The sequence below is a fragment of the Cyprinus carpio genome, chromosome A6 (assembly GCF_018340385.1).
Source record: "Cyprinus carpio isolate SPL01 chromosome A6, ASM1834038v1, whole genome shotgun sequence".
Taxonomy (NCBI): Eukaryota; Metazoa; Chordata; class Actinopteri; order Cypriniformes; family Cyprinidae; genus Cyprinus; species Cyprinus carpio.
Window position 1 is genome coordinate 6,788,459 of NC_056577.1, and position 57,181 is coordinate 6,845,639.

Here is a 57,181-nt window from a genome sequence, read left to right on the forward strand (position 1 = left end):
TAGTATTGATCAATATTTTTTTGTGAGTGTTTCTCAACAGCTTTTTTTTTTTTTAGTTTGATAGTTTATTTATTTAGTTAGTTTTTGATCAATATTTTGAATTACTTTTTATTTTTATATTTTACATTTTAATTTTAGTCAATTTTTTTAGTGTGTGTGTGTGTGTGTTTGCCATTTTTATTAGTTTAAGTTTTTTTTGTCATTTAGCTTATAAGATTCGTTTGGTGTTATTTTTAGTATCACTGGGATGCTATTAAAGTTTTTATTAATATTTTGAATTAGTTTAAATTTTTATGTTTTATGTTTTCATTTTAATTTTAGTTAAAGATTTAGTAATTTTCATAATTTAGTAATTGCTATTTGTATTAGTTTTAGGTTTTTTAAAACATGTCTACATTTATTATTATAAATTATATTTATATATTATGATTTTATCAATTTATGTTTAAGTTTTGTGTATTTTAATATATCAAGTTAAACTAAAAGAAAAAAAATCTGAAATTATAGTTTGGGATGAAATATGTTTATAAATTGTATATTTATTTGTTTGTTTGTTTATTGATTTATTTAGTTTAGTTTAGTTTTAGTTAACGATAATAACGATAACAACTGGACAAGGTTAAGATTCTAATCTGAAGTTTTGTTGCCATCTAGAGGTAAGAATTTGGCTGGACTGTGGTGGTTGATTTTTTTTTAACCATCAAAAAAAGTATGTAATAATATGTAAGCATCAGGTTTTGACTTAACACTCCTATTCATGTTTGTGCATTTGTCCTAACAAAATTACGTTTTGTACTATAGTTTGCACATAGAGAGCCTCAAGAACTGGAGAGTGTGAGAGTGCATGTAAAATATCCTCACTGTCTAGAATTTCAGACATGCTTCTGGTGTGCTCACTTCACCTTGAGCTTAAAAAAACAGTTCTTCACTTTAGTAAAATGTCACCGGTGTTTTACTGCTGCTTGATTAAAAAGACATATTTGTCAAGAATATTTAAAGGGTAAATGTTTTTGTATGAGTCTGAGTGCATGTTTGTGTAACCAGGAGGCACCAGTTAGCAGAGGTCAGATGGGTCTTCCTGCCTGTTCTTAGTCTCAGATCCTGTTAATGGTTTCCCTCCGCCCCCCCCAGAGGGAGTTACAAAACATAACCTGACCTGACCAAAACATGAGGCTTCCTCAGTCAACAGCTGCTCGCCTCAGCCAAGAACACATAAATGACAATTATGTAATGTTTCAGGTAGTATCAGTTACATTGATAATTGAATTTAATAACTTATTTATTAGGCCAATACAACAACAATGTCCACATCAGGACCATAATGAAACCTATACAAAATGAATAGGCTACAAAAATAAACCAACTAGATTATATACATGTTCTAAAGAAAGAATATGTGGTTGCTATTTATGGTAGTGGCTTACTGGTCAAAAACAATAAAGCTTAGTATCGGGTCAAAAGACTTGGGTCCCTTTTTAATGTAAACATATGACACTCATCTTTTATATAGATCAGTGGTCCATGACAATGAAAACAACTAAATGAAACACAAAATTCCTAATTACTTCTGTTCCACTAAACATGTCATAGAGACATTCCCTCTTATGCCTGTGGGGATGGAAGACTCAAAACCGCATGTAATTGTTTTGCAGGTGAGCTGTTGCTGAGTGATACAAGGTCAGCGAGAACGTCAAACTAAATATCTGCCACCATAGCAACATCACAGATTCCCTCGAGGAGATCCCTGTTCTGAGGCAAATTAAACACATGTATCACCTCCAACATGCAGTTATATTGTTGCAAATTACATTTGTGAAATTAATCTCGCCATATGAAAGGGAGAAAGTGGCAGTTTTATGACTGCAGAATCATTCAGATGGGGCAGATTGAAGCTTGCTGACTGAGGTATGCAGTTATTCATCTTCAGGAAGCATAAAGGTTACAAACCTCACATCATCATGACATAAGACTTTGACTTCTTAGATAAATATGAAAGACTTAAATGAGTCACACAAAAGCAAGTTCGTATTTGCATGCGAGTCTAACTAAGGTTTAACTAAGGTTAAAATATTTACCTGTTTATGACAGAACGTCACGATGACATTCCCGGGAAATTTGACTAAAAAAAAATAATCGTGACTGTACATGCTTATTATGTGCAATCCACTTAATGTATTTACACCACACAAATTAAAGTATATCATTTGGGACGCTCAGACAGAGACACGGTTAAAGGGATAGTTCATCCAAAAAGAAAAGATTTGCTGAAAATGTACTCACCCCCAGGCTATCCAAGATGTAGATGAGTTTGTTCCTTTATCAGAACAGATTTGTAGAAATTCAGTATTATCACTTGCTCACCAGTCATTTGCAGTGAATGGGTGCCGTCAGAATGAGAGACGAAACAGCTGATAAAAAGATCACAACAACACAAAACCAATCCACAACACAACATCCCATAAATCAAAAACCTGTAAAGCAAAAAGAAACAAATCAATCAAAAACAAATCCATCATAAGTGGGGTTTAACCTGTCGCTGATCCATAACAACGCTTCCTCCAGTGATAAAGTGCATCTCCTATTGTCCTCTAAAGTCAAAATCAACCAACATATTTGTTTAGAACTGTTTTGGACTGTTTTCACTTGTAAGCGGTGCTTGACTATTACAGAGGACTCACATTTTAGCAAGAATTTGAAGTTAAACATGTTGGAATTACTTCTTGCAAACAGCTATTTGCTTCACAAGATGTTAACTGATAGACTGGAGTGGTGTGGATTACTTGTGTATTATTGTGATGTTTTTATCAGCTGTTTGGACTCTCATTCTGACGGCACCCATTCACTGCAGAGGATCCATTGGTGAACAAGTGATCCAAAGCTAAATATCTCCAAATCTGTTCTACAAACTTCTCTATTGATGGCTTGAGGGTAAGTAAATTTTCAGCAAATGTTCATTTTTGCATGAATTGTGCCTTTAACAGTTGGCCTCTTTCAGTGTTACACAGCGATATGCAGTAGATACAGGGGGTTGAATCTGTTTTAGAATATAAATGATGGCTTTTAATTTTCTTTTCTTTTTCATTTGCATGTAAGAACAGTAAGGAATCCACAAGCTTGCTGTGTTTTCAAACACTGGTATGAACATTTGGTTTCCAACTGACCACAAATTGCCAGAATTAAGATAATCACCATATTCTATTATAACTGAAATGCCGCTGATCCATGTTTTATTGCTTTTTTTCTGGGTCAGTTTTCCGGCAGAAATATGTAATCCCTTACTGGAGCTTGGGTTCTGGTGTAAAGTTCACATTTAAGCAAAGTAATAATGACTCAACGGTCAGGCTTTAATTGCAATACAGAACATTGCGTGGAAGTCAATCATTCCTGATATACAGCTTTAACTCCTCCTTGCATATTATGTTTGGCTGATTCTTGGAGGCTACAGAAAAGGGCCTCCCTTCTCATGTGTGTGTGTGTGTGTGTGTGTGTGTGTGTGTGTGTGTGTGTGTGTGTGTGTGTGAGGGGGTCTGTGTTTGTCAGCATTACCTTTATCAGTGCAGCGGCCACCTGCTCTGTCTCATTGTGGGTCTCTCATCTTCTGCTCTTTCAGTGCTTTATCTCTATCGGAAATCTAAGAAAGAGGGACAGACAGAGGAAGGAAGAGAGAGAATAAACACAGTGTGTGTAGCAGAATGTGTTTCTCACAGACGGATGAGATGTGTGATTGGGCTAAAATGTAAATTTACTCACAAATGAAAATTATTTCAGTGAATAAATCCCAGTCTTTAATGAATCATTTGATCTAGTTCACATATATATGTTTTTATTTTAAAGACCAGGCTACATTCAACAAACAACCAACATTATTCATAATGTATCCATTTATGTTTAATGGGAAAAAGCCATATGGGTTTGGAACAACAAGAATAAGTTAATTTAATTTTGAATATATATATATATATATATATATATATATATATATATATATATATATATATATATATATATATATATATATATATTTGAAAAGAAAGATTTGTTTTGTGTTGCTTTTTTGTTTTTCTCTTTTTAGACACTCTAATTAAAGATGATTGCTTCCAGCACACTGCATGAGTGGGTTGTGTAAGCAGAGCTAATAAAGAACAGATGGTAGACAAGAAGCGTTCCTCACCCAAAAGTACATGGCACAATTACACAAAGTTACAAAATATGCATCGCTTTCTCTCATGTGTCAGAAAGATCGATCAGAATCTTATTTGTTAAAAGAGTAACAACATAAAGTCGCATCCTTCCCTTCCTCAGCAATTCCATCTCAAAACAATTTTCTGTAAATCTGCTGTTCCATCCTTTTACTATGTTGCTCGCAAGCAAATCCTACTATGGTGAAGCTTTGGCTCATTAATATTAATAACTCGACTTGACGTAGCCCCAATAGGCTTAACCGATTGGCTGCATAGGCGAACCTGGTAAATAAGCGGTTCTCCTTAATATTAATGAGGCAACTTGAAACAACACTCAAAGAGGGTTACGAAGCAACGTAATTATGCTCTAATTAATATTCATAAGATAAGTCTTCACCATAGTAAAATTCGTAATTTAGTCAGCATGATCCGAGGTGTGTATGAAGGATGTAAACGTCTTGCCTATGAGCCAATCACGTGTGGCCCAAGGATTGTCGAGCCAATGGCTGAGCAGACAGGCGCGCTCACAGTAGGAAATGAGGGGTTTACCTCCGCCTGTACTTACTCGACGACATGTGAATGTTAGAAAGTTACACAACAGTTTTTAAGGTAGATGTGTTGCACTGAACGCGGGTTATGCGTGGGGTCCCAGTGTCCGGCTGAACTACAGGGAGGATGGCGAGCGATATGGAGCCAATAAAGAAAGATACCAAGAGCAACCCGTCCGCCACGGCGAATCTCTTCTCACAGATATTTTTCTGGTAAGTTATTATGCCTCTATGTTATACAAGAGAAAGAGGAAGGGGACAGTTAGCTGATAAGCTTATGGGCCAGTTTATGTATTTTTCCCTCTGAAATTAAAAGCCTGTGTCAAAGAATTTAAGCTTTGTGACTTTCGTTCCTTCTTGTGTACATTGTCTGAAACTAAAGACATTATTAGTTCAACCTTATTTTATTCAGAGGATTGTAGGTGTCTTTCCATCAGTTGTGTATCTGATCCAGTGCTTTGTTTGTCCTGATCACCTCCCACTTCTTTTCCTTCCCAAGAGCTGCTACAGCAAATGTGACTCTGGATTTCCAGTATTTTTCCCGGTGTTCACTCTAATAGCTTTCATGTACCGGAATAGCCATGTGGGTTAGTGACGAAAGAGGATCTGACATGATACAAACGTTCTTAGAACGTTCTAATGTTGGTTTCATACAATTCTGAAAAAAGTTTGAAAAAAGTGACTCGTTATTTAATAATATTTGATTTTATTCTTCAGTCTTCATTTTAATTATTTATTGTTGGCTAATTCTTGAACATAATTAGTCTTAATGATTATCTTTATAACGTTTTAAAACATTTTTTTCTTTTCTAAAGAAGGATTGTTTATGGGATTACTCTTTTTGAGCAAATCATGGGTTTCATAAAAAAAATCTTATTTTTTGTAAATGTAATAACATTGTTTTTTTGTCACAAGACAAAAAAATGACCTCTTGCTTTTTTGGTTACACCACACTGACTTTGATTTGAAGGGTAGAAGTTTTAGAAAATAATTTTATTATAAAGCAAAAAAAATGTCTGTTTTCCATGCCAAACAAACTTTTTTTTTTTTTCCGGAATTTTTTTCTTACAATCACTGAACGGTTACACCACCTAGTAGCCATTTTTGACATTAATCAGAGAATATTCAAAACTGTTTTTAATTCAGAAATAAAAAGTATGTTTAAGCACAGCATTCATTTTATTATGTCACACATTATTATTATTATTTTTTTTTAAATTATTATTTAATGTTGTTATTCCATTTTATTTTGTATTATCAGTTCATGTTATGGACCCATATGCAAATCTAGCCATTTGGCTTTAATGTCAGAGGGGTTTTAGGTTTTGTTTTCCAACACTTGACTCTCAGGAACACTGTGCAATGCTTATAGAAGAGAGCATCTGTTACTGTCATTTTAAAGAGATTGCCTACCTGCATGTATGTATGTATGTATGTTTGTTTGTCATGAAACGTGTGGTTTGTACACTTTAGGCGGCTGTCATCACTCATCAATTATTCAGCATCCTTTGTACTAATTTGTAGGGTTGCAAAGGGGTGGAAAATTTCCGGTAAATTTCCGGAAACTTTCCAAAAATCCCTGGAAGATTCCAAAAAAATCTTGAAAATTTAAAAAAAAATTCTGGAATGTTTCCGAAAGTTACTGGAAATTTTCCACCTTTTGCAACACTAATCCTTTGCCGTGCACATTTAAAGCATTCTGTTGACCAAATTGTCTTTTCTCTTCTCATTTGACGCCAGCTGGCTGAACCCTCTTTTCCGTATTGGATCCAAGAGAAGACTTGAAGAAGATGACATGTATAAAGTGCTTCCGGAGGATGGGTCCAAGAGACTCGGGGAAGAACTGCAGAGGTGAGTGAGCCGCTGGGAATAAACCGACTTACTGTATCAACAGACTCTTCTCACGCAAACCCTCAGAGTATTTCATTGTAAAATATTTGCCTCAGTAATTGTGAAATATGAGAACGCAGGCCAGTGTGGTTCCCAGTAGCTGTTGGGGAAGTGATGGCTCACACCAGTTCATTATCTCTGTAATCATCCATACATTAACAACATATGAAAACTGAAATGAAGGAATGAGTTTAGGCTGGTTTAGTATTCCTAGAAGGAGCCGTGGCTGGGCACGTGGGACCAGAGACAGTTGATCCTGGTGCTGTGGATTAAGATCAGGCCCCGTAACCCAGGAAACTGTGTGTTCAAAATCCACAAGGGGTGTCTCATTAGCTACCACAACTCTGCCTTACAACAGATTTCTCTTGTAGACAAAATATGCTGTAAGTTGGCTTGGATCATCAGCCAGATGGAAGTCAAAGTCAGATCATTTACTAAAGCAGTAGAACACCTCTCCTCCAGCCACATGTTTTGATGAGCATTCATGTTTACAGCACAAAAGGTGTGGGACAAGATAGACATTAAAATGTAATATTTAGGGTTGGGTTTTTTGCAGTAATAATCTGTAGAGGGCAGATAATTTGGAAGGTTCTACTGTTGCTATTACAGGAGCAGAACTCTTGGCGGAGGATACAGAGAGCAGGGCGTGAGGGAGTGTAAGGTTAACGGCCCTTCTGGTTTTCCTGCTCACTTTCCTTTTGTAGTGTACAGGAAGCCACCCTGAATCTAAAAGACAGACTTCTCATTATGTGAAGTATACACATGTGTATAAGCAGTTTACTACATTAATGCTATGTTTTTTTCTTTAAACCAGTGAAGTATTTATCTGACACAATCTGTAGAAATGCAAAACTAGAAACCACCATAATGTTTATATCTGATGGAAAAAAATATATAATGTACAGCAGCATTTGACTAAATATTGAATTATTTTAAAAATAATTATCTTTTTTATATTACAGCTAAAAGGTAAGAAAATGCTGCACAGGCCGCACTTTTATCTAACACTGTTGACTGTGCATCTTAGTTGACTGTAACTGAAACTTGAAATCAGAAATTAAGTTGACGTTACATGGTCTTGTCTTATTACGAGCAGTTCTTTGGTCTTTGTAAACCTTTATTTAAATACAAATGCTTTGAAACATCTTTCCTTTTGGCTTCTAGGGCAATGCAGCCTTTTCGATTACGGTTGGATAAACACCAAATACTATTTAAGCATTGTTTAGGCAAACAAAAAAAATGCAGCGTTTGTAATAGACTAACAATAGTTTTTCCCAGTTATTTTAATATATGTACTTATTTATTATTAATAAATGAATTATTGTTTATTTATCTTTCCCAATAATTATGTAATAAAGAATTAGAACAATAAAAGAAATGCCTCCCCAAAAGAGTAATTCCCTCAAAACCAGTAACATTGCATTTACACATTTGGCAGACACTTTTATATGAAAGCAACTTATACCACGTTCAAGGTGTTCATTTATATCAGTTCACGTGTTCCTTGGGAATCAAACCCATTGAATGGTCCCGTTTCACAATCCAGAAATTCCCAATTACTTAACTTAAGTGTCAAGTTTTGTCTTATCAACTTTTTTCTCTACTTGAATATCCCATTTCACTCAGAAATATGTCACCTTTCAGAAATAAAATGGGTTGCATAAAATGGGAGAGAACCACTGATAATCAGCAGTCTCCTGCCAAGTTTTTATCTCCAGCCGTGAAAGCATGGAAATGAATGACAGTGAACACAATCCTGTCATTCATTAAAAAGCACCTCCACACACAGCGTTTCTCCAGCCTCTAATCATGCACTTTAAAATGGATCAGTGCTGGTTCATTTAGCACAGAGCTCTGGGATATGACATCAATTAGTGAAGCTTTTATTGCGATCAGCACCATGGAGTGCAGTGGGGCCGAGGCGTAAACACAAATGTTCTGCCTTGAAGTAAACTGTTATTTACAGATGTAGAATTTACGGCCGGACGTTACTGCTGGAAAACATCAACTGAAGAGGCTCAGCAGCTGTTTTGAAGAAGCACTTTAGTAGTTTTCCTGATTTGGGTAAAATGCATTAGTTTCTGCTCAGGATTTGTTTCTAATGTGCCTTGAATGCTTTTCATGTGACCTGTATTCTTTACATTTATATGGTGTTTACATGGCCTGTACATCATACACTCTTGTTACCTGTTCACCGGGTGGCCCTTGTGGTCCAGGACTGGACCTTATTAGATTCGCATTCTTCATCCTTTTAAGCTGTGTAATAAATAATCAAGATTTATTCAGCAAAAAAGACAAAAAAGTCTGCATAGAGAATTTTATTGTAGACTAAGTGTTAACAAGTTTGTCTGTACGTTGAAGTCATCATACCGTTATGTTTTATGTGAGATGACACAATGTGGGTAATAAAGGAGCATTATAATTGTTTTATGATATCCTATTTCTCTCCGTGTCAGCATAATTTATTAAGCCTTACTCATCTTTTTCTTTTTCCCACACTCATAGCTACTGGGACCAAGAAGTGGAAAAAGCAACCAAAGAACTCAGGACACCCAAACTCACCAAAGCCATGATAAGGTGCTACTGGAGATCATATGCAGTACTGGGAGTGTTCACTCTTATAGAGGTACGTTCTGATCCAGGACTTTGCATGATATGTTGTATGTGGTACACAATGTGAAGGCAGCAAAGCTCCCCTGTAGTTTGCTATAAATCTAGTGTGTTTTCACACTACATTTTAGGGATGCTCCGATCCGATATTCAGTATCTTTATCGGCTCCAACTCTGCCAGATTGGGTAACGTTATCGGTCAGACAAGACCAATCCAAATCTGATATCGTGCATATACTATTCTGTGTCATTGTTAAAGGGATACCCCATCCCAAAATGAAAATTTTGTCATTAATCACTTACCCCCATGTCGTTCCAAACCTGTAAAAGCTCCATTCGTCTTCGGAACACAATTTAAGATATTTTGGATGAAAACCTGGAGGCCTGTGACTGTCCCATAGACTGCCAAATAAATAACAGTGTCAAGGTCTGAATACTAAATCTGCCATCAGACGTGCAATCTGGGTTATATGAAGTGACAGGCACACTTTTTGTAAGCAAAGAAATCTAAAATAATGACTTTATTCAATAATTCCTTTGTCATCTGTCTCCTCTGTGTCTCTCCATATCACCGTATGCTGTGTATGCTCTTCTGTATCATCCGCGCCACAAGGATGCGCTGTTTCTACGTGTATTTAGCTTTAATTTGAAATAAAACAGTGCATCCTTGTTGCGTGGATGTACAGAAGAGCATACGGAGACTGTTGACGAATTATTAAATAAAGTCGTTATTTTTGTTTTCTTCGCTTAAAAAAAGTGTTCCCGTCGCTTCATATAACCCAGATTGCACGTCTGATGGCAGATGGAGTATTCGGACGATGACTTTCATACCTTTCCTGGACCTTGACACTGTTATTTATTTGGCGGTCTATGGGACAGTCTCAAGCCTCCAGGTTTTCATCCAAAATATCTTAAATTGTGTTCTGAGGACAAACGGAGCTTTTACGAGTTTGGAACGACATGGTAAAAGTGATTATTAACAAAATTTTCATTTTGGGATGGAGTATCCCTTTAAGCCTTTCAAAAGGCACAAAAACATTATAAAGCACCATAAAGTTTTCGTCCACTATATTCCAAGTGTTTCAAGGTACAGATGAATATTTAAGTTAAAGATGTAAAATCATGTTACTTTCTACCTACCGGGTGTCTGTTAGATCACAACACTGGAGTAGGGAGCACTATATGAATCGTTCTTCATGCGAACAGTAACAGTAATGCGAACTTGCTGCTCTCTATTAGAGCCTTAAATATTATAATTCTTTTGCACAATGAATGATTAATAGCCTTTCCAGTTCTGTCCTATCTGTCAAATGTTGCTGCCTCATTACTGTGCTATACATTTAAAATAAATGTCTTTTAATTTTATAGTGTGTATTTATATAGAAATATATTTACCTGTTTTTCATGTTTGTATTTTACAAAGATACAAAGAGCAATGTGTAACATGTTTTTTTTATTTGTTTCCTACTAAATAATGTTTTTTCACTAAATGTTTAGATTTTATAAAATTATTGTGCACTCATGATTTTTCTACAGTACCTTTTGCTGCTAAATTATCCATGAACCTAGTTTATAATAGTATTTTTGTCATAGATAATGAATATGTATTTTTTCATGTGTTATTTTTCTTTATAATGAAGTTGTTTATATTTAGTAGATTGTGTTTAGTCATTTACTGTACAATTTTTTTTCTCTTGTTGAACACAAAAGATATTTTGAAGAATGTTGGTGACCAAACTGTTCACGGTAGCCATTGACTTCCATAGTATTTGTTTTTCTATACTATTGAAGTCAATGGCTACACTGAACAACATAATTTATTAAAATGTTAATAAATTACTAAATTTTTTCTACAAATTTTATGAATTCAGTTGATATAATTTTATCAAAATGATCGAGATGATCAAAATTTTATCACACCATTTAAACAGATTCCACTTAAAAATTTGGGGTTCTACTTGCCTTGATGTAGAAAAGGACTGTAAAAAAATTGCCACCAAATTTCCTCATGTAATAACAACAAGGGTGTGGATGTCTTTAGGAATGTGCATGTCTAAATCATAGTTATTTCACATTGTTATTATCTGATGTTTCTTCTTCCCCATTATAGGAGATGATTAAAGTGATTCAACCAGTGTTTTTGGGAAAACTCATTCTGTATTTTGAGAGCTATAACCCTGATAATGCAGAGCTGTACGAAGCTTATGGGTATGCAGCAGGCGTCTCTCTCTCCACTCTGGGTCTGGCGTTACTCCACCACCTCTACTTTTACCACGTCCAAAGAGCTGGAATGAAAATCCGCATTGCAATGTGTCACATGATCTACAGAAAGGTTAGATTTTCTTAAAAACCAAACCTGCTTTTCAATAAAAAAAAGTTCTGAGGAGGTGCCAAGTTACAGTGATAGTACCAGATGGTAGTACCAGGATTTTTAATAAGTACCATGTTTGCATAACAACATGGATGTTCACATGGGAATCAGATTCTTCAAAGAGTGGTCCATAAAACTCCTCTACTTTTTTGCAGGTGTGCCACATCTCTCTCTCTCTCTCACCCCCCCCCCCCCCTTTTTTTTTCAATGATGTGTCTGTTGATATAAGTGATAGGAATGATTTATTTGAGGGTAATTCCTTATCATGGTTTCTCCCACAAGCCTTTTGATTTGTTTCTTCTTTTAGGCACTGTGCCTTAGTGCCACAGCTATGGGCCAGACAACCACTGGGCAGATTGTTAACCTTTTGTCAAATGACGTCAACAAGTTCGATGAGGTAGGAAATTTCCATAACTTCTTTGTCTTTCTCTTAAGTGTTACAGTCACCGGTTGTCCATTTCCTGTTTTTGAAGCAGGTCACTCAATGTTTTTTTTTTTTTTAATGGATTTAAGCATGGCGCTTGTTTGGTCAGGGAATTGTTTTGTATAGTTCACTTTCCAGTTAAAAGGCAGCACGAGGGATTTACCGTAAAGGGCTTGTGTTACTGGGTAACAGATTGGCAAGTGTTCAGAGTACCAGGAGAGCTCTCAAATAGGTCTTCTTAACCTTTTCTGCATTTACGATCTGACTTCGGGTTATTGGGAAATGAAAATGATTAGTTAAACAGTTTAAACTGTTTTTGTGTGTTGTGGTTTCTGACATACAATATAACTCAACCATTGATCAGTCCAGTGGAGTCTCCAGCAGAGTTATTATCATTATGTGATTGATAGTAACTGTATGTGATGTATTGGCTGTGCGTGTGCGCCTTAGAACATGATTTTACAGATTTAATGCAGCTCAGTCAACACATGACCATTTTAAAGCTTGTTTATTCTTTCTGAACAGTTATTCTGTGTATTTGTAGTAGGACTGTTATTGTTCTGCATCAGTCCTTGGAGGCATTTCTCTTGCATTTACCAGCAGACATCAGAGGGGTTCCATGAAGAATTACAGGAAGTTCGGTTTTTGTTCAGACCAAGTTACCCGAAATTAGAACTTTGAAGTTTAAGCTCCCTTTTTGTAGATTCTAAAAATAATCTCTGGGGCTGTTTGTAATATGATATTACAAAAGCAGTACACCGTGTCCCAGATACTACACTAAAATATTGTCTCATGAACTGCAACATGCTGCGTCTTGGTTTTGAGCCACTATGTAGGGGCTTATTATATGAACGCTGATGATGGAATCAAGATATTGATTTTATGTCAAAAATGTGAATTTTATGTCATTTAAATTTCAAACCTGATGCTTTATAAAAATTACTGTTGTGGTACCAAGGTACATTGATCGTTAGTAATATTGTACTTAGTCTATAGCATACCATGGTACTCCGTGGCTCATGTACTATGATATTAACATGGTAATCCAGGAAACACACCCTACTGTTCAAAAGTTAAGGATCAGTAAGATTTTTATTTTTTAATTAAAACTTTTATTCAGTTAGAATGGAGAAAGTGACAGTAAATACATTTATAATGTTACAAAAGATTTCTTTTTCAAAATTAATGCTTTTCTTTTTAACTTTGCTTTCCTTTATTTCTCGAAGAGTCCTAAAAACCTATCAGAGTTTTCACGAATATTACTTATAATATTTATAAAAAAATCAAACAGAAAAAATTTATTCAACAAATACAACAATAAAATCATATTAATAAACAAAACATCAAAATACAATCAAATAGATACCATTTATTTTTTGAAAAGACTGGTGTAATGATGCTGAAAATTCAGCTTTGCATCACAGGAATAAATTGCATTTTAAAATCTATTCAAATAGAAATTATTATTTTAAATTGTAATTATAATTCACAATATAAGCTGTTATTTATAAATGAATAATTTATTTATTATTATTATAATTATTTAAAATAATTGCAGGCTTTTATGAACATTAAAGACATTTAAAAACTTTTTTTTTTTAAATGATCGACCCCAAATTTTTGAATGATTGTGTTTGTATGTGTCCAAAAATGGTGTTACTATAGTAACACATCCAAACCCATGGTAATAACATGGTGTTTTTTGGTAAATTTTTTGGGTAGTGATGTAGTATGATATAATTGTCTGTTGTTTTGTTCACATCTCTTTTCCCAGGTGACTATTTTTCTGCACTTCCTGTGGGTGGCGCCTCTGCAAGCTGCAGCTGTGATTGGTCTGCTTTGGCAAGAGATTGGAGCATCATGCCTTGCGGGCATGGCAGTTTTATTCTTTCTTATGCCACTTCAGACCATTTTTGGGAAGCTGTTTTCAAAGTACAGGTACAATCTCAGGATTTCTCTGGTAAATTGTGTTAGCAAGTCTAAAGCTTTATTTATTTATTTATTTATAAGAAGATATAGCTCCGAAATGTTCTCTCTGTCTGTCTCTCTCACAGGAGTAAAACCGCAGCCTTCACTGACAGTAGGATACGCACTATGAATGAGGTGGTGTCTGGTATACGTATAATTAAGATGTATGCCTGGGAGAAGCCATTCGCAGCACTGGTTAATGATGTACGAAGGTAAAAGGATATAGATTTATTTAGTCTGTTTTAGGGGTTGCATAGACTAGTCGAGTAATCGACTACTTTAACCACTAGTCAGTGTTGTCGGAAACAATCGAATACTGGAGCGTACACAACATTGCATGTAGCTGTTACTTTCTATTACTTTCTCTATGTTACATGTAAAATTAAAATATGTAATGTAATAATTAGGGGTGTGCCCGAAGCCAAATACCTTATTCGGAATGGCACAGATAATGGCTTCAATAACGAATAACGGATAAGGAATAATTCTGCCTGAATATTTGGCTGAGGCTGGCACACTCTGCTCTTTGCTAGATAACAGTTGAGCCAGGGGATCAGCGCAATATTATACAAAGACCTCTAAAGTCACGCAATAATGAGTGTTTGAAGTGAATGAATGTAAACTTTATGAACGAAACACCGCATTGCTGTTGCCTCTCCTTGCATCTTAGAAATCAGAGCTTGGTAAGAGTAATATCGCCTATAATAACACATCATACACGGTATATTATTTGTATATTTTTAATAAAATGTATAATATAATATAATATAATATAAATATACATTTAATATGTAAGGCAATGATTTAAACCTTAGGCTATGCTATGATACATGAATGAATGGAATAAGAACAGCACGCTCACCAATCAAACAGCCGCGTTGCGCATCTCATTCTCTCAAAAACCAAACCAGCTCTCTCTCTTAAGAGTAGGCTAATAATCAACCTAGATGCAGATACATTTTCTACTAGGCCTACATGTTTGCTTCTTTATCTTTTGCTGGTTTGTTTAGTCAGTTCAAAAAGACTCGCTTAGAGAATTCTGCGTAATGAAAATGTGTTCAAATGATCACTAAACATTTGTCATGACGTCTCTCTGCTTATATGATCAGTTTATTTTTGGAAATTAATAATTATTTTACTTTAAATATTTGTTCAGTGATAACTACGAAAGAAAGATATCATAATGGTCTTATCAAGTAACTGTATGAAGTTCCACCTGGTTTTATCCAAAAACAGATACAAATAATTTTGTGACTGTTACATATACAAATACTGGCTGTTACATGAAAATTAAAATATGTAATGTCATAATTCTAAAATTTTGACAATTAACGTATGTTAGGTAATTGTTGCATTAGGCTATTAATTAATTAATTAATAAACGTTTATCGATAAGAACTATTTCATGTGTATTCATTTACAGTAGCATGAACCACGAGCAGTCGAGTAACTCAAGTATTTTTTATAGGGGTGCAAGATAAATATCGGCCGATAATTAATGCACATCTTGTCAGTAAAGCAGGTTCTCTAATCAGTGGTAAATTCCATCAGGTGCGTGATTGCACATAGAGCAGCTGTTACTACACAGAGCCGTTGATATGCATTAATTATCGGCTGATATTTATCATGCACCCCTAATTTTTTTAAATAAGAAATCGTCTAGCGGAAATCAGTAGTCGTGCAACCCCTAGTCTGTTTGCACTGCTGTAGCTCTGACATTCAGCAGAATTCTTTACTGAAGCCGACAAATGCAAACTGCAAGCACAATCCAATGCCATAAACTCATGACTACAACAAGTTCTGTTCACATACTTTTGTACTGTGGTTCAGGACTTGGGTGAATGTCAGCAAGTTTTTAATAATGTTTATCATAATTTGAAGCCATGAAATCTCAGCTTTATACTTGCAGTGCCACAAACAATGCTTCTTCTAATCTTATTTGTGGTTCTGCTTATAATCTGTCTTTTTCACTATAAAAAGACAGAATGAACTTTATTGTACAAACCGACCTTGTAAAGTCTCATCCAACTCTTAGACATAACACTCTTATTGATTTTTGGTCATAAATAGCTAAAAACTCTCAATTGTTTGTTTTGGTCTTGTAGGAAGGAGATCTCAAAAATCATGAGCAGCTCTTACCTCCGAGGACTGAACATGGCCTCGTTCTTTGCGGCGAATAAAATCATCCTGTTTGTGACGTTCACTGTGTATGTTCTGGTGGGCTACAAAATCTCTGCCAGCCGTGTGTTTGTGGCTGTGTCGCTGTACAGCGCCGTCCGCCTCACTGTTACTCTGTTCTTCCCTGCTGCTATCGAGAAAGTGTCCGAGTCTGCCATCAGCATCCGGAGGATCAAGGTACTGTCATCAGGCCACATTTACACTATATCTGATTATATCTGATTTTTTAACAACCAGCTTAAGCTGCATTTGCATTACACACTTGGTGAAAAAACCCAAAGTAAACATACTGACCCAGAAATGCATCGGCTGAAAAGGAAGTGAAAACAGCATGATTTGCAATGGACTCTGATAAAATGATAAAGCAAGCATTTTTGCACTCAGTGTTTCAAAATACATAAAACTTCACCATGACTCCACTGGGTTGAGCCACTATTGCTTTTTCAATTGACGTATGACTCGTATTGACAGGGGAATATCCAATTTGTCCCCTTAACTGACAGACTCAAATGCACGTTTATAATATGTGATTCACATTAGATTTATTTCCACATAGGAATGAGAACCAATCTGAGAATCCATGCGAATTGGTTCCCTTTTACTGTAACGTAAATGCCAATCTTTGTGAAGTTACAGTGTTCCCACATATCGGAAAACCTAAAATTGTGATTTCCAGGTCTGGGAAAGTCACAGAAATTATTGCAGTCTTGAGAAAAAAGAAAGAAAAAAAAACAGTGCATACTGCATGGATTATGTGTGGTTAACATTTCCTTTATGACATTATTTGATCAGACTGCCAGTATATAAGGAATTTGAACATAAAATTGAATTAAAAATGAAAAATAATCATTTTAATTTCCAAGCTGATAACTGGACTTCTGGACACTTTCTTTTCATAATGTGTATGTTTGCTATGAATATTTACACACACACACACACACACACACACACACACACACACACACATATATATATGTATGTATATGTATGTATATGTATATATATGTATATATATATGTATGTATATGTATATATATATGTATGTATATGTATATATATATGTATGTATATGTATATATATATGTATGTATATGTATATATATATATGTATGTATATGTATATATATATGTATATGTATATGTATATGTATATATATATGTGTGTTTGTGTGTGTATATTTTTTATTAATTCCAGTATGCAACAAATAAGGAAAAAGAAGACAGAAATTTGCATGTTAGAAATGAGCAAGTTGATGCTCACAAACTCGTATAACATAAATATACTTTTATATTTATATTTATGTCATACAGCATAAATGTACTAAATAAACTTTCGATATAAATAAATGAAATGAAAGATGATTTGCCAAGACTAACAGCTTCTCAATCTCTGGCTCCTCTGGTTGTGCCGAAGTGCTGCAGGTGTCAAATTCAGGGTTAATTTTAGATCTACTCCAAAGTTCTCACTGACACAGCTAATGTTGCATAAGGCATACCTGCAGATTTTGTAATCATGGAGTGTCTGCTTAGAGAAAGAAGCCTTTATATACAAAGCAGATGATTAATTTTCCGATTTGACCTTACATTGAACTCACTTCTTCCACTTCTACTAATTTGTGAAAACCAAAGGAACTCAATGTCATTATAATAGTTTTTTTTAGGTGTGATGGTCTTGTGTTCATGCATCATAAGTGTCTGTGGTCTTTCTCTCTCATGCAGAAGTTCCTCTTGCTCGACGAGCTTGTGAAAGCCCACGTTCCTCTTACTCAGGAGGATAAGAAAGAGGCGTCTGTGGAGATACAGGATCTCATATGCTACTGGGACAAGGTGAGTTCAGTGTGACCAGGCCCTTGAGTTATAATTTTGGAAATGCAGAAGTACAAGCTGCTATAGTGCATGAAATTTCTTTAGGAAAAAAAGGAAGTGTAGTCTGGATGTCCTGTTTCCATTTCAAAAGCATTTTAGCTCAGTCATAGTGGTTTATTTTTTATTTTTTTTGTTGGCTTCCTTATGTATTTCATCTATTGATTATTATTTATTTATTTTAATAATAGATGTATTAATTAGTGTATATGTTGTGTTAATTAGTATTGATACTTACAAGATCATGCTCAAATGAACAAATAGTTGCATGCGTGGTTCTTTACATGAACTGCTCATGAAAATGGTTTGAAAAGTTTTTTTTTTTTTAACAGTTCAGTTCTTTCATGTTAAAATTAATATATTTTCTCCCCTCTCTACTTCACAGACTCTGGATGCGCCAACTTTACAAAATGTGTCCTTTACTGTGAAGCCAGGTCAACTTCTGGCTGTTATTGGTCCTGTGGGGGCTGGAAAGGTCAGTCACAATAATTCCATTCTCTGATTTCAGTTTTCCCAGATTTGCATTTTTAAATAGAAGTGATCATGGCAGCCATGAGTGTTATTAGTTACTTATCTTCACCTCTCTCCTGCAGTCTTCTCTCCTCAGCACTGTTCTGGAGGAGCTTCCAGCAGAAAAGGGTGTGATAAAGGTCAAAGGTGAGCTGACGTATGCCTCCCAGCAGCCTTGGGTTTTTCCAGGAACCATTCGGAGCAACATACTGTTCGGAAAAGAGCTGCAGCCCCAGCGTTATGAGAGCGTCCTCAGAGCCTGTGCGCTCAAAAGGGTGAGACGTGCATTGGTTAATTCATCCATCTCACTCTTATGTACTTTCTAACCTTTTCCATCTACTTGTAAATTAAACTCTCAGTAAGATTATTTATTGTTTTCTTTTTGTAATGCATTTATTGTAACTTTAGATCAATTTAATGCAGACTTGCTAGTTTTAGTATTTGGTTGTTGCTTTAAAACTTTAACTTCACACCTTCATAAAATTTTAAATGCTATAAAACATTAACTGGACATCTTCACCACTGTAAAGCTCAAGTTGTAGTATACTAATACTGTAGTTCTTTCTGTTTTGTACAGGACATGGAGCTGCTTCCTGATGGGGATTTGACTGTGATCGGAGACAGAGGAGCAACCCTCAGTGGGGGACAGAAAGCTAGAGTCAACCTGGCCAGGTATCCCAACCTGTTAACCCTTGAAAAATCAACCATTTTTCACCTTTATTATACAAACTCGGCAATTTAATAAAACCCCTTTTCTTACCTTAACTGAAACATTGTTCTGAACAAAAAAAGATAAAAATTATATAATGTGTATAAAGCATAGAATATGCTTTCAGAAGACTGCTTCATAGACATGCTGAGGATATAGTTAAACAATGACATTTTGTAATGTGAAAAATATATGAAATGGAAAAAAATAAATAATTTCTAAATAGCAAACTAGCATATATTTTCTAATTGGAAGGAATATTTAAGAGCTAATTTATTAGTTTTTTGTACATATCTGTTACTGTCTGTGGGTTTTAGAGCTGTGTATCAGGATGCTGATATTTACCTGTTGGATGATCCTTTGAGTGCAGTGGATGCAGAAGTGGGCAGACACCTATTTGAACAGTAAGTTCATACTCTTCACTGATCCTGTTGTTTTTTTACTGTTGATCTTCATGATGTTCTTTTCCATACATTGAAAGCTTTTAGTTTTCAGGGACAGTCAAGCTCCGCAACAGGTGTATGTATGTGTGTATTAGGCATGGGTCAGTATGAGATTTTGACGGTATGATAACCTTAAGCAATAATATCACGTTTCACAGTATCATGGTATTGTTGTTACAGCAAAATGTGTTATTTTTACATGACTGGGTAAAAAAAAAAAAAACATTTTTTTTTCCACTGGACACAATATATTTTGTTTTTGAGCAACATACACAATATTAGAAACAGTACAGTTAGTTATTTTTTCTTTGATTTATTTCCTAAAAAGAAAAAAAAAAGACTGACATCTTTATTTAACCGAAATCTGTAATTACAGTTATTTAATTTTAGTTATAATTTAAATAATTTCATGTCATTTAGTTATATAATAATAATCACACACATAATTTGATTTAATAATAACCCAATTTGAAGCAAAATCAAAATGTTCTGACAAGCTTTGTGAAACTGTACTACATGCCTGAACGAAACAAACAGCAGAAGCTCTGGATGAGATGCAGATTCACACTCTGACAGCAGGAGGCGCCTCTGGAACACCAGATACAGCGTTTTCTCGGTTACCACTGTAAACAAAGCTGCGCTGAAACACTGCTTTAATATGTATACAGAGACGAGATGAAAAGAAAATACCACGTAAACTTTTCAGAAGACAGTCATCTCCCCTCAGAAACACATTCATATAAACCCCCAAATCAGTGTTGAGGATTTATTCCAATAGTTTGTGCATCATGAACAGTGAGGGATCTGCCTGCTACAGTATTTTTCTCTGTGCGTCCGTCTTCAGCGTCTCTGGCCTGTGTTAACGGGCGTTTACAGACTTAATATTTCCACATAAATTACATTTTGGAAAATTCTTGCATTGCAACACAGTTTTTGTAAGTCCAGAACATAGAGTTGCAATAAAGGCAAAAAATGGCCGGTTGCCAATCACGTAAAGGCCAAAGTATACTTTGTATACAAAGTACAAAGTATAACGTCAGCATTACATTATTTTCGTCATCAAGAGGGCTCGCGGACAGCCGTGCACCCCGTGGTACTGCGCATGTGTCGAGCTCATCCGTCCGTGCTCATCTGCGGTTGAGTATACTTTTGAAAGCTGTGAGAACACGGCTGTTTGTAAGACAGAAAGAAATGCTGAATGCGAAGTGTACCGGGGCCTTAAGTTCCAGGCGCAGCTCCTTAAGTTCGGCCATCCTACACACACGTGACCGACCGCTCGCTCGCACCAACAGGAGGAGGAGGGGTCCGTGTCACTCTCTACACTGCACTCAGCCTGAGGGATTCCTACTCTTTCAGTCTTTGAGGAGAAATGGAAAACAGCGCATACCACAGGAACGGTATAATGGAAAATATTAGTGGTTTTGAAACCATGACATTTTCAAATCGTGGTATACCTTGAAACCGGTAATCGGCCCATGCCTAGTGTGTGTGTGTGTGTGTGTATATCTCTCAAAATTAACACGTTAATGTCAAAATGAACACGTAAATAACGCATTAACGCAAATTAATTTTAACGGCACTAATTTTATTAATGCACGATTAATGCTGTGGGTATTTTCTGTTCAGGGTTTCCGCGGGTCCTTAAAAAGTTTCAAGAGGTCTTAAATTTAGTTTCATCATATTTAAAGCCATGAAAAGTCTTAAATGGTACAAGAAAGTCTTAATTATGATTTCAAGAGGTCTTAAATTTGGGGAGGAAAAGACAAAAATTGTGATATGGCTTAATGTGACGATTAAACTTTAAAAGTCGATGTTTTCATTGAATAAATATGAGTGCTGCACGTTTCAAAGTCAGCTGCTGCTCTGCTTTGTTTACAGTCGTTCCGACAGTGCCATCTGCTGGTAGATAATGAATTTACATTTTTAATAAGCCCGTCTGCTGTTTTTGTTCAGACCAATGCGATAAATAAACATACAATAAACATGCATTTGCATATAGCATCCGTATTTGTCCGTAAACATGTTGATTAGAGAAATAAAAACTTATTAGTTATTAGTTATTACTTATTAGTTAAGTATTCATTTAAGGTGCATTTAGAATAGATAAAAATGTGCGATTAAGTTGCGAGTTAACTCATGACAATCATGCGATTAAATGCCATTAAATATTTTAATCGATTGACAGCCCTATAATATATATATATATATACATACACACACACACATTTATTTAGCAAGGATGCATTACATTGATGATAATCAGAAATGTTTCTTGAGCAGCAAATCAGCATATTAGAATGATTTCTGAAGGATCATGTGACACTGAAGACTGGAGTAATGATGCTGAAAATTCAGCTTTGCGTCACAGGAATAAACTGCATTTAAAATATATTAAAATAGAAAGATGTTATTGTAAATTGTAATTATTTCACCATATTTTTTTAAAATGTTTTTTACATGTTTTTTTTTTGTTTTCTTTTTTCCAAATAAATGCAGCCTTGGTGAGCATAAGATATTTTCAAAATCAGTCAAAAATCTTACTGACTCTTACTGACTCTACAAACTTTTGAACCAAGTGAATGTTAGTGAATGTTAAGAGCACTGATTGTCCTTGCAGGTGTATTTGTGGTATCCTGAAGGAAAAGCCCAGGATCTTGGTTACTCACCAGCTGCAGTACCTGAAGGCTGCAGATCAGATCCTGGTTTTGAAGGAGGTAAGCTGTAACAGCACACACCATCTGCAATCCACCTGTGAATAAATGAGCCAAAATCACCTCATGTTGTCTTTCTCAGGGACACATGGTGGCACGTGGCACATACTCCGAACTGCAGCAATCAGGAGTGGATTTCACCTCTCTGCTGAAGAAGGACGAGGAAGAGGAGGGTGAAAAGGAAGAGGCTCCTCGCTCCCCCCGCAACCGCACCATTTCACAGAACTCCGTCCGTTCTCATTCTTCATCTGTTCTGTCTGTTAAAGATGAATCTGATCAGCTGCCGGTAAGTCTTACTTTTGGGTGAACTTTTTCTGTAACATTTGCATTTACAGCTCAGATGGGTCCATAGCTCCATCTAGTGGATGGGTGGGATGGTACTTACTGTCTGATCATACAAATAGACAGTTCCACCAAGTAAAAGTATCAAACTGTTTTTCCTCATGGGTAGGCGGAGCCTGTGCATACCATGGCCGAGGAGACACGCACTGAGGGGACCATCGGCCTTCGCATGTACTGGAAATATTTCAGAGCTGGAGCCAACGTCATTATGCTGATTTTGTTTGTTCTCCTCAACTTGCTGGCACAGGTATAAGACAGCAGTGTTATACACTGAAAGACCTCTCACTCGCAGTTACAGATTCATGCTAATGCTGTTTTCTGCTCCACAGGCTTTTTATATTCTTCATGACTGGTGGCTTTCTTACTGGTGAGTGATCTGTAATATTCCCCATATCTATGCTGCATGCAAGGTAATTTTCAAAAATCCATAATAGGGGCACTTTAAAGTGGAATAATATTTCACAGTATTCCTGTATTTATTTTTGATCAAATAGATGCATTCTTGGTGAGCATAAGATACATTTTTCAAAAACATAAATCTTAATATATATGCTATATGTTGTTATATGTTGATATATTATTTAAAGTGTACTATATTCATTAAACTGTGTATCATTTTATTTGAATATTGTTTCAATTTCAAGTCTTGTTTTTATTGCAAAGTCACTCAAAAAAGTTTTTAAAAAAGCTCAAATCATTAAAGTCGAAATCATGCTGCATCGAAAACAACACTAAGTAGTGTAGTGCATTAAGTAGACCAACTGCATTTTATTTGAACAACCTAAATAGTGCTTAATACACTAAATGGACATGATGTTCTGGTGTTTACCAGCTATCATAACGTAATAACATTGTGATTGACAGGGCCACAGAGCAGAGGAAACTGGACTTTCATTCCACTAACATCACTGCCAATGGCACAAATGGCACTAACACGAATCAAGAGCTCAACCTGGATTTCTATCTTGGCGTCTATGCAGGTATGCTCATGATCGAAGTCCGCAAAAGTACAAATGTAGACATGTTGCATGTGCCTCCCAATGGTAATGGAGATTTGTGTATCCTATGTTCATCAGGCTTAACAGGAGCCACCATCATCTTTGGCTTCATGCGCAGTCTGTTTATGTTTAACGCTCTGGTGAGCTCAGCGGAGACGTTACACAACCGCATGTTCAACAGCATCCTGAGAACCCCGGTCCGCTTCTTTGACATCAACCCCATTGGTGAGTACAAAAACACATATTCCTGAGTCTGTTTAACAAGCTTGTTTTGAAGGCAGTGTTGGAAGTGACCAGCAGAGGGCAGCACATCCTGTGAAATGTCCTTTGGGCAATTTCTCTATTCTGTGCTGTTCTTGGAAAAACCTCTGTTGATGTGCAGTTACTTCCAGAGGAAAGGAAAGTACTTCTTGTCAACAAAGAAAATCAGTTTTTCCTTCTGAAGCATCAGTGAGCTTTTGAACCTTCTGTAATAGTTGCACATGAGTCTCTCAGTCGTCCTCAGTGTGAAAAGATGGATCTCAAAATCATACAGTGATTGTTGGAAAGGGTACAAATACGCAACAGATGCTGGAAAAGAATTGGTGAGGCCTGAAGGATTTTTCTGAAGAAGAGCAGGCAGTAAAACTGTTCAGGACAAACAAGGGACTCATGAACAACTATCACAAAAAAAAAAAAAAAAAAAACGCTATGGATCATCCAACACAGTGTTAAGAATCAAGCATATGTAAACTTTTGAACAGGGTCATTTTTATAAATTCCTCTATTATTTTCTCTTGTGGACTATATGTTAATATATTTTAAGTGAAATATCTTATTCAGGTCAGTACTAAATAAAAAAAATAACATGCATTTTATATGATCCCTCTTATTCAGAAACTGCAAAGTGTTTGTAAAATTTTGACCACAACTCCAATAATAGTAAAAGCATTAATATTATGAAATGTATCTAATATTATTACAATTTTAAATTACTCTTATCTATTTGAAAATGTTTTAAAATGTAATTTATTTATGCGATGCAAAGCTGAATTTTCAGCATCATTACTCCAGTCTTCAGTGTCACATGATCCCAAAAAACAATTTTCCCAAAAAAAATTACCTACTATTATCAATGATGAAAAAAAACAGCTTCCTAATTAATATTTTTCTAGAAAGTGACATTTATTTGAAATAGCATTCGTTTGAAATCTTTTGTAATATTATAAATATCTTTACTATCATTTATGATCAATTTAATGCATCCTTACTGAATAGAAGTATTATTATTATTATTATTATAAGTACTGCTTTTGAGCGGTAGTGTATGACTTAAATTTAAGTTAAAAGTAATGGCCAACACATCCAAAAAGTTTTTATGTACAAAACATAGCTTGAATGTATTAAAATACAATAGGCTTAAAATCTCAATACTTAGATTATTTCTAATTAAAATAACTACACATGGTATTTGGAGAAGTCCTAATATGTGTTGTGTTATTACATGCTATCACCTTGGTACTATGCGGTAGGGTAAAAAAGAAAAAAATTATGTTTTTGTTAGTGTATATTGCTTTTTTGCTTTTGTAGGGATTGGGTACCATGTTCAAAAACCCTGAAAGGATCATGGTACATGTTCAAACAAAACATACATTTTGCTTCTTATTTACCAGTGTGTGTTTCCCCTTTGTAAGGATTGCAGTTATTAAACATCATTGAACATTTATGTCCACTGTCCAAATATTTCCTTAATTTAGTGCTTATGGGTAACTATTGCTTATAAATATATTTGTTAAAAAATATTTGACTGACTTTGGCTGTTTTAAAATGATTTCCAGACTTCCTGAGTGAAGGAGCACATAGAAAAGAAAGGGGACTGGTGTGCTTTCAATGATGTTTGCCCTAGATTTGAGTGTTTACTCTGGAGTGTTGAGTAAACGGCAGCGTTTGAGCTCTTTGCTCATGCAGGGATGTATATTAGCTGTGTTGAGTGTGAAGTGTTTGGATTGAAGTGCAGGTGTGTGTGAAGTCAAATCTTCAGCTCTCACTGGCTGTTTTGTCTTCCCTGTTCCTCTTGTGTTTATCTCAGGAAAATTATGCTCTAGACTGATAAGTCATGGAGCATGAATCTGAGCTGTAGCCTTTTAGAATGGTTTATTTATTTATTTATTTATTTTTATTGCACCTTATTTGCAGTAATATTTGTCCTATGTAAGTAAAGTCTATTTATTTTATTTATTTATTTTATTTTTATTTTTTTGGTGGTAACTTCAAATGGTATCTCCAAATAATCATAATTTAATAATCATATTTATTTAAATATATATAAAATATAAAATAAACATATGAATTATACTAAGTTTTATTATACAATTAATCAAAAGAAAATGTATTATTATATTATATTATATTTTATTAAATTATATTATATTATATTATATTATTTTATATTATATTATATTACATTACAGTGATAATGGTGGTCAGCATTTGAACGTGCAGGACAAAGTCGCCTGGTATAGCCAGTATAATGCAGTTTCTTCTCGCCTTCTAAAGAGCAAACAGCAGACCTGGGTTCTGTGTGATTGAGGGTTGCTTATCGGGGTGTTACTATTGATAACATGAGCAAAAGAGCATTTACTATAGTCTCAAAAGTCTAATAGATAATTTTATGGCTGCCGAAGAGTCAGTTGGAGCCCTTTTTCACGATACTGTTATCAGCAGTGCACCCACGGGGCACAATTACAGCAGGAGGCACTCATAGAAATCACATCACTTTGTGGAAACTTTTATGGCTGGAATAAGCGTGTGATGTGGATTAGTTGACACAACTACTGTATCCTGTGTCTCTGCGCTCTAGTCTTTTTCATTGGTAATCTATGGTCTCTGGTAATAAAGAATGGTTAACGCTAGTGGGTGTTTATGTTGTATGCCAGTTCTTTGGGACTTGTAATCTAAGCATGATTGGCCATAAACATTTCTGACAAATGACAAACAGATATCCAGCATGGTGCCATTGTTGATTGAGTTCTCCTCTGTTTGTTTAATCTGCCATTTATTATCCTTCCAGTCATTCAAATCATGGGTTAAAGGCCTTTATGGCCAGAATTTATCATAGCCAGTTAGATAAGAAGTAAACGGCAAAATGGGATTGCTATTGTTAAAATAATTCAACAGAAAAGTTTGCAATGCACGTCACTGACAGCATTTCAGCTTGTTTTTTAATTAGTGCTGCTTTCGTCACTATTACGGAATAAGAGTGTCCAAGATAAAGAAATGGAGAGATATTAAAACAAATCTTGTCTCTTGTTGAAATGTTAAAATCTTTCTATTTATGTTGGTTTTATATGGTTTTGAAAAACTCATTTACAATTTTTGAGAAAAGTAGAAATTTTATTCCAAAAATGTGGTATAACCATCAAATATGAAGTAATAACAGAGAAAATAAGCATTATTTATCATTATTTTTAATTAAAATGTTTTTAAATGTATTTTTGAAGGTTTCAAGAAGTTTTTTTTACAGATAGCTTGAATAATTAGTTCATTAAATATCATTAATTTTTTATCATTTTATTAAAATATCATAAGTGATTAAAAAAGGCAGTTTAGAGAGACTTATTGACTTTAATTAATTTATTTGTAATTTTGTTTTAATTTATTTATTTACAGTATTTATTGCATTTTAAAAAGGCTTTTTAAATATTAATTAACAGTGAAGCATTTTTCATCATTTTCTTCTTTCTTGTTTTCAGTCTTGTTAAATCTAGTTAAATGGTATGGTATCGTGCAATGATCTGAAAGCTGATTGTTCTCTGAATGGCTTTTCCCTTGACATTTCAGGAAGAATCCTCAACCGGTTCGCCAAAGACATCGGCCACCTTGATTCCTTACTTCCGTGGACATTTGTAGATTTTATCCAGGTACGTTTTGCAGCGCAGTGTCTGTTAAACACCACATAATATGCACATGCTGACGTGGCTGGATCAGAACACCCATCACTTGTGGCCATATGCATTATTCGCTCTGGTGAACCAAGTGTTGTAGACCAACAACATATTGTGGCTTTTTCCCTGGCAAATGACAATGTGGTCAGTACGTTGGTGACAGGCGTCACTTTATGTGCTCAGAACACTATTGTCTGAAACTTGACAGACTGAGTGGAAGTACAATAGTCTTTCATTTAAGGAGCTTTTCATTGTGCGGGGCAGCAGAATCCTCCTTGTTCTCTCTTAAGATGAGAAAACTCTGCAGTCACTTAGCCTTTCCCACAATCCTCTCTCACTGTTGGTTCCCTTTAGTGTGACAGCAAAGTCAGCATGCATTGTTGAATAGTTCCTAAAGAATTGGTGCCTTTAAGATGGAATGATCAGACTTACAAGATGAAAGCCTCTATATAATTTAAGGAAGCATGGAGGAAGTTAATATCATTTGTGCTTTGTTTTATGTGTTTAGTGAAAGTTGAGATGTAGGAAACATTGCCCAACGTGTTCATTTTTATTTTGAGTAAAATCGCTTAAACATGCATCATGTCACATTGTGATTACAGGTTAGGAACCTGTAAATGGGCGGTTCCCAGAAGAATTGTAGAAAATATATATTGTGTGCAGGATTATGACTCATTGCATTTGCCAAATGGGCGGTTTACGCCAGCAGTTCTCTTTTTAACATGATGTCGGTGAATATATTTCCTCTTGTACATCTGATGTAATGTCAACATTTTACATTTCAAGTTTCCGAAGGTTTTAGGAACTGAACGTTCCTCAAAGTTCCCGCTCTTTTTAACTAATGAGTTTGTAATACATTGTTTATGATTTACTGCATAAGGATTAAAGATAAGGTTTTTTTTTTTTTTTCAAATATATTTTACTCGCAATTTCTAGCGATTAAAATATTTTAGAGATTTAAATCACTAGAATGTGTATATTCATTCTCATAGATTTTTAAGATTGTATTAATTTTTTATTACTTTTCCACACTTTTAAAATTAGGCTACTTCATACAGTATATCCAGGTTTTTCAAGACTGTTGGGGGGGGGGGGGGTAAAAACATTAGTTAAGGTGGAACAACAATTAAGAAATATCTTGATTTTTAGTTGCCCCCTATAGTGGGCCCCGGCCTCTGGAGTCAAAACCACTGGGATACATGAAGTATATGCAATATACTGTATTCCGTAATGTAATGCACTCGACTTGACCCCATCTTCCATTTATTGTGTAATGATTGAACCGTAAATAATATCTATTATTTTTAACATTGTTTGGATTACCAAACAGGTATTTTAACAAAAAATTGATTTAATTACAAATTGCTGATGAAGCGACCAAAGCGGTTTCTGTGTTAAAGAAGGGAGATTGACTATGACGCTTCTGAGGTTCTTCTGCATGTCGAGTCCCAAACTCACAAGCAAAGTAATGCTTTTGTCAGTTTCTGTGCCACCGTAGTCTGTGGTCATTCCAACACTTAACCTTAAGTTATTAACACGGTTTAGGGTAAGAGCAGGGGATTATGGGTAATTTAAATGAGATCTCACTCAGAAAGTGTGGAGTCATGCTGTCCTGGCAGTCTGACTGTTTTTCTTCCGTGTTCTTTGATAAATGTTTGTGGTCAAATGGAGCAACCAAAACCACTAAGTGCTATAATGACCCAGCAGTCAACAGTTGTGACGCAGTGTTTCTACAGCTCACTTATTTTATTTATTTGTTTATTTTATAAATGTGTTTATTTTTAACTTTAAATGAATTACATGTATTTATTTTAATTGGGATTATGTATATCTCTCCCTCTTTTGTGCTTTTTTTATTCACTGCAGGTGTTTCTGCAAATCATTGGAGTCGTCGCTGTGGCGTCTTCCGTCATCCCTTGGATCCTGATTCCTGTTCTTCCTCTGTTGATCAGCTTCCTGTTTCTACGGCGCTACTTCCTGCGGACATCACGAGACGTCAAGCGGATTGAATCCACTAGTGAGTGTCTTCAGTTTTCTATTGTCAAATCTGAGAATATTATTATTATATAATGTTTCTTCAGGGCATCTTTGCTGTGTGTCTTGAAAGTTTAGTGAGTCTGGTCTTGATGGCTGTGTGTATTTTGCGTTCTTCCAGCTCGAAGTCCTGTATTCTCTCATCTGTCATCCTCACTGCAAGGCCTCTGCACCATTCGTGCCTTTAAAGCTGAGGAAAGGTTTCAGCAAACGTTTGATGCCCATCAAGATCTGCACTCAGGTCGGTAAAAAAATGGGCCACTTGCAGGACTCAGATTAGCTGTTGACTTTAATAATGTGTTGTTTAAAATGTTCTGTGTACTCCGGCAGAGGCCTGGTTCCTGTTCTTGACCACTTCACGCTGGTTTGCAGTGCGTTTGGATGGAATGTGTTCGGTGTTTGTGACCATCACAGCCTTCGGATGTCTTCTTCTTAAAGACAGTGAGATACCCATAGCATACACACTACTAACCAAAACGCAATGCTTAAGAGGTTTTTACAGTGACAGTGCACTGAATCCTGAGTACTGGAGCAACCCAGGCTGCACTTGGAGGAGAAATATTATACATGCATTTTATACATTTCAGAAATATCTGTGAAAATTAACCACTATCATTGGAAAATGCATATACACATAATTATGAATACATTACTCTATATATATATATATATATATATATATATATATATATATACATACATACATACTAGAGATGCGCAAATGTATCGGCCAATAATTGGTATCGACCGATAAAAGATAAAAGTAATTTCTTTTCCCACAAACTTTTAAATGGTTGTTATGTATTGTTTTGTTTTTCTTAAGTGTAATTTAATTTATTCCATATGAAGGTTGAAGTGACAATGTCATAATTTTGATAAAATTTAAAAAGAGAAAATCAAATACATGACACATTTGGGTTAAGGATGGTCTGGTAAGCAATTGTTTCCTTTGAAAGTGAAAATGTTTCAGGTGTGACGTGGGACATTCCATGTCTCAGGAATTAATAGTCTTTTATCATCAGTTGGCCAAATTTGATTTGAAACAATGATTTATTAATTTTTATTTTTCACTGTAGGGGGAACATCCTTATAGGAGGTTTAGATCAACTTTGTTTCACATCCATATATTGATGCCAGATAAATGTCTTTTTTTTTTTTTTTTTTTGAGACCAGTTTGTGAAAAGATTGTGTCTGGTCCTCACAGGTATGAAGGCGGGAGATGTGGGACTGGCTTTGTCTTATGCAGTCACCCTAATGGGAATGTTCCAGTGGGGCGTTAGACAGAGTGCTGAGGTGGAGAACATGGTAAAAACTTAATATCTGAATTTACTGAATATTCCAATGCATTTACACTACCGTTCAAACATTTAGGGACTGTAAAATGATGTTCTCCAAGGCTGTATTCATTTAATAAAAAAATACAGAAAATCTGTAAATTTGTGAAATATTATTATACTTTAAAATAGCTTTTTCTATTGTAATATATTTTAAAAAGTAATTTATTCTTGTGATGTAAAGTTGAATTCTCAGCATCGTTACTGCAGTCTTCAGTGTCACATGATCCTTCAGAAATCAGTCAAATATGCTGATTCACTGTTCAAGACATATTTCTTATTATCAGTGTTGAAAACAGTTGTGCTGCTTAATATTTTTGTGTAAAAAATATTTATTTGAAATAGAAATAGCAGTGTAAAAGTCTTCACGCTTTTGATCAATTTAATACATCCTTGCTGAAAAAAAAAGGTTAATTTCTAAAAATCTTATTGACCCAAGTCTTTTGAATGGTAGTGTACCTCCTCCTTGCCTACTGATCTGGTGCTTATTTTACTTGATGCTCATAGATTTGTTCAAAGTGTAGATGGGTACCAACAACATTTAGCATCATAAATGTCCTCCACATAATTATTCTAACTTAAAAACTCTGAATTATGAACCTGAATTGAACGTACTAATATATGCTTGTTTTATTTAATACTTCAAAGAACTGAAAGTACAGTGCTTATTGGGAGTATTGAATTGTTAGCTTAACAACATACTAATCAATAGGAAGCACAATTTCTGTGATGTGTGTGCAAGTTGCTGCCTATATAGAGCATCTCAGCTCTGTCAGCTGTGAAGTTCCTTGAAGGTTGATGCACAGTGTAAGGCTTTCTGCCTTCAAAGGCAGCTGCCTGTGTAGAAACAGAGCTAAATTGATTTGTTTTAAATCTACCCGACAAGGTAGACCCTTCACCCCCTCATAAATTGATTTGCTTTCGTGAATAATGTGTCCTTCTAGATGACATCAGTGGAGAGAGTTGTCGAATACACAGAGCTAGAAAGTGAAGCACCTTGGGAAACCCAAAAACGCCCCCCTCCCGACTGGCCAAATCGGGGCCTGATAACCTTCGACAAGGTCAACTTCTCCTACAGCTCTGATGGACCTGTCGTCCTCAAGAACATCTCGGCCATGTTCAGACCCAGAGAGAAAGTGAGTCCGGCGCCGCCGCTCCAGAACCTCATGTGAGTCTGTCAGGACGCATGCAGTAATGTTTTTTGCTCTGCATCGATCAGGTTGGAATCGTTGGTCGGACCGGTGCTGGAAAAAGCTCCCTGATTTCAGCACTGTTCCGTCTGATGGAGCCAGAGGGTAAAATCATTGTGGACGGAGTCTTGACCTCAGAGATCGGCCTGCATGACCTCCGCCAGAAGATGTCGATCATCCCACAGGACCCCATGCTGTTCACGGGAACCATGAGGAAGAACCTGGACCCCTTCAGCCAGCACTCAGACCATGACTTATGGAAAGCTCTGGAAGAGGTGAACACGCGCACACTCCTTGTAACAGAGAGCTGCAGGGTGCCGGATGTATTTTTGTAGGCCAAAACCCACAAACAAGCATTTTACAACTTTTAGTTCCATCGTCCCAAAGTCAGTGGGTTTTTTAATGGTTAAATGCCTGAAATAAGATCTGTGGTGAATAGATATCTCAAGATATCTTCATATTTTATTCTACAACATGAAATACATCAGTAAAACCTCACTTCATTAATAATTGTAAGCTTTTACTGGTCTTGAACATTGCTAAGATGTGGTCAAATGGGACTACAGAGGTCGTCGAGATGTTAAACATCACATCGAACAGGTGAACTCACTCACTCACTAGTCGCTTTCTCAGCACCATTGAGTTTATAATCCCACTCTTGCAAACTATAGTAACTCAAAGTTTCAGGGATTTTGTTTTTTTTTAAATAAAGACTGAAAGAGTTGGAAGAGTAGTGATGGTGAAGCCTACCTTTAGGTTTTTACTTTTACTTTTTTTTTTTTTATAGATCTTGGTCAAATGGGTCCATAAGTCCATTTTCTGATGTGAAGTTCCCTCAGTAGATTTATATGATGATTATAGATGTAATACATTATTAAGCAATCTCAAAGTCCAGCTCTTGGAGTGACTCTGTGCTTTGTTTGCTCAAAGGTCCAGCTGAAGGCTGCTGTGGAGGAGTTACCTAATAAACTGGAGACCGAACTGGCCGAGTCTGGATCAAACTTCAGCGTGGGTCAGCGGCAACTCGTCTGTCTAGCTCGGGCCATTCTGAGGAAGAACCGGATTCTCATTATTGATGAGGCCACTGCAAATGTGGACCCTCGGTGAGTCCTTTACCTAGCTACCTTTGACTTGGCTCTGAGGCTGCTGAAGGAACTCTATAAGAGAACAGAAATGTATGTGTTCTACAGGACGGACGAGCTGATCCAGAAAACCATCCGTGACAAGTTTAAGGAGTGCACCGTCCTCACCATCGCACACAGACTCAACACCATCATAGACAGTGACCGCATCCTGGTGAGTGCAGAGATGCATAACGCATTCAGGTCCATTTAGACCTGGAAGAATCTTTTCAAATGAGCCAAGGCTATCTAAACACACATTTAATTTACATCATTTTATAACCAAAAAAAAAAAAAAAAAGGTCAATTTTAACCCAAACATCAGCTGAAGCTTTACTATTTAGATTAGTCTCAAAGATGCTTTAGTAATATATATTAAGCCTCTTTCCCATATTTCATTAATATTCAACTGATTTAATTGATTAAAAATATATAGAAATAGAATGATTATAATTGTAAATGTTTTGGAGAAATGTTGAGGTTTTTTTTGTTTTTTTTTTAGAAAGTGAATTTGTTGGTTTCGTAAATTTGGACTGTGTGTTTCAAATAATGATAACATTTCTCCTGAATATAACAGAAATACTGTTCTGGTATCACAGTTGTTGTTTTTTGTAGTTCTTGTAAAATTTAAATTTCAAAGAGTTTCTAAATTTTATTTTTTATTAAAAACTTAAAAAGGGGTAAATGTAGCAATAACTTGGTAGTAATATGGTAATAAAAAGCATTCAAAACTGAATTTTTTGTGGATTCATTGATTGAGGAGTTAATAATCAGATACAATATGGTTTTAACTGAAAAAAAAAATGAAGTTATGAAATCATATATAGGTTTTGAATGCATTACAAGAGTTAAAGGCCCCAGTAAAAATAAATAAATAAACAGTTCTGTTTTATTAATTAAAATTAGATCTTTTATCATTCCAAACCTGCATGGTTCTTCAGTGAAATTCGAAAGATATAGTTTTCATGCTGCTTTTTACCATACAACAAAACTATATATTAGGACCTAGTGTATATACCAGGAGCCATCAAGCTCAAAAAAGGACAAAACGGCACAATAAATTTAGCATTAAATACCACAAAGTACTTTTATGGTTCTTTCTGTATATGCTTTATATTACATGATCAGAAACTACACTAGTTTTATGAAACCTAAATGCACATCACAGAAGCAGTTTCTTCATTTTGAGTTGGACATGATGAAAGCAATCTCTTGCAGTTTGGTGAATAGATCCAACAACTATGAATGATTCATTCAGTCAGCGAGTTCTTTTTGTTTGATTCATTAAAAAAAAACAGCTCATATGAGTCATTCATTCAGGAATTTTCTTCAGTTAACAGCTCCAAATTTTACCAAAATCATTTGGCTCTAGTGTTTATTTTTTGGAACAAGTACTCGGTCCTAAAAGGGAGGCATCAAAAACAGACGTCTGTTTTTCTCGCAGGTTCTGGATGCAGGTCGAATCCAGGAGTACGACGCCCCCCATGTTCTCCTACAGAACCAGAACGGGATCTTCTACAAGATGGTGCAGCAGACGGGAAAGGCAGAAGTGGCCTCGCTGCTGCAGACCGCCAAACAGGTGAGCAGAGCACAGGAGAGCGGGTTAATATTGATCATTACACGGCTCTGTGGAATACTTGATTCTGATTGGTCAGTCGCGACATTCCGAGGTATGTTATCCCTGGATAACAACTTGTAAAAGCTAATAACACAGGCTCATCCGGGTAACAGCAGTCGGCGCTGTACTCTTGCCTAAACTATTTTTGTTCTTGGTGGAAGCTTTGCGTTTGTTTAGCTAATAAAATATTAAAACTCAATTCAAAATAATGTACAATTATTTAATTATCTCATCCTGGTATCGCGGACTCGCTCTCGTTTCATACAAACGCAGCTGCTGCTATTCTGCTACGATTGTTTTGTACGCTGTAATGGATTATAAGATAACTAATAAACTGGTAAGGTTTTAAAACATTTTCATCTTAATTATTTTAATTGCTTTTATTATTTTGTGGTGAAATGTTGTCATGACTGCACCGTTTCCCTTAAATGTCCGTTTAGTTTGAATTTGCCGTTTGCTCGCAACTGCTGTCTTCACAGAAGCTTTGCGTTCAGATATTTCAACTCAAATCAATATTAATAAGCGGGTCCTTATAACCATGTTGCAATTAGCCGTGTAAAACCCACCACAACCGGCTCCATATAAACCATCCCTTACTTACACAGAAAGAACAACCGGCTGGATGTACATTATCCCTTACTTGTACCGCCCTGTCAGATCGCCAAATATGTGCCCACATGTACCTGTGACAGAAGCCCAGGCCTTTGTGCTGTCAGTCAGTATTAGATTCCCCCTCCTCAGCGGCATGTTGTTCTCCCTTCGGATCGGGTTCCTCTCCGCCTCCCTCAGCCGGTGAGCTCATTCTCCTCGCCGGCCCCGCTGGAGCTGACCGCCGGGGCTTCAAGCACACATCTACCTGATATCAGACCACTCCACCATTGTGCGCTCTGAATGCCGGCTCAATTGAGGGTATATCTGATAGTGTGGCCAACTGTTTGTCGGCCATGCTTTGTGTTGTTGGGACTTTTCTCTGTGTGTCTGCGGGGGGTGGGGGGGGCGCGAACACCAGGTGCTTTTTCTTCTTTTTGTCTTTATGCTCATTGTTAGCCATGGGTGCTTTTAAATACAATGAGAGGTTTTGATTACTGCATAAGAATGATATTAAATAAGAGGGGATTTTTACTTCCATTCAGCCTGCTGTGTTCCGTCCCCTGTGTTTAGAAAAGCATTGTCGGGGAAGGTTTGGGAACAGAGTGACACCTTTCATCCATTTCCAGGTCTCATTAAAGGGTCACACACTACTGGTCAAAAAGTTTGGAGTGATTAGGATTTTTAATGTCCTTGAAAGAAGTCTCCTATGCTCATCAAGGCTGCATTTATTTGATCAAAAATACAGTAAGAACAGTTACATTGTGAAATATTATTAAAATTTTAATATACTTTAAAATGCAATTTATTCCTGTGATGCAAAGCTGAATTTTCAGCATCATTACTCCAGTCTTCAGTGTCACATAACCCTTCAGAAATCATTTTAATATGCTGATTGGCTGCTCAAGAAACATTTCTTATGTTTAGTATTGGTGTTAAAAAGTTAAAATGAAAGGGTTTTGCTGCTTAATATTTATGTGGACACCGTGATACACTACCATTAAAAGAATAAAAATAAACAAAATTAATACTTTTATTTGCATTTAATTGATCAAAAGTGACAGACAAATTATATTGTTGGGGAAAAAAATTCTAATTGCTGTTCTTTCGATCTTTCTATTCATCAAAGAATCCTGAAAAAAAAGTATCATCATTTTCATAAAAATTTCCGCAAAAACTATTTCAACATAAATTATAAAATTTATATTAAAAAAAAAATTAAATTATAAAAAAAATTATAAAATACAATTAAAAAAAACATTATTAATAATTGGACGAATCCATATATTAGAATGATTTCTGAAGGGTCATGTGACACTGAAGACTGGAGTAATGATGCTGAAAATTCAGCTTTGCATCGCAGGAATAAATTGCATTTAAAAATCTATTAAAAGAGAAAACTTGTTTTATTTTTGAATTTTGAATATGTCACAATAATAGTTTTTATTATATTTTATGATCATGTAAATGCACCCTTGCTGAGCATGAGACTTTAAAAAAATATTGAATTATTCCATATTTTTGACCATTACTGTACATCACACTAACCGTGTTCTCTCTCTCTTTTCTTTTACAGGCGTACATGAACCGCAGTCCAGTCCACCAGCTCAACGGCTTCGCCACCACAGACGATGGCAGCTTGATTATTTTCGAGACTGCTTTATAACAGCCCGTGAAGTGCCTGATGTACACAGCGCACAGCTACGCCCAGCAACGGACACAAGTTCTGCCTCCTCGCCCCAAAACTCCAGGCTGAGCGGAGCTGGAGACGCGTACATGTGCTCAACACTCAACGTTCACACCAGAGAGGACAGAGCTGCAATCACACCAGAGGACTTTATACACCAGCCTTCAGATTTCTCCAGTATGACGGCGATAGGCTAGAGATTGTACACCACTTTATATTATGATTATTAATATGTGCCTTAATGTGTAAGTGTAGTGCCAGGACTGCTAGGGGCCAAAGAAATAGCTTGCCTTTGCTCAAATAAAAGTATGCTATGAGCTAGACTAATTTAGTTTTCCCAGTGCCTTTATACTACATGGCTGCTGATTTCTACAGCAACTGTAAGGTCTTATAAATATTAAGACAATATTGTACTGAGAGGGCTCTAAAAAGTAATCAAAAACAGCATCTGTTTTTGTTTATTTATTATTATTTGTGATTGTGACATCTAATCATATAATCAAAAAAGAACCACTTTTCAGAGAATTGCTGGATAATCATTCTGTAATGCTGTATTGTTTCTTGGGCAAAGAAATCTTGCGCAAAAGTCCTTGTGCAATACAAACAAGGCTGAACTTTACTTTTGTGTTTAATGTGGCCGTTAAATGTAATTCTGTCCCTGATTCTCTCGAGCTTTTAGAAAAGTGATTATTTTTATGAGTTTGTTGTGAATCTGTGAGAACGAAAGGGATGCTGCACACAGGCACAGACACCAGTAGCTTTTCTCTGCTGCTCATTGTCTTGTATTTTTTGGAATGTTACCGTCTTTTTATGGTTTGATTTTTGATTTAAGGAGAGGAGAGAAAGTTGCAGTACCAGCTACAAATTTTTTTGTCAAATGCAGTTTAGCCCAACAACTGAATTCAGTGTTTTTTAACTTCTTGGTTATTTGTTTGAGGATTAAGTTAATGTTTGTTCTTGTATCCCGTCTGGGTTTGTGTTCTGTTTAAATTGACAACATGGACTCTGCTGGTTGGAAGAATCAGTGTTTACTGTTCAAAAGTCAAAAGTACATTTTGTATTATTTATAAATATTATTTTCAAAAATATGAAGCTTGAACTGTGCTGATTTAATGAAAAGAGCTTTTTTAAGTGCATACTTAATTTCTACTGTTTCATATATATATATATATACTGTATATATAAATCGCACTAGATGAACATGTTAAATTGACAACCCTAATCATGTCACAGGGCTTAGTATGTTATCCTAACCTTCATTTCCATATGGATTGATTACAGCTGGAAAAACCCCCTGTATTCCAATAACAGGGAGTAGAAAAAAAACCTTGTCACTTTACATCCCGCTCCATAATGTCTTTAAGATTTGGTGCCGGAGGTGACAGCAGGTATTTGTTTACAGTCTGTCATCGGTGTCCCATGGTGTTTTGAGACTGTTATGTTAGTGCATAAAGGAATTAACCTGAAGGCAAAATCCTGGATTGACTGAGAACAAGAGGCGATGTGTTAGGCAAGCAGGCATCGAATCACAGCCTCTTGTCCTCAACATTTGTGGCTTTGTCTGTAATCGTAACCATCCTCTCTGGAGTGTAAGCGATACTGTAGACCTTTCTCCTCCTGGATGGACAAACAAAAGTGTGAGATCTTTGCAGTAGATGATCCTATTGTGTTCAGTTCAAAGGTGTGCACAAGAAGGAATGCTTGCCTTTACTTCTTCATTGAAAAAGCACTTTCAATACACTCTGGTAATGCGTAAAAATTGAGAGAAGATATGAAAGGATAGCCAGATCCATTATTATGGGAGATATGTGGTATGCTTCCCTTACAGTGATGATCTCATGGCAACACACACAAACACACACCAGCTCTCTCTCTCTCAAGCTTGTGAAGTAGGCCAGAGTTACTTTAATTTCTATGCATTCATCTTGTGATTTGGATACCTGTCCTTGTCATTTGAAGTGGATTAATTTGCAATATCTTATTAAGATTATTACATTTTTTGATCGTTTCTTAACTATTTTGCACAGTGGCACCAAAAAGTATTTGCATACTTTGAATGTCATTGCATTACATATCAAATAATTAGAACAAGTGGCATTTATTTATGGAAAGAAACGTAGATGGTGTTAGTATTACTATTAACTGATACTACTACTGTTACTATCACTATTAATATGACGGGTAAATGTTAATATGTTCAAATTAAGAAAGTTCTTTTAACTGCATCTGTGATTTTCTGTTATTTACAACTAAATATTATACACATTCATCAAGTTTATAGAAATGCATTTGTGCAGTAATGCGAACACTTTATGGAAGGAAGTCCACTTCCACCATGAAATAAAAAAGGTAATTGTGACTTATTAGTTTTTTATATACTGTATAAAGTCAGAATCGCAACATATATACTTGCAATTAAAAGAAAAAAGTGTGATAAAAGTGTTGCAATTATACTTTTTCTATATTTTTTATTCTGTGGGAAAGAAAATGAGAAAACAAGATCAGAATTGCAAGATATTACGTTGTTTTTTTTGTTTGTTTTTTTTTGACATAACCACTTAAAAATGTTTGAATGGCATTGCATTAAATATAAAATGATTAGAACAAGTACATTAGGATAGTTCACCAGAAATTATGAAATTCATTGTGTCATTTCAAACCTGCATGACCTTCAGCAGAGCACAAAAGATATTCTTAAGACTAAACAACTTTGGACCACACTGATTCATTATAAACATGTTCAAGATGCTGTTTTTGTGTTCCACAGGAGAACAACATGAGGTTGAGATTACAGAATTTTATTTTTTGCGTGAGACATTTTTTAATTTGAAGATTTAAACCTGGATACCTGTGTGAAACTGAGGTGAACCGATTTCATGCATCTGCTAAAAATCACAGAAGCACTATGGTGCAGTTAAGTAAGTAAGCTCAGAAAAGTTAGTTTTTGCACACAATGCTTGATTTTGGTGTTGTGTATTCTAATGTGATGACATTCAGAGATTGTAGGTGTAGCCTAAGTTTCCCAATATTTTCAGGAGTAATTATTATAGGAGTCGTGTCATTTTATACAGTATGTGCCATTTCCTCACAATTTCTGTCAAAACAGAACAAAAGGACTAAAGTTAAGTCTTCTAAACAAAACTCCTTCTGACAGAAATTGCTTTTTCTGGAGCAAATCTCTTAAAGGAACAGGGAGAGTAGCATTTGTCATGCTACCACCCCCATTCTCTGCTTTATGGCACGGTCTTAATATCAGTTGCAAAGCTGCACAATGTTCTGATGAAGGTGACCGTGCCTTTAGAATTCAGAGTGACATAGAAAGCAGCTGTTTGGTTCTCCTTTGGACCGCTGCAGTCTGAGCTGACAATGTAGACTGATAACTGATTGCATGCTTAAAGAATTTTCCCAGTTCGAAACAAGTACTGACAGCATTTGTGATTTTCTGTCACTTACGACTTAAAAGAGTTTTGACTGATTCTTCAAGTTTGTAAAATGACATACTTTTAATATTACAAAAGGGTGTCAAAAGGGCAGGGCATTGCAAAAATATAAACATTAAAATATGATCATTTAGAATCTTTTTGACAGTAAAGAATTGGACATGTTGCATGATGTTAGTGTGATATACAGGTAACTGCTTGTGAATCTTGTCTGTGTTCTAGGAGTTGAGTTTTTCGACTCTTGAGCATGTAAGGCTGCTAAACTCAAGCACTTTTTCATGATATACACATGGACACAAAAACAAACAAGTCAGTAATGTGTCACCTAAAACCACTCAAATCCAATTTAGACAACTATAATATGCATTTTTGTATGTAGGAATTAATATTAGTGCTTTCACAAAAGGTTAACTGCTCTGAAACCCTGCAGAATGTGTTGCCCCCATAGACTTCCACTGTATGTGTACAATTTTAAAATAAATTATTTCTGATTATTTAAATTATTTTCTATTAAAACGTGAAGCTACCACAATTAAAAATAATTTTTTCTGACAACTAACAATAGTCCTTGAATTATGTATTCAAATGGACATTGTAAAAATGATTTTTAAAATTTGTAAATGATTAAACTTTTACAATTAAATACTATTCCAGTCTTTCTACTTCAAAATTTCAGTTTAATTCAGTGTTTTGCTTTGCATTTCTTTTGCAATTAAAAATGGAATTTACAAGTGTATTTACAAAGCAAATTATAAAACGGTTTGTTATCAATTGTAAAACTTAACCTCCAAAAACATCTTCAAGGTTTCATAGTCTCTTTAACAAAGAACTTCAACAACAATTCAAGCCATTCTCACGCACGTGATGGTCGAGCATGTCCGATGACTTTTTGAGAGAATTAACGTTAGCTTTTCTCTCCAATCCTCTCCATTCATCCCGTGTTTTCTTTGGACCCAAATCCCTGTCTTAAAGTCCGGCTGTCATGGTGATAGATGTTGATTCTTCCCCTTTCTGTCCTTTTGTTCACAAGCCCAAACTCTCAGCAGTTTCTCTTTCGAACAAAACCTTCAAATGACTCTGAGTGAATGTGATTAGGTTGAAGGACCTCAAGACAAATTGAGTGGACAAAAACACTGGTCATTGTCCTGCCATTTGCTCCCATTGTTCCCATTCTCCGCAGTGAAAGCCTTCAGAACATTAGCCACACAGTGTGACCATCCTTCACTCTCACTGGAGCTGTCCTTTTATCTCCTTTCACATTCACTGGATTCATTACGGCCTACAAAGGACAGCCAACAAAACAGCTTGTGATGTCAGCTGGATTCTGGGTTCCTCATGGGAGGCCTGGGTGCTCGACGCTGGAGCGGGTGAAAAGACTCAGGACCCCTGTAATGGCGGGCCGAAAGCACGTCAAGCACTGGGTGGCCGTAGGTTGTGGTCGATACTGCATGTCCTCCATCTTGAGGGACACTGTATGTTTTAGACATTTCAAGTGGAATTCGTTAGAATGACTTATTTCATGGGCAGTTTGACTCTTTTTCACATTTCATGACTGACAGAATTGAGAATTCCAACTCCATTCCTGACAGGATGCAAAAATGCAATTTGAATTTAAATGTAATGTAGAATTGAAAAGAATTCAAACACATTAAAATAATTGTAGATATAGGCCTTTTGGACAGAACTGGGATGCATTACTTGTGTTGAATTTCTTCAAAATACTTTCAGTAAATTCCTCTTCCAGTCATAATATTTTGAATTCCAGCTCGACTTCCTGGGAGTTGTGACCAATCCAAATTTACACTTGAACTGAATTTTGCTTAATGAACACCACACACTTTTTTTTCTTCAGAAAACACTATCATGGAGTTTTGCTGTTTGAGCAAATGGGATTGCAAAAAATACATTTGTTTAGTTACCCAACTATGACAACTTCTGCTGCTGAGAAATCCGGAAATCCATGTCATATTTTTAATCTCTCTATGCTAATGTTGCTTGCAACATGTGATCAATATGCTAAATCATGCTAGCAACATGTTAATCATGTTAGAAACATGCTAACAACATGCTAGCAACATACTAATCATGCTAAAACATGCTAGCAATAGGCTAACAACTTGCTAATCATGTTAGCCACATGTTAATCATGTTAAAACAAGCAAAACATGCTAGAAACATGTTAACGACATGCTAATCATGCTTAACATGCTAGCAACATGCTGGACATGTTAACAACATGCTATAAACATGCTAATTATGCTAGAAACATACTAACAACATGCTAATCTTGTTAGAAACATGCTAATCAAGCTATAAACATCTATTTAATCAATCTATCTAAACTTTCAAACTTCAAGCTTTTACAACTGCTTCAAACTTTCAGTCAAGGCTTTTTCCAAGCCAACCTCAAAGTTTGTTCATCTAGTTCATATTTATGACATTATTCTCCCTATATGTTTGATTATTCTTGTTTTCACTGTATGTTTAGTTTTCTGTCACCAATGAACTTGAAACACATGCTATTTACTTAATTCACACGGTATAAACTACTGCTTTATCTTCAGATGACATGAAGGGTCAAACCATTGACCAAAATCCATTTATTTGTTACACCAAGAAAAAAAAAAACGCAGAAAACACCAGTTTCAGTTACAATTCTGCTCATAACTTTACATACTTGCATCATATGAGTTATAGTACTGTCTGTTTCATTTCAGATGTTTACACAGTCCACAATACAATCTACACATGAACCAGTTCAAAAGTGTATATTCCCTAAAGTTCACAAGCATTTTGAATTGAGGGATTGGGCTATGAATTGTACTTATTTTGTCTTCTGAGGAACGTGTTAATCTTATGTAACATCTGAAACACAGTACTCAATGGAAAAGACAAAACGTCCTTTAAAACAAAAAGAAAAAAATAATGTCCACATCATCATCCTGTTGAAAAGTTTACAACCCCCCAGCTCTTTTGCCTTCTTGAGGATCAGTGAATATTTTCAGCTTTTGTAATAGTTGTGTATGAATCCTTCAGTTGTTCTCAGTGTGGAATTGTCCTTAATTGTCACTTTTGGAAAGTGTTCAAATATGCGATGATGCAACCAAAGAATGTGCAGGATTTGGTGGAGGACTGTAACTGATTCTTTCTACACACACTTGCTCTTCAGAACACAAATGTTAAGAGCACTAAAAGCTTTGGTGGTTCTGTCAAAGTGCAGTGGAGATAAAGTACTGAAAGCTGGACGCACAATGGCCCTTCTTCTAGCTGAAAATTAAAGGATTTCTCCTTTTAACGCATTGTTCTTTTCTTCCGCTCTCTCCAAAGGACTTTCTTTTCCTTTCTGCTAAATAAGCTTCTCTTTGAGAGATAACCGAGAGCACTCATGCAAATCCAAGATGCGTTCCAAGATGTTTTCAGGAGAATAAAGGGATGCTAAACACAGAGCCGTTTTAAGAGTCATTTGTTCCTTTAATTACTCCAGAGCATATTGTTCTGGTGTGGTCCTGACTCATGACTGACACCTCCTAGTTCTCAGGGTGTGACCGCTCCATATGAACAATTACAAAAGGATCTTACCACTTCCTGTGGATGAAAACATTGTTTGAATTCTTGTTCTTTCTGTATGCAAAACACATTGGCTAGTTTATTGCACTTAAGTGAAAAAAAGAGATAGCATGGCTATGTTTGTAATGAATACTAGTTTATGGAATACTATACACATACTATACATCTAAAATAAACAGTAGTATTCTACACTTGTGTCACATGAACTCATCAAATTGCATGTAAATGACATGCAGGTATCATTTTGGAAATAAAAACATGTATTATAGTATATTTACTTCGTTTTTATAACAGTTAGCTGTATATATATATGAATAACACAGCGCATTGCATTATTCAAAATACTGGTAAAACACCAGTGAAAAAACAATACAGAATATTGTTCTTACATCACAATTGTAATTTGTGCTTGGGTACAGATTTTTATTACAAGGATGTGAGCCTGTTTGACTGAAGCATATAAATTGTCTACAAATGGTAGTACATCCATGGTTACAAAAAGATTATGGAGATTAAAGTTTATACAATGAGACGCCATTAAAAGAAACAAAAGAGTGTTAAATTTCCATTTTCTCGTCTTAATAATAAGCACTTCCTTTCTCCAGCAACCCTCTAATGTTGAAATCCATTCAAAAGATTGCATTGTAATCACATAGTAACAGAGAAACACATATGAACGTAGTTATGAACACAAGTTATCTGAACTTGTCGGGGTGCCTTTTAATGACACAGTAACTGTGGGAAATGTAATGGTAGCAGCCTATTGGTTAAGCACTGAGTTACCAAGACAAAAGCAGCAACCTCTTTTCTGTTGAGTATGTATTTATTAGATAGATAGATAGATAGATAGATAGATAGATAGATAGATAGATAGATAGATAGATCAATCCCATTAAATGAACTGATAATAAAATACAAGATAATTTGGATTTGTATAACATTGTGATGACTATTATTATTATTATTGTTGTAATAATTAACAATGAGTGGGCATTTTCAATTATTCAAAGTTTAATGCCATTTGTAACAATCTGAATTGACATTTAATTACTTATCTGTTAAGCGCGGAGAAAACACACTTCTCCTATACTACCAACACATTCTCAATCAACAACCTTCAAATCACCCAATAACCGTCGCCGCTGCTACTCGGGTGTTTTTCAGCAACCACCTGTCCGTCAGCCCATATCCGTTTCTCGACCTGGCCTCCAAAATGTCGGAATTACCCCCTGCACCTTTTCCACATTACTCAATGCTCGGGTATCCCGGTGGAGTCTCCGCGTTTCCCGGGATGGGGGTTCTGGCCGGTGCGCCACACGCTCACCCGTCTCCGGGTAACCCGGGCCACATGGTGCCCTATAACTGCCTGGGCTGGCCGGGTTCTGGACCTGCTGTTCCTTCGTCTTACGTGTTTTTACCAGGAATGACCAAAGCTCAACATGAACCTTACCTGACGTACGCTGCGACGATATGACCGGAGATTAAAGGACCACAAAGTTCATGTGGTATCAAGTCACGTGCACTTGTTTAAAGCGTTGCGTTTTGTAAAAAAAATAAATAAATAAATGTTTAAAATATTATTTGTGCAAATAGTTGATTCTTTAATCTTTGTTATTGTTGTTGTTGTTGTTGTTGTTGTTATTATTATTATTATTATTATTATTATTATTATTATTATTATTATTATTATTATTATTAAATTTCCATTAAAAAAAAAATGGAGTTGTAGTTACAAGAAATTTGCCGTAAAAACAATGATTACGGGGATTTTGGTGGTTACATTTTACATTTGCTAACTGTATATGTCATTAAATGATGTAATGTTAATATTCCAGCCTATTAGAGCTATTAAAATCTGTTACTGGAAAATGTGCTGATAATAACACACAGGTGGAACAATCCAATGTCACATGGTGCGACCAATAATAACAAAGACAGAGCACAGTGTTAACTTACACACAAACACAACATGCTTAAATAATGCTATTACTAAACAACATAACACACACATTTTTTTTACTTGGTTTTTTACTGTAGAATTTTACATTCTTTTCCTGTTGAAATTACATTTTCTTTACAATGAGCAATAGCAGGTATGAACACATGATATTCTAACATGAGCAATTTTTGAACTACTATAAGTTTTTGTTGTCACATGTTCAGAGTATGTTATCCCAATACTTAAACAAAACAAAAACCAAAACCAAAATTCAAACACATAATAAAACATCATCCATTCACCCAAAAAAATCTTTTCCCTAAAAAAAAAAACTGATTGAAGCAAAAAAAAAAAAAAAAAACAGACTGAAGCATATACAGGTCCTTCTCAAAAAATTAGCATATTGTGAAAAAGTTCATTATTTTCCATAATGTAATGATAAAAATTAAACTTTCATATATTTTAGATTCATTGCACACCAACTGAAATATTTCAGGTCCTTTTATGTTTTAATACTAAATGATTTTGGCATACAGCTCATGAAAACCCAAACTCCTATCTCAAAAAAATTAGCAGTATTTCATCCGACCAATAAAAGAAAGAAAAGTGTTTTAATACAAAAAAAGGCAAAACCTTCAAATATTATGTTCAGTTATGCACATCAAATACATTGTTTGGGAATCCTTTTGCAGAAATGACTGCTTCAATGCGGCGTGGCATGGAGGCAATCAGCCTGTGCACTGCTGAGGTATTATGGAGGCCCAGGATGCTTCGATAGCGGCCCTTAAGCTCATCCAGAGTGTTGGGTCTTGCGTCTCTCAACTTTCTCTTCACAATATCCCACAGATTCTCTATGGGTTCAGGTCAGGGGAGTTGGCAGGCCAATTGAGCACAGTAATACCATGGTCAGTAAACCATTTACCAGTGGTTTTGGCACTGTGAGCAGGTGCCAGGTCGTGCTGAAAAACGAATCTCTTCATCTCCATAAAAGATTTTCAGCAGATGGAAGCATGAAGTGCTCCAAAATCTCCTGATAGCTAGCTGCATTGACCCTGCCCTTGATAAAACACAGTGGACCAACACCAGCAGCTGACAGGGCACCCCAGACCATCATTGACTGTGGGTACTTGACACTGGACTGTCAGGCATTTTGGCATTTCCTTCTCCCCGTCTTCCCCAGACTCTGGCACCGTTGATTTCCGAATGACATGCAAAATTTGCTTTCATCCGAAAAAAGTACTTTGGACCACTGAGCAAAGTCCACAGTGCTGCTTCTCTCTGTAGCCCAGGTCAGGCGCTTCTGCCGCTGTTTCTGGTCTCAAAAGCACACGCCTGTGCACGGTGGCTCTGGATGTTTCTACTCCAGACTCAGTCCCACTGCTTCCGCAGGTCCCCCAAGGTCTGGAATCGGTCCTTCTCCACAATCTTCCTCAGGGTCCGGTCACCTCTTCTCGTTGTGCAGCGTTTTTTTGCCACACTTTTTTCCTTCCACAGACTTCCCACTGAGGTGCCTTGATACAGCACTCTGGGAACACGCCTATTCGTTCAGAAATTTCTTTCTGTGTCTTACCCTCTCGCTTGAGGGTATCAATGATGGCCTTCTGGACAGCAGTCAGCTCGGCAGTCTTACCCATGATTGCGGTTTTGAGTAATGAACCAGGCTGGGAGTTTTTAAAAAGCCTCAGGAATCTTTTGCAGGTGTTTAGAGTTAATTAGTTGATTCAGATGATTAGGTTAATAGCTCGTTTAGAGAACCTTTTCAGGATATGCTAATTTTTTGAGAATTTTGGTTTTTCATGAGCTGTATGCCAAAAATCATCATTATTAAACCAATAAAGAGACCTGAAAAATTTCAGTTGGTGTGCAATGAATCTAAAATATATGAAAGTTTAATTTTTATCATTACATTATGGAAAATAATGAACTTTTTCACAATATGCTAATTTTTTGAGAAGGACCTGTAGACCTGATAAATCTGCAGGATACAGAGGGCAGCCATCAAATCCAGAGACAGTAGCAGCTCTATAACATCAGCTGGTTCAAAAGCTCAAACAGATAATTAACCAGTCCAGACTCTGAGCAGTGAAGCTTCATGAAGCTCTCAAGAGGGAAGTGAAGGAAAAGGCCAGAAAAATACACAACAAAGGCGACTCAGACACAGCTAGCTTCTAATGGGAAGTTTCTTTTCACCAGTTCATGTGATCAGTTAACTTGCACTTCTCATTCTTTTGTTTGCTAAACTCAAGATACAAAGAATAAAGGAATAAATGTTTCCCAAAACAATATTTAAAATACTAATCAATTAAATTGCATATTGCACATAATGGCACATAATAAATAAGATCAATAATTTTTTTTAAACTTAGATTTACATTCGGTCTCCTGTGTTCTCTTAGACACATTAAATAACATAAGCACACAATTCCATCAGTTTAAGTTCATAAATTAAATTAATAAATAAAGTTAATAAATACCTTTAGCATGTACAACCTGATATCACTGAGATATTTAAGTCAAGCAATATAATTTATTGTTATAACATATTGTGCATGTAAGCCAACTGACTAAATCCAGTGGTATTTTCCATCTATTATCAGCATTGACAACAGGTTACAAAGATCATCTGCAGAGTATAAAGATAACACCTCCAGGGATGTAATTGTTTTTTAATGGTTTTTTTATTTTTTTTTTTTTTACAATAAAACAATTTTATATTAATTTACATAAACTTACAATTTTCAGGGTAGCTTTAAAACATGGTTAAAGTCAAACAAGACAAACTAAACAAAATAGTAGGCCATCCTGGGAACAAAAAATAGAAAGTCATTACATTGCATCAATTAAACATAATCTTAAAAAAAAAAACTTTTCTGCTGCTTCTTTTAAACAAGACAAAGTTTTAAAAAAAATAAATTTGACAATTTCTACCCTATACAGGTGCATCTTATTTCAGTAATTCAACTCAAATTGTGAAACTCGTGTTGTCTTTGGTTCTTTTATTTGTGATCATTTTGGCTCACATTTAACAAAAACCGAACAATTCACTATCTCAACAAATCAGAATATGGTGACATGCCAATCAGCTAATCAACTCAAAACACCTGCAAAGGTTTCCTGAGCCTTCAAAATGGTCTCTCAGTTTGGTTCACTAGGCCTACACAATCATGGGGAAGACTGCTGATCTGACAGTTGTCCAGAAGACAATCATTGACACCCCTTCACAAGGAGGGTAAGCCACAAAAACTTCATTGCCAAAGAAGCTGGCTGTTCACAGAGTGCTGTATCCAAACATGTTAACAGAAAGTTCAGTGGAAAGAAAAAGTGTTTAAGAAAAAGATGCACAATCAACCGAGAGAACCGCAGCCTTATGAGGATTGTCAAGCAAAATCGATTCAATAATTTGAGTGAACTTCACAAGGAATGCACTGAGGCTGGTGTCAAGGCATCAAGAGCCACCGCACACAGACGTGTCAAAGAATTTGGCTACAGTTGTATTCCTCTTGTTAAGCCACCCCTGAACCACAGACAACGTCAGAGGCATCTTACCTGGGCTAAGGAGAAGAAAAACTCGACTGTTGCCCAGTGGTCCAAAGTCCTTTTTTCAGATGAGAGCAAGTTTTGTATTTCATTTGGAAACCAAGGTCCGAAAGTCTGGAGGAAGGGTGGAGAACCTCATAGCCCCAAGTTGCTTGAAGTCCAGTGTTAAGTTTCCACAGTCTGTGATGATTTGGGGTGCAGTGTCATCTGCTGGTGTTGGCACATTGTGTTTTATTAAAACTAAAGTCACTGCACCCGTTTACCAAGACATTTTGGAGCACTTCATGCTTCCTTCTGCTGACCAGCTTTTTGAAGATGCTGATTTCTTTTTCTAGCAGGATCTGGCACTTGCCCACACTGCCAAAAGCACCAAAAGTTGGTTAAATGACCATGGTGTTGGTGTGCTTGACTGGCCAGCAAACTCACCAGACCTGAACCAATTGTCAAGAGCAAAATGAGAAACAAGAGACCAAACAATGCAGATGAGCTGAAGGTCACTGTCAAAGAAACCTGGGCTTCCATACCACCTCAGCAGTGCCACAAACTGATCACCTTCATGCCACGCCGAATTGAGGCAGTAATTAAAGCAAAATGAGCCCCTACCAAGTATTGAGTACATGTACAGTAAATAAACATACTTTCCAGAAGGCCAACAATTCACCAAAAATGTATTTTTTTTTTTTTTTTATTGGTCTTATGAAGTATTCTAATTTGTTGAAATAGTGAATTGGTGGGTTTTTTGTTAAATGTGAGCCAAAATCATCACAATTAAAAGAACCAAAGACTTAAACTACTTCAGTCTGTGTACATTGAATTTATTTAATACACAATAAAGTTTCACAATTTGAGTTGAATTACTGAAATAAATTAACTTTTCCACGACATTCTAATTCATTGAGATGCACCTGTATGTGTAAATATGTACCAATAATTTGGAGTTGTGCTGCAGCTCATAATGTAATATTTTTTTTTTATTTTTTGTCTTGTCTCGGCTAAGAACAGACGCACATTTAAAGTCATAGCTCCCTCTGCTGCTAACAATTAGTGTTACCTTTGATTCATGTTTTGTTTTGATTCTCATTTTATGCATTGTTTATATATATCAGAGTCATCTATTTTTTTATCAGTCATCTGCTGAGTTTGATAATAAAAAAAGAACACGCAAAAACCTTTACGTCATTACAAAATAAATGCAAAGTAAAAGTAAATATTTTGCTTTTTTTCCATCACACTTGAGCAAAAAGACTTCATGAAAGGTTCATTACCATGCACGCTTTTATTTTCTGTCACTACTACATAATTTCTGTGATTATAAACAAGAGACCAAAAAATACAGATGAGCTGAAGGCCACTGTCAAAGAAACCTGGGCTTCCATACCACCTCAGCAGTGCCACAGACTGGATGCATATGGCACTACAGTCACTTTCTCGCCTGCTTGTGGTTGCTAGGAAACGGTCAACAGAATTGAGTCTATATATATAGGCTATTTGGTACACAACTTCTTGTATCTTGACAAACTTTCTTATTAAGTTTATCTTTGATATTTGATGCCAAAAGAAACTTTGTATTTTTTATGTTCCATGAATGTAATCAAAGGTACTTAATTCTAGTGATCTCTGATTAATTGCATCAGACACAAGCAAATAAATGGTTTGTTCTATGCTATCAATCATTGAGTTTTTATATAAAGTTATTATTATATTATCATGTGTTGTTTGTTTAAGACAGTTCTGATTTTGTGTAGTAATAATCTGCATCTTCTCTTCTTAGGCCTTTAGAAGCGCTGATCCAGAGATATTCAGCAAACATGCCGGGAGGAAGCAGGGAGGAAAGGAGGTGGAAGAAATGCCAGAATGACAGAAGAGAAGAGACTTCTGTACATGCAGCAAAAGCCTCAAGCTGAGGAGGACATAGCCAAGAGAAAAGAGGACATGCTCACACACTTCCTCAATGTGTGACAAACACCTGACAAATAACATGTGAAATTTTCTACTTAAGACATCAGTAGATATTAATATATTATTTAAAAAATTAAGTAAAATTTGCAGGGCTTTTGTTTGTGATAAAATCTTATTTTATAAATTCAGCTATTCACTGTTCATGTATCAGATCATTAAAACTGGTAGAAAGGTGGTTTTATTGTTATTTATTTCTGTTGTTATATACAGTAAGTGTTCATGGTTTTTGGTGTATTACATACAAAGAAGAAAAAAACATTTCTCAAATTTTATTCTAGCACTTGCTAATGCAGATACAGATTAAGACTTGTCAGGCAATTGATTTCTGCACCTAATTATGATTTGTTTTTTAGGATAAACTGCAGAAAGAGGAGAGGAACACCATACTGAATCTCCATAAACTGCGGCAGCAGTGGCGCGCTGTTTTAACGCAGACCAAGACAGCAGAGCTACGCTAAGACATGTCAGTGCTCAGCCAGAACTTTGAGAGAGTCCTGGACTACAAAGACAACATCATTAAGGTCACAACGTCATTGAAGAAAATTTCATGTATTCACAAACCTATAATGTATATTATACTAGACTGTCAATTCTAAATAATCGGAAGGTTGATATGCCACAGCTTTTATGAGAGTCTGGAAGTGACAAGCTTGTGTGTGTGTGTTTCATATAGAGTTTGATGTTTGATCTGTCTGAGAGGGAGCAACAGTCGGAGCTGGCGTGCAGTTCTCATCAACTATCTGTTAGAGCTTCATATGAGGCGGCTGGCAGAACTAGAGTTGAACTTCAACGCAGAACTCGCCTCGGAGTATAATACTGACAGGTATACACACACAAACACACAAAAGTTTGTTTTGTTTTTGAATTATGCCAATTAGCCAGTTCCTGGCCATATCATTTGGATCATACTGTACCTTTTGAACTCGTTGTCTGTATAAAATGAATATGCTTTGGTTGTAAGGAAACAAATTTATAAAAAAAAAAAAATACTAATATACTAGACTTTCAGAAATATATTCTGGTCTTGATGCAAAGCTAAGTTTGAGGTTGAATGTTTTGCTCGACTTGCATATTTTCTAATCATATATTAAAATTTTTATATTATCATAAGGATTTAAGAAAATTTATAGTAAGACACACCAACTAATACCACAAAACATCACAGAAATCATAAGATCCGTTGCTACTTCTTAGTGATGTTTATGTTGTTGTTTTCCCACCAAAAATGATGTCATGATTCCATTAAAGAACAGTTCACCGAAAAATGAAAATTTGCTGAAAATTTACTCACCTTCAGGCTATCCAAGATGTAGATGAGTTTGCTTCTTCATCAGAACAGATTTGGTGAAATTTAGCATTACATCACTTGCTCATCAATGGATCCTCTGCAGTGAATGGGTGCCGTCAGAATGAGAGTCCAAACAGCTGATAAAAACATCACAATGATCCACAAATAATCCACACCGCTCCAGTCCATCAATTAACATCTTTGAAAAGTGAAAAGCTACATGTTTGTAAGAAACAATTCCATCATTAAGGTGTTTTTTTTTTTTTTACTTTAAACCATTGCTTTAAAATGACTTTTTCAGTTGAGAAAGAAATACTGTGGATTTTTTAGATGGCAGCAGCAGTTTGAAGTTGAAAATGTCTTAGTGATGGATTTGTTTATTACAAACACACAGCATACTTACATTACTTGTGGATTACTATGATGTTTTTATCAGCTGTTTGGACTCTCATTCTGACAGCACCCATTCACTGCAGTGGATCCATTGGGGTGCAGGTGATGTAATGCGATATTTCTCCAAATCTTTTCCTATGAAGAAACAATGTCATCTACATCTTGGATGGCCTGAGGGTGAGTAAATATTCAGTTTAGGGTGAACTGTTCCTTTAAGGAAAAACTAGTTTCTTATGTTATATAATGAAATAAGGCATATAGGGAGATGAAAATGCACTGCAAAGGAATGAACCAAGTTAGCTTCATCTGTATTATATTACTTTTATATTTCAGAAAGCAAATTCTTTCACAGCACCAGCAGGAGAGTGTGTCTTTGGAGAAGGTGATGTTTTCCATGGAAAAGCATTACACTGATCTTGACAGTCGTAATCAAATTAAAAAAACAGGTACTGATTTCATTATGTATACATTTATTCAGATGTTGTTATCCAAAGCTACTTACAAATGTGGAACATCACAAACAGTTTGTCATCGTTCCAACTATATTCATAGGTTTTATTAAAAACTAGATACAACAGAGATGAAATACAGAAAAGGAGATGGTCTTGGTTTACAAGATCTTAATTATTGCATTAACCTATGTATGCACTTACTATATTCCACTAATTATATATGCAATGCAATATAAATTGGATTACATAAATACAGATTTCACACATGCAAGAATTTGTAAAATGTACAATATTCAACAAACAATTAAGACACAATCATGGGTTTAATGTAAAATAATGATGCTGGTTTTGAATCTGCAGAACAAAGAGGATAAGCAAACAGTGAAAGATCAGATGGAAGGGGTTGTGGAAAAACTGTGGCGGGAACACACATAAAAAGCACATTCAGAAGTTGCAGGTCAGACAAAACTCTAGTGTGGTAGCTGACTACTTTGAAGAAGCTATACTGTATATTTCCAGTTGTGTTGTTTCATAGTTTTGATTTTATTGCAATTTCAAATGTGAAAAATGTGTTCAAACATTTGCAGGAGTCCATCTCTGCTCTGCGCTGTCAAATGGGAGAAACAGCTCAACAGCTTCATTCAGGCCGTGATGAGCTTGCCCAGAAAGTTCAACATTTCAGAGTCCAGCTCGCTGAGGGCCAAACCATTCGGAGAAAGCAGCTCACCAAACTTACCATTCAAAGCAGCAATGCTACTAAAAAACTGCAGGAGATTGCATCCATGGTATGTTTATTACATTCTCATTTTTTGAGTTCACTCAAAAATTGAATTTTTCCAATATTCTCAAGCAAAAATTTATATCAATATAAAAAATCTCCAGTCAAACATGCCATGAAAGAGACTTAGTCATATTAAAAAATGTAATAATAAAGTTCAAAGTATAAGGAAATTGCAGTGTTGTTATGCTTATAGCAAATTGGTCATGGCATGTCATATAATAACTGATTTTGGTCTATAAAGGTTGGTTTGGTTGTGCAATGAAGCCTGAAATAAGACTTGTCATCTAGGCAGATCCTTCAAGTTCTTAAAAGAGGGAAAAGCTGCTTCTTGTATCATAAGAAGACGCACAAGAGAAATATCTTTTCACAATCCAATGAATATCAAATGAAAAAACAACAACATTATTTTCTCAATGGATATCCAGTTTCACTTAGAAATCTAGCACATTGTGGACCCTTTCATGCTGATTAATTTCTTTAATTTGGTGAGCAGCATTTATTGACTTTTGACTTCCTCTGTCACCAGCTAATGCATGATTTTTTGCCTCTTGGGAAGTTCTGGCAACGTTACAACAAGGTTCAACTTGAATATTTGTGTCTGTAATGAGAGAGAAAATGCTTCTGTTACAGGAGAATGAACGACTGAGGCTCTATCTGAAGCAAGTTTTCGGCAACAGAAGCTTCTGGTGGTGTTGTCTCATACTCTACAGGACTCTGCTGCCACTGAGAGAAGCACTATGTGGTCCAAGAAGCAGCAAATGTTGTGCAGAAACAGTTTTCGGGAATAAAACTTGAATGTGTACAGCAAAAGTCAATTATTTTCACAACAATTCATTAATTATGATTAAACCAAATATCTCATTACATTTCTTAATAAAAATAAAATTTCACCAGATACTATCTTCACAGCTTTTTCTTGCATCTGTATATCAACTATGTTCTAGAGAAAAAAAGCAGTAATTCTGTGCCCTGAAATTCTGATATTGATTCTGTGGATTTGCTGCAACACAATTGACTGCTGAAGGTTTGTCTGCATTTTTCAAACTCCTTGACCTGGAGCAAATGGTATTATCTTTCTACTTTTTCTTCCATTGACATGTATGTTGGACAAAGATGCTAATCACAAATTTGCATGAGGGACTTTAAAAATCTCAGTTGGTTGCAGCAGTATAGATTAATCAAACAGGTTTGTTTCATTCTCTCAACAAACGTCCTCTCAATACATCACAAAGACAGGTCGATGCATCTTAGAATGTAAGGTGAAGTTCATTCAGTCATTATTGACAAATAAGCCCAGCTATAAATACATGAGCTCTCTCTCAATCATAGATGCATGACTAGATGATTGAAAACCTTCAGACGTTGATGCATGATGTCCTTAAATTCTGTTCTGCTGTATATAATCTAGTGCGACAACAGCACAACAAATAACATGAAGCTATGTTTTATGGAGCTTGTTTTTCTAATATAGAACATTTATGATCAGAAACAACACACTGTGAAAAATGAAAACTGAATGTAAATGAAAAATATTGCAATATAATATTTATAAATATAATATGTATAAATATTTATGCCAACATAATGTATTGAGATTTTTTGCTTTATGTTGAAATATCTTCAGTACTTTGTAATTTAGCCAAATTGTTGCATTAAAATGTTAGCAAGATACATATACTCCAAATTTATACTTAAACTGGCCTTAAAAAGCTTTTAACTCTGAATAATTATAAATTAGAAATCTGTTCTTTTAAATATTAATAATAATTCACAATTTTATAGTATTTTCCATTAAAAATAAATGTAGCCTTGGGGAATATAAGAGAACTCAATATTTAATTTATATATTTAATTGAAACAGGTAATGGATGATATATCAAAAATGTTTGAGGCAGAATGTTTAGGCTTAACACTGTGTGAGTACATTAAAAAAAATAACAAATAAAAATAAAAATCTCTGCTTCCTCACTATTTATACTTTCAAATACTTCTAAATACTCCTAAGAAGAAATAGTTGAAATACTTTTTGGGGCCACTGTACATACTAATGCACCTTTTTTAAGTGGCTCTATAAAAGCATATGTTCAGTGACTTAAATATAAACACAGGACAGTTTGAATCGAAAGTTTTAATGAGAGAAAAAAAAATAGAAAGCATCAAACAAAGCTTTATTTAAATAGTTTATTCTTTTTGGCTTTGATCTTATTTCTTCTTGCTTTTCTTGTCTTTGCTCTTCTTCTTGCCGTGAGGTTGGGCATGTGCTTTGTTGTAGAGGTAGAGACCCACTAAACCCAGTAAAGTGGGAACCAGTGCCAAGCACAAAAGAGGCAAGATGTCATTAACTAGCTTCTGCCACGCCGTTTTCTGGGACAGAGAGATCACCTCCACCTCAAACTCAAGAGTGCTGTCCCCTGTGAGGAAATAGAGATGGAGAAATCAAGAATAGATTAATCATCACATGGAATGCGATTTAAAGGGACAGTCCTCCCAAAAATGAAAATTCTGTCATTGTTTACTCACCCAGAACCTGTATGACTTTCTGTCTTCTGTGGAACATGAAAGATGATATGAGGAATATGATGAT

General features: G+C 35.6%; 2 protein-coding genes and 1 pseudogene across 2 annotated transcripts in view; 2 read left to right on the forward strand and 1 right to left on the reverse strand.

Moving 5' to 3' along the window:
* The first annotated feature begins 4,693 nt into the window (after window positions 1-4,693).
* On the forward strand, window positions 4,694-38,329 carry LOC109055432 (ATP-binding cassette sub-family C member 4-like). Its single transcript, XM_042757716.1, has 30 exons — window positions 4,694-4,942; window positions 6,470-6,580; window positions 9,125-9,245; window positions 11,340-11,561; window positions 11,908-11,997; window positions 13,799-13,962; window positions 14,079-14,204; window positions 16,098-16,347; window positions 17,890-17,997; window positions 18,419-18,508; window positions 18,627-18,818; window positions 19,121-19,215; window positions 19,570-19,656; window positions 22,313-22,409; window positions 22,489-22,692; window positions 22,858-22,995; window positions 23,078-23,115; window positions 23,613-23,728; window positions 23,825-23,971; window positions 27,566-27,645; window positions 29,536-29,686; window positions 29,825-29,944; window positions 30,034-30,144; window positions 30,908-31,008; window positions 31,982-32,173; window positions 32,257-32,502; window positions 33,158-33,330; window positions 33,418-33,523; window positions 34,793-34,927; window positions 37,131-38,329. The coding sequence occupies exons 1-30, from the start codon at window positions 4,857-4,859 to the stop codon at window positions 37,218-37,220; spliced, it is 3,987 nt and encodes a 1,328-aa protein (XP_042613650.1). The 5' UTR covers window positions 4,694-4,856; the 3' UTR covers window positions 37,221-38,329.
* A 3,662-nt stretch (window positions 38,330-41,991) lies between these two features.
* Window positions 41,992-55,385, forward strand: LOC109055431 (annotated as a pseudogene).
* Window positions 55,386-56,764: 1,379 nt separating this feature from the next.
* The window catches only part of LOC109055408 (peptidyl-prolyl cis-trans isomerase FKBP11-like), a 3,331-nt gene continuing 2,914 nt past the window's right edge, over window positions 56,765-57,181 (reverse strand). Inside the window, exon 6 of the mRNA XM_042757717.1 lies at window positions 56,765-57,008. Within this exon, the coding sequence (XP_042613651.1) occupies window positions 56,800-57,008 (209 nt within the window). The 3' untranslated portion in view covers window positions 56,765-56,799. The remainder of the gene's footprint in view (window positions 57,009-57,181) is intronic.

Bases quoted from the DNA above. Each gene is read 5' to 3' on its own strand.
- LOC109055432 (XM_042757716.1), top strand. From the start codon at position 4,857: ATGGCGAGCGATATGGAGCCAATAAAGAAAGATACCAAGAGCAACCCG. The intron at 4,943-6,469 runs GTAAGTTATTAT...ATTTGACGCCAG, and splicing joins TTCTCACAGATATTTTTCTG to CTGGCTGAACCCTCTTTTCC. The intron at 32,174-32,256 runs GTGAGTCCGGCG...TGCATCGATCAG, and splicing joins TGTTCAGACCCAGAGAGAAA to GTTGGAATCGTTGGTCGGAC.